Source organism: Chiloscyllium plagiosum, unplaced genomic scaffold (genome assembly GCF_037043375.1).
Source record: "Chiloscyllium plagiosum isolate Xiang-an unplaced genomic scaffold, Cpla_swu_hap1 HiC_scaffold_33, whole genome shotgun sequence".
Lineage (NCBI taxonomy): Eukaryota > Metazoa > Chordata > Chondrichthyes > Orectolobiformes > Hemiscylliidae > Chiloscyllium > Chiloscyllium plagiosum.
Window position 1 is genome coordinate 42,964,398 of NW_028270171.1, and position 72,089 is coordinate 43,036,486.

Genomic DNA, 72,089 nt, shown 5'->3' on the forward strand with positions numbered 1-72,089 from the left:
AGGAGAATCGATGTTTTGGGCATAAGCCCTTCATGCTGCCTGACCTGCTGCGCTTTTCTAGCAACACATTGTTAAGCTCTGATCTCCAGCATCTGCAGTTCTCATTTTCTCCTGATGCACAAGAACACCTAGATCTCACTTTACATCCCCTTTACCTAACTTGACTCCATTCAGATAGTAATCTGCCTTCCTGTTCTTGCCACCAAAGTGAATAACCACACATTTATCCACGTTAAACTGCATCTGCCAAGCATCCATCCACCTGTCCAAGTTACCCTGTATTCTCATAACATCTTCCTCACAACTCACCTTGCCACCCAGTTTTGTGTCATCAGCAAATTTGCGAATATTACATTTAATACCTTCATCTATATCATTAATATTTATTGTAAACGGCTGCGGTGCCAGCACTGAACCTTGTGGTACCCCACTGGTCACCTCACCGCCTGCCATTTGAAAAGGGACCCGTTTATCACTACTCTTTGCTTCCTGTCAGCCAGCCAATTTTCAGTGCAAATCAGTATTTTGCCCCCAATACCATGTAGCCTAATTTTGCTCACTAATCTCCTCTGTGGGACTTTATCAAAGGTTTCTGAAAGCCCAGGTACATGACATCCACTGGCTGTCCCTTGTCCATTTAAGAACAAAGAACATAGGAGAGTACAGCATAGAACAGGCCCTTTGGCCCACAATGTTGTGCTGACATTTAATCCTAATGTCAAATACACCTTAACCTACGCACCCCTCAACACACTGCTATCCATGTGCATGCCCAGCAGTCACTTAAATGTCCCCAATGACTCTGCTTCCACCACCACAGTGGTGGAACGCACTCCATGCATTCACAACTCTCTGTGTAAAGAACCTACCTCTGATGTCTCCTTTATACCTTCCTCCTAATATCTTCAAACTATGACTTATTGTACCAGTCAATCTTCATTGTTACATCCTCAAAATATTCCAGAAGATTAGTCAAGCATGATTTCCCCTTCGTAAATCAATGCTGACCCTGACCTCTCCTGTTACTGCTATCCAAATAAGTCATAATTTCATCTTTTATAAGTGATTTCCAGCATCTTTACCACACTTGATGTCAGGCTAGCTGGTCTATAATTCCCTGTTTTCTCTCTCCCTTCTTTCTTGAAAAGTGGGACAACATTAGCCACCCTCCAATTCGCAGGATCTGATCCTGAATCTATAGAACATTAGAAAATGGTTACCAATGCATCCATGATTTCTAGAGCCATCTGCTTAAGACCATCAGGTCCCAGGGACTGAACAGTCTTCAGACCTAACAGTCTATCCAACACCATTTCCTGTCGAATATAAATTCCCTTCAGTTCATCCATTACCCCAGGTCCTTCAGCCACTATTACATCTGGGAGATTGCTTGTGTCTTCCCAGTGAAGACAGATCTAAAGGACCTATTCAACTCTTCTGCTATTTCCTTGTTCCCCATAATAAATTCGCCTGTTTCTGTCTTCAAAGGCCCAATTTTAGTTTTAACCTTTTTTTTTTCTTTTCACATACCTAAAAAAGCTTTTACTATTCTCCTTTATATTTTTGGCCAGTTGCCTTTGTACCTCATTTTTTCTCTGCCTATTGCCTTTTTAGTTATCCTCTGTTGCTCTTTAAAGGCTTCCCGGTCCTCCGGCTTCCCAGTCATCTTTGCTATGTTACATTTCTTTTCTGTTATTTTTCTTTCCAGTCCTTAACTTCCCTCGTCAGCCACAGGCGCCCCTGCCTCCTGTCAGGGTCTTTTTTCCTCTTTGGAATGAACTGATCCTTCACCTCCTGCATTATATCCAGAAATACCTGCCATTATTGTTCCACTGCCATCCCTGTTAGGGTATTGAACCATTGAGCTCCTCCCTAAGAGCTCCATAGTTCCCTTTGTTCAACTGCAATACTGACACTTCTGATTCTCCCTTCTCCCTCTCAAATTGCAGATTAAAACTTATCATATTATGGTCACTACCTCCTAATGGCTCCTTTACTTTGAGGTCCCTGATCAAATCCAGTTTGTTGCACATCACCAGATCCAGAATTGCCTTCTCCCTGGTAGGCTCCAGTACAAGCTGTTTTAAGAATCTATCTTGAAGGCACTCCACAAGCTCCCTTTCTTGGTGTCCGGTACCATCCTGATTCTCCCAGACTACTTGCATGTCAAAATCCCCCACATAACTTTGCACAGGCCAATTTCAACTCCTTATTCAACTGACACCCTACGTCCAGACGACCGTTTGGGGGCCTACAGCTAACTCCCATTAGGGTCTTTCTACCCTGACAATTTATCAGCTCTATCCAGACTGACTCTACAACTCCTTATTCTATACCCCCCCTCACAAGGAGCTGAATATCATTCCTCACCAATGGGGCCATCCCACCCCCTCTGCCCATTAGTCTGACCTCTCGATAGCACATATAGCCTTGAATATTCATTTCCCAGGCCCTGGCCTCTTGAAGCCACATCTCAGCTATCCCCTCAACATGGTACCTGCCAATTTCCAACTGAGCCTCAAACTCTCCCACCTTATTTCTTATGCTTCGTGCATTCATATATAATAGTTTTAATTTGTTACTCCCCTCACCCTTACTATCAACCCCTCTTTCACTTGACAATACTGTATGATGGAAATGTGTTGCTGGAGAAGCGCAGCAGGTCAGGCAGCATCTAGGGAACAGGAGAATCGACGTTTCGGGCATTAGCCCTTCTTCAGGAATCCTGAAGAAGGGCTAATGCCCGAAACGTCGATTCTCCTGTTCCCTAGATGCTGCCTGACCTGCTGCGCTTCTCCAGCAACACATTTCCATCTCTGATCTCCAGCATCTGCAGACCTCATTTTCTCTTCAATACTGTATGATCCCTTCTTGAGTTTTCTGCTTCGTTGATTCTGTTGTCTTTCTTAACTTCTGTTATTCTCACTTTCCCAATAACTTTCTAATGGAATTTCCATTTTGTCCCCTACTCCACCCACCCCGACTACTTAGTTTAAACACATCTGGGTTGTAGTGGAAAACCTGCCTGCCAGAATGCTGGTCCCCCACCTGTTAAGGTGCAATCCGTCAATATTGAATCATTTATCCTTAGTGCAAAACATACCCCAGTGATCCACATATCCGATAATGCTGAGGTTTGAAGCAACACTGACATATCCGATAGTGCTGGCGTTTTAAGCAACACTTACATATCCGATAGCGTTGGAGCTTGAGGCAACACTTACATATCCGATAGTGCTGGGGCTTGTATCAGCACTTAAATGTCCGATAGTGCTGGGGGTTGAAGCAGCACTTACATATCCGATAGTGCTGGGTTTGAAGCAACACTTACATATCCGATAGTGCTGGGGTTTGAAGCAACACTTACATATCCGACAGTGCTGGGGCTTGAAGTAACACTTACATATCCGATAGTGTTGGGGCATGAAGCAACACTTACATATCCGATAGTGCTGGGGCTTGAAGCAGCACTTACATATCCGATAGTGTTGGGGCTTGAAGCAACACTTACCTATCCGATAGTGTTGGGGCATGAAGCAACCTTTACATATCCGATAGTGCTGGGGCTTGAAGCAGCACTTACATATCCGATAGTGTGCGGTTGAAGCAACAATTACATATCCGATAGTGTTGGGTCTTGAAGCAACACTTACATATCCGATAGTGCTGGGGCTTGAAGCAACACTTACATATCCGATAGTGCTGGGGTTTGAAGCAACACTTATATATCTGATAGTGCAAGGGCTTGAAGCAACACTTACATATCCGATAGTGTTGGGGCTTGAAGCAGCACTTACATATCCGATAGTGTTGGGTCTTGAAACAGCACTTACATAATCGATAGTGTTGGGGTTTGAAGCAGCACATACATATCCATTAGTGTTGGAGCTAGAAGGAGCACTTACATATCCCATAGTGCTGGAGCTTGAAGTAACACTTACATATCCGATAGTGCTGGGGATTGAAGAAACACTTACATATCCGATAGTGTTGGGGTTTGACGCAACACTTACATATCTGATAGTGCTGGGGCTTGAAGCAACACTGACATATCCGATAGCGTTGGGGCTTGAAGCAACACTTACATATCCGATAGTGTTGGGGCATGAATCAACACTTACATATCCGATAGTGCTGGGGCTTGAAGCAGCACTTACATATCCGATAGTGTGGGGCATGAAGCAACACTTACATATCCGATAGTGTTGATGCTTGACGCAACACTTTCATATCCGATAGTGTTGGGGTTTGACGCAACACTTACATATCTGATAGTGCTGGGGCTTGAAGCAACACTGACATATCCGATAGCGTTGGGGCTTGAAGCAACACTTACATATCCGATAGTGTTGGGGCATGAATCAACACTTACATATCCGATAGTGCTGGGGCTTGAAGCAGCACTTACATATCCGATAGTGTGGGGCATGAAGCAACACTTACATATCCGATAGTGTTGATGCTTGACGCAACACTTTCATATCTGATAGTGCTGGGGCTTGAAGCAACACTTACATATCCGATACAGTTGGGACTTGAAGCAATACTTACATATCCGATAGTGCTGGGGTATGTAGCAACACTTACATATCCGATAGTGTTCGGGCATGAATCAACACTTACATATCCGATAGTGTTGGGTCTTCAATCAACACTTACATATCCGATAGCGTTGGGACTTGAAGCAACACTTACATATCCGATAGTGCTGGGGCTTGAAGCACCACTTACATATCCGATAGTGTGGGGCTTGAAGCAACACTTACATATCCGATAGTGTTGGGTCTTGTAGCAACACTTACATATCCGATAGTGCAGGGGCTTGAAGCACCACTTACATATCCGATAGTGTGGGGCTTGAAGCAACACTTACATATCCGATAGTGTTGGGTCTTGTAGCAACACTTACATATCCGATAGTGTTGGGTCTTGTAGCAACACTTACATATCCGATAGTGCTGGGGCTTGAAGCAACACTTAGATATCCGATATTGCTGGGCTTCAAGCAGCACTTACATATCCGATAGTGCTGGCGTTTTAAGCAACACTTACGTATCCGATAGCGCTGGGGCTTGAAGCAACACTTACATATCCGATAGCGTTGGGGTTTGAAGCAACACTTACATATCCGATAGTGCTGGGGTTTGAAGCAACACTTACATATCCGATATTGCTGGGGCTTGAAGCAACACTTAGATATCTGATAGTGCTGGGCTTCAAGCAGCACATACATATCCGATAGTGCTGGCGTTTTAAGCAACACTTACGTATCCGATAGTGTTGGGTCTTGAAGCAACACTTACATATCCGATAGTGCTGGGCTTCAAGCAGCATTTACATATCCGATAGTGCTGGGGTTTGAAGCAACACGTACATATCCGATAGTGTGCGGCTTGAAGCAACACTTACATATCCGATAGTGCTGGGGTTTGAAGCAACACTTACATATCCGATAGTGCTGGGGTTTGAAGCAACACTTACATATCCGATAGTGCTGGGGCTTGAAGCAACATTTACATATCCGATAGCGTTGGGTCATGAAGCAACACTTACATATCCGATAGTGCTGGCAATTTAAGCGACACTTACATATCCGATAGTGCTGGGGCTTGAAGCAACACTTACATAACCGATAGTGCTGGGGTTTGAAGCAACACTTACATCTCCGAGAGTGCTGGGGTTTGAAGCAACACTTACATATCCGATAGTGATGGAGTTTGAAGCAACACGTACATATCGGATAGTGCTGGGGCTTGAAGCAGCACTTACATATCCGATAGTGTTGGGGCTTGAAGCAACACTTACATATCCGATAGTGTTGGGGCATGAGGCAACACTTACATTTCCGATAGTGTTGGGGCTTGAAGCAGCACTTACATATCCGATAGTGTTGGGGCTTGAAGCAACACTTACATATCGGATAGTGTTGGGGCATGAAGCAACACTTACATATCCGATAGTGCTGGGGCTTGAAGCAGCACTTACAAATCCGATAGTGTTGGGGCTTGAAGCAACGCTTCCATATCCGATAGTGTTTGGTCTTGAAGCAACACTTACATATCCGATAGTGCAACGGCTTGAAGCAACACTTACATATCCGATCGTGCTGGAGATTGAAGCAGCACTTACATATCCGATAGAGTTGGGGCTTGAAGCAACACTTACATATCCGATAGTGTTGGGGCTTGAATCAGCAGTTACATATCCGATAGTTTTGGGTCTTGAAACAGCACTTACATAATGGATAGTGTTGGGGTTTGAAGCAGCACTTACATATCCGATAGTGCTGGGGCTTCAAGCAACACTTACATATCCGATAGTGCTGGGGTTTGAAGCAACACTTACATATCCGATAGTGCTGGAGTATGAAGCAACACTTACATATCGGATAGTGCTGGTTTTGAAGCAACACGTACATTTACGATAGTGCTGGTTTTGAAGCAACACGTACATTTACGATAGTGTTGGTGCTTGACGCAACACTTACATATCTGATAGTGCTGGGGCTTGAAGCAACATTTACATATCCGATAGCGTTGGGGCTTGAAGCAACACTTACATATCCGATAGTGCTGGGGCTTGAAGCAACACTTACATATCCGATAGTGCTGGGGCTTGAAGCAACACTTACATATCCGATAGTGCAAGGGCTTCAAGCAGCATTTAAATATCCGATAGTGCTGGGGTTTGAAGCAACACGTACATATCCGATAGTGTGCGGCTTGAAGCAACACTTACATATCCGATAGTGCTGGGGTTTGAAGCAACACTTACATATCCGATAGTGCTGGGGTTTGAAGCAACACTTACATATCCGATAGTGCTGGGGCTTGAAGCAACATTTACATATCCGATAGCGTTGGGTCATGAAGCAACACTTACATATCCGATAGTGCTGGCAATTTAAGCGACACTTACATATCCGATAGTGCTGGGGCTTGAAGCAACACTTACATAACCGATAGTGCTGGGCTTCAAGCAGCACTTACATATCCGATAGTGCTGGCGTTTTAAGCAACACTTACGTATCCGATAGTGCTGGGGCTTGAAGCAACACTTACATATCTGATAGTGCTGGGGTTTGAAGCAACACTTACATCTCCGAGAGTGCTGGGGTTTGAAGCAACACTTACATATCCGATAGTGATGGAGTTTGAAGCAACACTTACATATCGGATAGTGCTGGGGCTTGAAGCAGCACTTACATATCCGATAGTGTTGGGGCTTGAAGCAACACTTACATATCCGATAGTGTTGGGGCATGAGGCAACACTTACATTTCCGATAGTGTTGGGGCTTGAAGCAGCACTTACATATCCGATAGTGTTGGGGCTTGAAGCAACACTTACATATCGGATAGTGTTGGGGCATGAAGCAACACTTACATATCCGATAGTGCTGGGGCTTGAAGCAGCACTTACAAATCCGATAGTGTTGGGGCTTGAAGCAACGCTTCCATATCCGATAGTGTTTGGTCTTGAAGCAACACTTACATATCCGATAGTGCAACGGCTTGAAGCAACACTTACATATCCGATCGTGCTGGAGATTGAAGCAGCACTTACATATCCGATAGAGTTGGGGCTTGAAGCAACACTTACATATCCGATAGTGTTGGGGCTTGAATCAGCAGTTACATATCCGATAGTTTTGGGTCTTGAAACAGCACTTACATAATGGATAGTGTTGGGGTTTGAAGCAGCACTTACATATCCGATAGTGCTGGGGCATCAAGCAACACTTACATATCCGATAGTGCTGGGGTTTGAAGCAACACTTACATATCCGATAGTGCTGGAGTTTGAAGCAACACTTACATATCGGATAGTGCTGGTTTTGAAGCAACACGTACATTTACGATAGTGTTGGTGCTTGACGCAACACTTACATATCTGATAGTGCTGGGGCTTGAAGCAACATTTACATATCCGATCGCGTTGGGGCTTGAAGCAACACTTACATATCCGATAGTGCTGGGGCTTGAAGCAACACTTACATATCCGATAGTGCTGGGGCTTGAAGCAACACTTACATATCCGATAGTGCAAGGGCTTGAAGCAACACTTACATATCCGATAGTGCTTGGGTTTGAAGCAACACTTACATATCCGATAGTGCAAGGGCTTGAAGCAACACTTACATATCCAATAGTGTTGGGGCTTGAAGCAACTCTTACATATCCGATAGTGTTGGGTCTTGAAACAGCACTTACATAATCGATAGTGTTGGGGTTTGAAGCAGCACTTACATATCCATTAGTGTTGGAGCTTGAAGGAGCACTTACATATCCGATAGTGTTGTGGTTTGAAGCAACACTTACATATCCGATAGTGTTAAGGCTTCAAGCAACACTTACATACCCGATAGTGCTGGGGCTTGAAGCAGCACTTACATATCTGATAGTGTTGGGGCTTGAAGCAACACTGACATATCCGATAGTGTTGGGGCTTGAAGCAACACTTACATAACCGATAGCCTTGTGGGTTGAAGCAACACTTACATATCCGATAGTGCTGGGGCTTGAAGCAACACTTACATATCCGATAGGCTTGTGGGTTGAAGCAACACTTACATATCCGATAGTGCTGGGATTTGAAGCAACACTTACACATCCGATAGTGCTGGGATTTGAAGCGACACTTACATATCCGATCGTGTTGGTGCTTGACGCAACACTTACATAACCGATAGCCTTGTGGGTTGAAGCAACATTTACATATCCGATAGGGCCGGGGCTTGAAGCAACACTTACATATCCGATATGTGTTGGGGCATGAAGCAACACTTACATATCCGAGAGTGCTGGGGCTTGAAGCAACACCTACATATCCGATAGTGCTGGGGCCTGAAGCAACACGTTCATATCCGATAGTGCTGGGGATTGAAGCAGCACTTACATATCCGATAGTGCTGGGGCTTGAAGCAGAACTTACATATCCGATAGTGGTGGGTCTTGAAGCAACACGAACATATCCAATAGTGTGGGGCTTGAAGCAACACTTACATGTCCGATAGTGCTGGGGTTTGAAGCAACACTTACATATCCGGTAGTGCTGGGGCTTGAAGCAACATTTACATATCCGATAGCGTTGGTGCATGAAGCAGCACTTACATATCCGATAGTGCTGGCAATTTAAGCAACACTTACATATCCGATCGTGCTGGGGCTTGAAGCATCACTTACATAACCGATAGTGCTGGGCTTCAAGCAGCACTTACATATCCGATAGTGTTGGGGTTTCAAGCGACACTTACGTATCCGATAGTGCTGGGGCTTGAAGCAACACTTACATATCCGATAGTGTTGGAGCTTGAAGGAGCACTTACATATCCGATAGTGCTGGGGTTTGAAGTAACACTTACATATCCGATAGTGTTAAAGCTTCAAGCAACACTTACATATCCGATCGTGCTGGGGCTTGAAGCAGCACTTACATATCCGATAGTGTCGGGCTTTAACTACATTTACATATCCGATAGTGTTGGGGCATGAAGCAACACTTACATATCCGATAGAGCTGGGTCTTCAAGCAGCACTTACATATCCGATAGTGTCGGGCTTTAACTACACTTACATATCCGATAGTGTTGGGGCATGAAGCAACACTTACATATCCGATAGTGCTGGGGCTTGAAGCAACACTTATATATCCGACAGTGCTGGGCCTTGAAGCAACACTTACATATCCGATAGTGTTGGGGCTTGAAGCAGCACTTACATATCCGATAGTGTTGGGTCTTGAAACAGCACTTACATAATCGATAGTTTTGGGGTTTGAAGTAGCACTTACATATCCGATAGCGTTGGGGCTTAAAGGAGCACTTACACATCCGATAGGGCTGGGGCTTGAAGCAACACTTACATATCCGATAATGTTGGGGTTTAAGCAACACTTACATATCCGATAGTGCTCGGGCTTGAAGCAGCACTTACATATCCGATAGTTTTGGGGCTTGAAGCCACACTTACATATCCGATAGTGCTGGGGCTTGAAGCAACACTTACGTATCCAATAGTGCGAGAGTTTGAAGCGACACTTACATGTCCGATATTGATTGGGTTTGAAGCAGCACTTACATATCCGATAGTGTGGGGCTTGAAGCAACACTTACATATCCGATGGTGTTGGGTCTTGAAAAAGCACTTCCATATCCGATAGCGGTGGGGCTTGAAGGAGCACTTACATATCCGATAGTGCTGGGGTTTGAAGCAACACTTACATATCCGATAGGGCTGGGGCTTGAAACAAGACTTACTTATCCGCGAGTGCTGGGGTTTAAGCAACACTCACATATCCGATAGTGTTGTGGCTTGAAGCAGCACTTACATATCCGATAGTGTTGGGGCTTGTAGCTACACTTACATATCCGATAGTGCAGGGGATTGAAGCAACACTTACATATCCGATAGTGTTGGGGTTTGAAGCAACACTTACCTATCCGATAGTTCTGGGGTTTGAAGCATCACTTTCATATCCGATAGTGCTGGGGCTTGAAGCAACATTTACATATCCGATAGCGTTGGTGCATGAAGCAACACTTACATATCCGATAGTGATGGTGTTGTAAGCAACACTTACATATCCGATAGTGTTGGGGCTTGAAGGTACACTTACATATCCGATAGTGCAGGGGCTTGAAGCAACACTTCCATATCCGATAGTGCCGTGTCTTCAAGCAGCACTTACATATCCGATAGTGTGGGGCTTGAAGCAACACTTACATATCCGATATTGTTGGGGCATGAAGTAACCCTTACATATCCGATAGTGCTGGGGTTTGAAGCAACACTTACATATCCGATAGTGCTGGAGCTTGAAGCAACACTTACATATCCGATAGTGCTGGGGCTTGAGGCAACACTGACATATCCGATAGTGTTGAGGTTTGAAGCAACACTTACATATCCGATAGTGTTGGGTCTTGAAGCAACAATTATATATCCGATTGTGCTGGGGTTTGAAGCAACACTTACATATCCGATAATGATGGTACTTGAAGCAGCACTTACATATCCAATAGTGCGGGGGCTTGAAGCAACACTTACATATCCGACAGTGCTGGGGCTTGAAGCAACACTTCAATCTCCGATAGTGTTGGGGTTTGAAGCAGCACTTACATATCCGATAGTGTTGGGTCTTGAAACAGCACTTACATAATCGATAGTTTTGGGGTTTGAAGTAGCACTTACATATCCGATAGCGTTGGGGCTTAAAGGAGCACTTACACATCCGATAGGGCTGGGGCTTGAAGCAACACTTACATATCCGATAATGTTGGGGTTTAAGCAACACTTACATATCCGATAGTGCTCGGGCTTGAAGCAGCACTTACATATCCGATAGTTTTGGGGCTTGAAGCCACACTTACATATCCGATAGTGCTGGGGCTTGAAGCAACACTTACGTATCCAATAGTGCGAGAGTTTGAAGCGACACTTACATGTCCGATATTGATTGGGTTTGAAGCAGCACTTACATATCCGATAGTGTGGGGCTTGAAGCAACACTTACATATCCGATGGTGTTGGGTCTTGAAAAAGCACTTCCATATCCGATAGCGGTGGGGCTTGAAGGAGCACTTACATATCCGATAGTGCTGGGGTTTGAAGCAACACTTACATATCCGATAGGGCTGGGGCTTGAAACAAGACTTACTTATCCGCGAGTGCTGGGGTTTAAGCAACACTCACATATCCGATAGTGTTGTGGCTTGAAGCAGCACTTACATATCCGATAGTGTTGGGGCTTGAAGCTACACTTACATATCCGATCGTGCAGGGGATTGAAGCAACACTTACATATCCGATAGTGTTGGGGTTTGAAGCAACACTTACCTATCCGATAGTTCTGGGGTTTGAAGCATCACTTTCATATCCGATAGTGCTGGGGCTTGAAGCAACATTTACATATCCGATAGCGTTGGTGCATGAAGCAACACTTACATATCCGATAGTGATGGTGTTGTAAGCAACACTTACATATCCGATAGTGTTGGGGCTTGAAGGTACACTTACATATCCGATAGTGCAGGGGCTTGAAGCAACACTTCCATATCCGATAGTGCTGTGTCTTCAAGCAGCACTTACATATCCGATAGTGTGGGGCTTGAAGCAACACTTACATATCCGATATTGTTGGGGCATGAAGTAACCCTTACATATCCGATAGTGCTGGGGTTTGAAGCAACACTTACATATCCGATAGTGCTGGAGCTTGAAGCAACACTTACATATCCGATAGTGCTGGGGCTTGAGGCAACACTGACATATCCGATAGTGTTGAGGTTTGAAGCAACACTTACATATCCGATAGTGTTGGGTCTTGAAGCAACAATTATATATCCGATTGTGCTGGGGTTTGAAGCAACACTTACATATCCGATAATGATGGTACTTGAAGCAGCACTTACATATCCAATAGTGCGGGGGCTTGAAGCAACACTTACATATCCGACAGTGCTGGGGCTTGAAGCAACACTTCAATCTCCGATAGTGTTGGGGTTTGAAGCAGCACTTACATATCCGATAGTGTTGGGGCTTGAAGCAACACTTACATATCCGAAAGTGCTGGGGTTTGAAGCAACACTTACATATCCGATAGTGTTGGGGCTGAAGCAGCACTTACATATCCGATAGTGTTGGGGCTTGAAACAGCACTGACATATCCGATAGTGTTGGGGTTTGAAGCAACACTTACATATCCGATAGTGCTGGGGCTTGAAGCAGCACTTACATATCCGATAGTGCTGGGTCTTGAAGCAACACTTACATATCCGATAATGCTGGGGCTTGAAGCATCACTTTCATATCCGATAGTGCTGGGGTTTTATGCAGCACTTACATATCCGATAGTGCTGGGGCTTGAAGCAGCACTTACATATCCGATAGTGCTGGGTCTTGAAGCAACACTTACATATCCGATAATGCTGGGGCTTGAAGCAACACTTACATATCCGATAGTGCTGGGGCTTGAAGCAGCACTTACATATCCGATAGTGCTGGGGCTTGAAGCAGCACTTACATATCCGATAATGCTGGGGCTTGAAGCAACACTTACATATCCGATAGTGCTGGGGCTTGAAGCAGCACTTACATATCCGATAGTGCTGGGGCTTGAAGCAGCACTAACATATCCGATAGTGCTGGGTCTTGAAGCAACACTGACATATCCGATAGTGCTGGGGCTTGAAGCAACACTTACATATCCGATAGTGATGGGGCTTGAAGCAGCACTTACATATCCGATAGTGCTGGGGCTTGAAGCAACACTTACATATCCGATAGTGCTGGGGCTTGAAGCAACATTTACATATCCGATAGCGTTGGGGCATGAGCAACACTGACATATCCGGTAGTGCAGGCGTTTTAGCCAGTACTTACATATCCAATAGTGTTGGGGCTTGATGCAACACTTACATATCCGATAGTGCTGGGGCTTCAAGCAGCACTTACATAATCGATAGTGCTGCGGTTTGAAGCAACACTTACATATCCGATAGTGCTTGGGTTTGAAGCAACACTTGCATATCCGATAGCGCTGGGTTTGAAGCAACTCTCACATATCCGATAGTGCTGGGGTTTGAAGCAACACTTACATATCCGATGGTGCTGGGGCTTGAAGCAACACTTACATATTCGATAGTGCTGGGGTTTGAAGCAACACTTACATATCCGATAGTGTTGGGGCTTGAAGCAACACTTACATATCCGATAGTGCTGGGGCTTGAAGCAACATTTACATATCCGATAGCGTTGGAGCATGAAGCAACACTGACATATCCGGTAGTGCAGGCGTTTTAAGCAACACTTACATATCCGATAGTGCTGGGGCTTCAAGCAGCACTTACATATCCGATAGTGCTGGTGTTTTAAGCAACACTGACGTCTCCGATCGTGCTGGGGCTTGAAGCAACACTTACATATCCGATAGTGCTGCGGTTTGAAGCGACACTTACATGTCCGATATTGATTGGGTTTGAAGCAGCACTTACATATCCGATAGTGTGGGGCTTGAAGCAACACTTACATATCCGATGGTGTTGGGTCTTGAAAAAGCACTTCCATATCCGATAGCGGTGGGGCTTGAAGGAGCACTTACATATCCGATAGTGCTGGGGTTTGAAGCAACACTTACATATCCGATAGGGCTGGGGCTTGAAACAAGACTTACTTATCCGCGAGTGCTGGGGTTTAAGCAACACTCACATATCCGATAGTGTTGTGGCTTGAAGTAGCACTTACATATCCGATAGTGTTGGGGCTTGAAGCTACACTTACATATCCGATAGTGCAGGGGATTGAAGCAACACTTACATATCCGATAGTGTTGGGGTTTGAAGCAACACTTACCTATCCGATAGTTCTGGGGTTTGAAGCAACACTTTCATATCCGATAGTGCTGGGGCTTGAAGCAACATTTACATATCCGATAGCGTTGGTGCATGAAGCAACACTTACATATCCGATAGTGATGGTGTTGTAAGCAACACTTACATATCCGATAGTGTTGGGGCTTGAAGGTACACTTACATATCCGATAGTGCAGGGGCTTGAAGCAACACTTCCGTATCCGATAGTGCTGTGTCTTCAAGCAGCACTTACATATCCGATAGTGTGGGGCTTGAAGCAACACTTACATATCCGATATTGTTGGGGCATGAAGTAACCCTTACATATCCGATAGTGCTGGGGTTTGAAGCAACACTTACATATCCGATAGTGCTGGAGCTTGAAGCAACACTTACATATCCGATAGTGCTGGGGCTTGAGGCAACACTGACATATCCGATAGTGTTGAGGCTTGAAGCAACACTTACATATCCGATAGTGTTGGGTCTTGAAGCAACAATTATATATCCGATTGTGCTGGGGTTTGAAGCAACACTTACATATCCGATAATGATGGTACTTGAAGCAGCACTTACATATCCAATAGTGCGGGGGCTTGAAGCAACACTTACATATCCGACAGTGCTGGGGCTTGAAGCAACACTTACATATCCGATAGTGCTGGGTCTTGAAGCAACACTTACATATCCGATAATGCTGGGGCTTGAAGCATCACTTTCATATCCGATAGTGCTGGGGTTTTATGCAGCACTTACATATCCGGTAGTGCTGGGGTTTGAAGCAACACTTACATATCCGATAGTGCTGGGGTTTGAAGCAACACTTACATATCCGATAGTGCTGGGGTTTGAAGCAACACTTACATATCCGATAGTGTTGGTGCTTGAAGCAACACTTACATATGCCATAGTGCTGGCGTATGAAGCAACTCTTACATATCCGATAGGGCTGGGGCTTGAAGCAACACTTACATATCCGATAGTGTTGGGGCATGAAGCAACACTTACATATCCGATAGTGCTGGGGCTTGAAGCAACACTTACATATCCGATAGTGCTGGGGCTTGAAGCAACACTTACATATCCGATAGTGCTGGGGCTTGAAGCAGAACTTACATATCCGATAGTGGTGGGTCTTGAAGCAACACGTACACATCCAATAGTGTGGGGCTTGAAGCAACACTTACATGTCCGATAGTGCTGGGGTTTGAAGCAACACTTACATATCTGATAGTGCTGGGGCTTGAAGCAACATTTACATATCCGATAGCGTTGGTGCATGAAGCAGCACTTACATATCCGATAGTGCTGGCAATTTAAGCAACACTTACATATCCGATCGTGCTGGGGCTTGAAGCATCACTTACATAACCGATAGTGCTGGGCTTCAAGCAGCACTTACATATCCGATAGTGCTGGCGTTTTAAGCGACACTTACGTATCCGATAGTGCTGGGGCTTGAAGCAACACTTACATATCTGGTAGTGCTGGGGTTTGAAGCAACACTTACATATCCGATAGTGCTGGGGTTTGAAGCAACACTTAAATATCCGATAGTGCTGGGGTTTGAAGCAACACTTACATATCGGATAGTGCTGGTTTTGAAGCAACACTTACATATCCGATAGTGCTGGGGCTTGAAGCAGCACTTACATATCCGATAATGTTGGGGCTTGAAGCAACACTTACATATCCGATAGTGTTGGGGCATGAATCAACAATTACATATCCGATAGTGCTGGGGCTTGAAGCAGCACTTACATATCGGATAGTGTGGGGCTTGAAGCAACACTTACATATCCGATAGTGTTGGGTCTTGAAGCAACACTTACATATCCGATAGTGCAAGGGCTTGAAGCAACACTTACATATCCGATAGTGCTGGGGTTTGAGGCAACACCTACATATCCGATAGTGCAAGGGCTTGAAGCAACACTTACATATCCGATAGTGTTGGGGCTTGAAGCAGCACTAACATATCCGATAGTGTTGGGTCTTGAAACAGCACTTACATAATAGATAGTGTTGGGGTTTGAAGCAGCACTTACATATCCATTAGTTTTGGAGCTTGAAGGAGCACTTACATAATAGATAGTGCTGTGGTTTGAAGCAACACTTACATATCCGATAGTGTTAAGGCTTCAAGCAACACTTACATATCCGATCGTGCTGGGGCTTGAACCAACACTTACATATCCAATAGTGTTGGGGCTTGGAGCAGCACTTACATATCCGATAGTGTTGGGTCTTGAAACTGCACTTACATAATCGATAGTGTTGGGGTTTGAAGCAGCACTTACATATCCGATAGGGCTGGGGCTTGAAGCAACACTTACATATCCGATAGTGTTGGTGTTTAAAGCAACACTTACATATCCGATAGTGCTGGGGCTTGAAACAACACTTACATATCCGATATTGCAAGGGCTTGTAGCAATAATTACATGCCTGATAGTGCTGGGGCTTGAAGTAACACTGAGATATCCGATAGTGGTGAGGCTTGTAGCAGCACTTACATATCCGATAATGATTGGGCTTGAAGCAACAATTTCATATCCGATAATGATGGGACTTGAAACAGCACTTACATAATCGATAGTGTTGGAATTTGAAGTAGCACTTACATATCCGATAGTGCAGGGGCTTGAAGCAGCACTTACATATCCGACAGTGTTGGGGCTTGAGGCAACACTTACATATTCGATAGTGTTGGGGCATGAATCAACACTTACATGTCCGATAGTGCTGGGGCTTGAAGCAGCACTTACATATCCGATAGTGCTGGGGCTTGAAGCAGCACTTACATATTCGATAGTGTGGGGCTTGAAGCAACACTTACATATCCGATAGTGTTGGGTCTTGAAGCAACACTTACATATCCGATAGTGCAAGGGCTTGAAGCAACACTTACATATCCGATAGTGTTGGGTCTTGAAGCAACAATTATATATCCGATTGTGCTGGGGTTTGAAGCAACACTTACATATCCGATAATGATGGTACTTGAAGCAGCACTTACATATCCAATAGTGCTGGGGCTTGAAGCAACACTTACATATCCGATAGTGCTGGGTCTTGAAGCAACACTTACATATCCGATAATGCTGGGGCTTGAAGCATCACTTTCATATCCGATAGTGCTGGGGTTTTATGCAGCACTTACATATCCGGTAGTGCTGGGGTTTGAAGCAACACTTACATATCCGATAGTGCTGGGGTTTGAAGCAACACTTACATATCCGATAGTGCTGGGGTTTGAAGCAACACTTACATATCCGATAGTGTTGGTGCTTGACGCAACACTTACATATCCGAGAGGCCTTGTGGGTTGAAGCAACATTTACATATCCGATAGTGCTGGGTCTTGAAGCAACACTTACATATGCCATAGTGCTGGCGTATGAAGCAACTCTTACATATCCGATAGGGCTGGGGCTTGAAGCAACACTTACATATCCGATAGTGTTGGGGCATGAAGCAACACTTACATATCCGATAGTGCTGGGGCTTGAAGCAACACTTACATATCCGATAGTGCTGGGGCTTGAAGCAACACTTACATATCCGATAGTGCTGGGGCTTGAAGCAGAACTTACATATCCGATAGTGGTGGGTCTTGAAGCAACATGTACATATCCAATAGTGTGGGGCTTGAAGCAACACTTACATGTCCGTTGTGCTGGGGTTTGAAGCAACACTGACATATCTGATAGTGCTGGGGCTTGAAGCAACATTTACATATCCGATAGCGTTGGTGCATGAAGCAGCACTTACATATCCGATAGTGCAGGCAATTTAAGCAACACTTACATATCCGATCGTGCTGGGGCTTGAAGCATCACTTACATAACCGATAGTGCTGGGCTTCAAGCAGCACTTACATATCCGATAGTGCTGGCGTTTTAAGCGACACTTACGTATCCGATAGTGCTGGGGCTTGAAGCAACACTTACATATCTGGTAGTGCTGGGGTTTGAAGCAACACTTACATATCCGATAGTGCTGGGGTTTGAAGCAACACTTACATATCCGATAGTGCTGGGGTTTGAAGCAACACTTACATATCGGATAGTGCTGGTTTTGAAGCAACACTTACATATCCGATAGTGCTGGGGCTTGAAGCAGCACTTACATATGCGATAATGTTGGGGCTTGAAGCAACACTTACATATCCGACAGTGTTGGGGCATGAATCAACAATTACATATCCGATAGTGCTGGGGCTTGAAGCAGCACTTACATATCGGATAGTGTGGGGCTTGAAGCAACACTTACATATCCGATAGTGTTGGGTCTTTAAGCAACACTTACATATCCGATAGTGCAAGGGCTTGAAGCAACACTTACATATCCGATAGTGCTGGGGTTTGAGGCAACACTTACATATCCGATAGTGCAAGGGCTTGAAGCAACACTTACATATCCGATAGTGTTGGGGCCTGAAGCAGCACTAACATATCCGATAGTGTTGGGTCTTGAAACAGCACTTACATAATAGATAGTGTTGGGGTTTGAAGCAGCACTTACATATCCATTAGTTTTGGAGCTTGAAGGAGCACTTACATAATAGATAGTGCTGTGGTTTGAAGCAACACTTACATATCCGATAGTGTTAAGGCTTCAAGCAACACTTACATATCCGATCGTGCTGGGGCTTGAAGCAGCAATTACATATCCGATAGCGTTGGGGCTTGAAGCAACACTTTCATATCCGATAGTGCTGGGGCTTGAAGTAACACTTACATATCCGATAGTGTTGGGCCAAAAGCAACACTTTCATATCTAATAGTGTTGGGGCTTGAAGCAACACTTACACATCCGATAGTGCTGGGGCTTGAAGCAGCACTTACATATCCGATAGGGCTAGGGCTTGAAGCAACACTTACATATCCGATAGTGTTGGTGTTTAAAGCAATACTTACATATCCGATAGTGCTGGGGCTTGAAACAACACTTACATATCCGATATTGCAAGGGCTTGTAGCAATAATTACATGCCTGATAGTGCTGGGGCTTGAAGTAACACTGAGATATCCGATAGTGCTGGGGCTTGTAGCAGCACTTACATATCCGATAATGATTGGGCTTGAAGCAACAATTTCATATCCGATAATGATGGGACTTGAAACAGCACTTACATAATCGATAGTGTTGGAATTTGAAGTAGCACTTACATATCCGATAGTGCTGGGGCTTGAAGCAGCACTTACATATCCGACAGTGTTGGGGCTTGAGGCAACACTTACATATCCGATAGTGTTGGGGCATGAATCAACACTTACATGTCCGATAGTGCTGGGGCTTGAAGCAGCACTTACATATCCGATAGTGCTGGGGCTTGAAGCAGCACTTACATATTCGATAGTGTGGGGCTTGAAGCAACACTTACATATCCGATAGTGTTGGGTCTTGAAGCAACACTTACATATCCGATAGTGCAAGGGCTTGAAGCAACACTTACATATCCGATAGTGCTCGGGTTTGAAGCAACACTTACATATCCGATAGTGCAAGGGCTTGAAGCAACACTTACATATCTGATAGTGTTGGGACTTGAAACAGCACTTACATGATCGATAGTGTTGGGGTTTGAAGCAACACTTACATATCCATTAGTGTTGGAGCTTGAAGGAGCACTTACATATTCGATAGTGCTGGGGCTTGAAGCAGCACTTACATATCCGATAGTGCAAGGGCTTGAAGCAACACTTAGATATCCGATAGTGCTGGGGTTTGAAGCAACACTTACATATCCGATAGTGTGAAGGCTTCAAGCAACACTTACATATCCGATAGTGCTGGGGCTTGAAGCAGCACTTACATATCCGATAGTGCAAGGGCTTGAAGCAACACTTACATATCCGATAGTGTTGGGACTTGAAGCAACACTTACATATCCGATAGTGCAAGGGCTTGAAGCAACACTTACATATCCGATAGTGCTGGGGTTTGAAGCAACAATTACATATCCGATAGTGTTGGGGCTTGAACCATACTTACATATCCGATAGTGTTGGGTCTTGAAACAGCACTTACATAATCGATAGTGTTGGGGTTTGAAGCAGCACTTACATATTCATTAGTGTTGGAGCTTGAAGGAGCACTTACATATCCGATAGTGCTGGGGTTTGAAGTAACACTTACATATCCGATAGTGTTAAGGCTTCAAGCAACACTTACATATCCGATCGTGCTGGGGCTTGAAGCAGCACTTACATATCCGATAGTGTCGGGCTTTAACTACACTTACATATCCGATAGTGTTGGGGCATGAAGCAACACTTACATATCCGATAGAGCTGGGTTTTCAAGCAGCACTTACATATCCGATAGTGTCGGGCTTTAACTACACTTACATATCCGATAGTGTTGGGGCATGAAGCAACACTTACATATCCGATAGTGCTGGGGCTTGAAGCAACACTTATATATCCGACAGTGCTGGGCCTTGAAGCAACACTTACATATCCGATAGTGTTGGGGCTTGAAGCAGCACTTACATATCCGATAGTGTTGGGTCTTGAAACAGCACTTACATAATCGATAGTTTTGGGGTTTGAAGTAGCACTTACATATCCGATAGCGTTGGGGCTTAAAGGAGCACTTACACATCCGATAGGGCTGGGGCTTGAAGCAACACTTACATATCCGATAATGTTGGGGTTTAAGCAACACTTACATATCCGATAGTGCTCGGGCTTGAAGCAGCACTTACATATCCGATAGTTTTGGGGCTTGAAGCCACACTTACATATCCGATAGTGCTGGGGCTTGAAGCAACACTTACGTATCCAATAGTGCGAGAGTTTGAAGCAACACTTACAGATCCGATAGTGCTGGGGCTTGAAGTAACACTTACAGATCCGATAGTGCTGGGGATGGAAGCAACACTTTCATATCCGATAGTGCTGGGGCTTGAAGCAACATTTACACATCCGATAGTGATGGGGCTTGAAGCAACACTAACATATCCGATAGTGCTAGGGCTTCAAGCAGCACTTACATAATCGATAGTGCTGCGGTTTGAAGCAACACTTACATATCCGATAGTGCTTGGGTTTGAAGCAACACTTGCATATCCGATAGCGCTGGGTTTGAAGCAACTCTTACATATCCGATAGTGTTGGGGCTTGAAGCAGCACTTACATATCCGAGAGTGTTAAGGCTTCAAGCAACACTTACTTATCCGATAGTGCTGGGGTTTGAAGCAACACTTACATATCCGATGGTGCTGGGGCTTGAAGCAACACTTACATATTCGATAGTGCTGGGGTTTGAAGCAACACTTACATATCCGATAGTGTTGGGGCTTGAAGCAACACTTACATATCCGATAGTGCTGGGGCTTGAAGCAACATTTACATATCCGACAGCGTTGGAGCATGAAGCAACACTGACATATCCGGTAGTGCAGGCGTTTTAAGCAACACTTACATATCCGATAGTGCTGGGGCTTCAAGCAGCACTTACATATCCGATAGTGCTGGTGTTTTAAGCAACACTGACGTCTCCGATAGTGCTGGGGCTTGAAGCAACACTTACATATCCGATAGTGCTGCGGTTTGAAGCGACACTTACATGTCCGATATTGATTGGGTTTGAAGCAGCACTTACATATCCGATAGTGTGGGGCTTGAAGCAACACTTACATATCCGATGGTGTTGGGTCTTGAAAAAGCACTTCCATATCCGATAGCGGTGGGGCTTGAAGGAGCACTTACATATCCGATAGTGCTGGGGTTTGAAGCAACACTTACATATCCGATAGGGCTGGGGCTTGAAACAAGACTTACTTATCCGCGAGTGCTGGGGTTTAAGCAACACTCACATATCCGATAGTGTTGTGGCTTGAAGCAGCACTTACATATCCGATAGTGTTGGGGCTTGAAGCTACACTTACATATCCGATAGTGCAGGGGATTGAAGCAACACTTACATATCCGATAGTGTTGGGGTTTGAAGCAACACTTACCTATCCGATAGTTCTGGGGTTTGAAGCAACACTTTCATATCCGATAGTGCTGGGGCTTGAAGCAACATTTACATATCCGATAGCGTTGGTGCATGAAGCAACACTTACATATCCGATAGTGATGGTGTTGTAAGCAACACTTACATATCCGATAGTGTTGGGGCTTGAAGGTACACTTACATATCCGATAGTGCAGGGGCTTGAAGCAACACTTCCATATCCGATAGTGCTGTGTCTTCAAGCAGCACTTACATATCCGATAGTGTGGGGCTTGAAGCAACACTTACATATCCGATATTGTTGGGGCATGAAGTAACCCTTACATATCCGATAGTGCTGGGGTTTGAAGCAACACTTACATATCCGATAGTGCTGGAGCTTGAAGCAACACATACATAACCGATAGTGCTGGGGCTTGAGGCAACACTGACATATCCGATAGTGTTGAGGTTTGAAGCAACACTTACATATCCGATAGTGCTGGGGCTTGAAGCAGCACTTACATATCCGATAGTGCTGGGTCTTGAAGCAACACTTACATATCCGATAATGCTGGGGCTTGAAGCATCACTTTCATATCCGATAGTGCTGGGGTTTTATGCAGCACTTACATATCCGATAGTGCTGGGGCTTGAAGCAGCACTTACATATCCGATAGTGCTGGGTCTTGAAGCAACACTTACATATCCGATAATGCTGGGGCTTGAAGCAACACTTACATATCCGATAGTGCTGGGGCTTGAAGCAGCACTTACATATCCCATAGTGCTGGGGCTTGAAGCAACACTTACATATCCGATAGTGCTGGGGCTTGAAGCAACACTTACATATCCGATAATGCTGGGGCTTGAAGCAACACTTACATATCCCATAGTGCTGGGGCTTGAAGCAACACTTACATGTCCGAAAGTGCTGGGGCTTGAAGCAACACTTACATATCCGATAATGCTGGGGCTTGAAGCAACACTTACATATCCGATAGTGATGGGGCTTGAAGCAACACTTACATATCCGATAGTGCTGGGGCTTGAGGCAACACTGACATATCCGATAGTGATGGGGCTTGAAGCAACACTTACATATCCGATAGTGCTGGGGCTTGAGGCAACACTGACATATCCGATAGTGTTGAGGTTTGAAGCAACACTTACATATCCGATAATGATGGTACTTGAAGCAGCACTTACATATCCAATAGTGCGGGGGCTTGAAGCAACACTTTCATATCCGACAGTGCTGGGGCTTGAAGCAACACTTCAATCTCCGAAAGTGTTGGGGTTTGAAGCAACACTTACATATCCGATAGTGCTGGGGCTTGAAGCAGCACTTACATATCCGACAGTGCTGCGTCTTGAAGCAACACTTACATATCCGATAATGCTGGGGCTTGAAGCATCACTTTCATATCCGATAGTGCTGGGGTTTTATGCAGCACTTACATATCCGATAGTGCTGGGGCTTGAAGCAGCACTTACATATCCGATAGTGCTGGGTCTTGAAGCAACACTTACATATCCGATAATGCTGGGGCTTGAAGCAACACTTACATATCCGATAGTGCTGGGGCTTGAAGCAACACTTACATGTCCGAAAGTGCTGGGACTTGAAGCAGCACTTAGATATCCGATAGTGCTGGGGCTTGAAGCAGCACTAACATATCCGATAGTGCTGGGTCTTGAAGCAACACTGACATATCCGATAGTGCTGGGGCTTGAAGCAACACTTACATATCCGATAGTGATGGGGCTTGAAGCAGCACTTACATATCCGATAGTGCTGGGGCTTGAAGCAACACTTACATATCCGATAGTGCTGGGGCTTGAAGCAACATTTACATATCCGATAGCGTTGGGGCATGAGCAACACTGACATATCCGGTAGTGCAGGCGTTTTAACCAGTACTTACATATCCAATAGTGTTGGGGCTTGATGCAACACTTACATATCCGATAGTGCTGGGGCTTCAAGCAGCACTTACATAATCGATAGTGCTGCGGTTTGAAGCAACACTTACATATCAGATAGTGATTGGGTTTGAAGCAACACTTGCATATCCGATAGCGCTGGGTTTGAAGCAACTCTTACATATCCGATAGTGTTGGGGCTTGAAGCAGCACTTACATATCCGATAGTGTGAAGGCTTCAAGCAACACTTACTTATCCGATAGTGCTGGGGTTTGAAGCAACACTTACATATCCGATAGTGCTGTGGTTTGAAGCGACACTTACATGTCCGATATTGATTGGGTTTGAAGCAGCACTTACATATCCGATAGTGTGGGGCTTGAAGCAACACTTACATATCCGATGGTGTTGGGTCTTGAAAAAGCACTTCCATATCCGATAGCGGTGGGGCTTGAAGGAGCACTTACATATCCGATAGTGCTGGGGTTTGAAGCAACACTTACATATCCGATAGGGCTGGGGCTTGAAACAAGACTTACTTATCCGCGAGTGCTGGGGTTTAAGCAACACTCACATATCCGATAGTGTTGTGGCTTGAAGCAGCACTTACATATCCGATAGTGTTGGGGCTTGAAGCTACACTTACATATCCGATAGTGCAGGGGATTGAAGCAACACTTACATATCCGATAGTGTTGGGGTTTGAAGCAACACTTACCTATCCGATAGTTCTGGGGTTTGAAGCAACACTTTCATATCCGATAGTGCTGGGGCTTGAAGCAACATTTACATATCCGATAGCGTTGGTGCATGAAGCAACACTTACATATCCGATAGTGATGGTGTTGTAAGCAACACTTAAATATCCGATAGTGTTGGGGCTTGAAGGTACACATACATATGCGATAGTGCAGGGGCTTGAAGCAACACTTCCATTTCCGATAGTGCTGTGTCTTCAAGCAGCACTTACATATCCGATAGTGTGGGGCTTGAAGCAACACTTACATATCCGATATTGTTGGGGCATGAAGTAACCCTTACATATCCGATAGTGCTGGGGTTTGAAGCAACACTTACATATCCGATAGTGCTGGAGCTTGAAGCAACACTTCCATATCCGATAGTGCTGTGTCTTCAAGCAGCACTTACATATCCGATAGTGTGGGGCTTGAAGCAACACTTACATATCCGATATTGTTGGGGCATGAAGTAACCCTTACATATCCGATAGTGCTGGGGTTTGAAGCAACACTTACATATCCGATAGTGCTGGAGCTTGAAGCAACACTTACATATCCGATAGTGCTGGGTCTTGAGGCAACACTGACATATCCGATAGTGTTGAGGTTTGAAGCAACACTTACATATCCGATAGTGTTGGGTCTTGAAGCAACAATTATATATCCGATTGTGCTGGGGTTTGAAGCAACACTTACATATCCGAAAGTGCTGGGGTTTGAAGCAACACTTACATATCCGATAGTGTTGGGGCTGAAGCAGCACTTACATATCCGATAGTGTTGGGGCTTGAAACAGCACTTACATATCCGATAGTGTTGGGGTTTGAAGCAACACTTACATATCCGATAGTGCTGGGGCTTGAAGCAGCACTTACATATCCGATAGTGCTGGGTCTTGAAGCAACACTTACATATCCGATAATGCTGGGGCTTGAAGCCTCACTTTCATATCCGATAGTGCTGGGGTTTTATGCAGCACTTACATATCCGATAGTGCTGGGGCTTGAAGCAGCACTTACATATCCGATAGTGCTGGGTCTTGAAGCAACACTTACATATCCGATAATGCTGGGGCTTGAAGCAACACTTACATATCCGATAGTGCTGGGGCTTGAAGCAGCACTTACATATCCGATAGTGCTGGGGCTTGAAGCAACACTTACATGTCCGAAAGTGCTGGGGCTTGAAGCAGCACTTAGATATCCGATAGTGCTGGGGCTTGAAGCAGCACTAACATATCCGATAGTGCTGGGTCTTGAAGCAACACTGACATATCCGATAGTGCTGGGGCTTGAAGCAACACTTACATATCCGATAGTGATGGGGCTTGAAGCAACACTTACATATCCGATAGTGATGGGGCTTGAGGCAACACTGACATATCCGATAGTGTTGAGGTTTGAAGCAACACTTACATATCCGATAGTGTTGGGTCTTGAAGCAACAATTATATATCCGATTGTGCTGGGGTTTGAAGCAACACTTACATATCCGATAATGATGGTACTTGAAGCAGCACTTACATATCCAATAGTGCGGGGGCTTGAAGCAACACTTACATCTCCGACAGTGCTGGGGCTTGAAGCAACACTTCAATCTCCGATAGTGTTGGGGTTTGAAGCAACACTTACATATCCGATAGTGCTGGGGCTTGAAGCAGCACTTACATATCCGATAGTGCTGGGTCTTGAAGCAACACTTACATATCCGATAATGCTGGGGCTTGAAGCATCACTTCCATGTCCGAAAGTGCTGGGGCTTGAAGCAGCACTTACATATCCGATAGTGCTGGGTCTTGAAGCAACACTGACATATCCGATAGTGCTGGGGCTTGAAGCAACACTTACATATCCGATAGTGATGGGGCTTGAAGCAGCACTTACATATCCGATAGTGCTGGGGCTTGAAGCAACACTTACATATCCGATAGTGCTGGGGCTTGAAGCAACATTTACATATCCGATAGCGTTGGGGCATGAGCAACACTGACATATCCGGTAGTGCAGGCGTTTTAACCAGTACTTACATATCCAATAGTGTTGGGGCTTGATGCAACACTTACATATCCGATAGTGTTAAGGCTTCAAGCAACACTTACTTATCCGATAGTGCTGGGGTTTGAAGCATCTCTTACATATCCGATAGTGTTGGGGCTTGAAGCAGCACTTACATATCCGATAGTGTTAAGGCTTCAAGCAACACTTACTTATCCGATAGTGCTGGGGTTTGAAACAACACTTACATATCCGATGGTGCTGGGGCTTGAAGCAACACTTACATATTCGATAGTGCTGGGGTTTGAAGCAACACTTACATATCCGATAGTGTTGGGGCTTGAAGCAACACTTACATATCCGATAGTGCTGGGGCTTGAAGCAACATTTACATATCCGATAGCGTTGGAGCATGAAGCAACACTGACATATCCGGTAGTGCAGGCGTTTTAAGCAACACTTACATATCCGATAGTGCTGGGGCTTCAAGCAGCACTTACATATCCGATAGTGCTGGTGTTTTAAGCAACCCTGACGTCTCCGATAGTGCTGGGGCTTGAAGCAACACTTACATATCCGATAGTGCTGCGGTTTGAAGCGACACTTACATGTCCGATATTGATTGGGTTTGAAGCAGCACTTACATATCCGATAGCGTGGGGCTTGAAGCAACACTTACATATCCGATAATGATGGTACTTGAAGCAGCACTTACATATCCAATAGTGCGGGGGCTTGAAGCAACACTTACATATCCGACGGTGCTGGGGCTTGAAGCAACACTTCAATCTCCGATAGTGTTGGGGTTTGAAGCAGCACTTACATATCCGATAGTGCTGGGGCTTGAAGCAGCACTTACATATCCGATAGTGCTGGGTCTTGAAGCAACACTTACATATCCGATAATGCTGGGGCTTGAAGCAACACTTACATATCCGATAGTGCTGGGGCTTGAAGCAGCACTTACATATCCGATAGTGCTGCGGCTGGAAGCAACACTTACATATCCGATAGTGCTGGGTCTTGAAGCAACACTGACATATCCGATAGTGCTGGGGCTTGAAGCAACACTTACATATCCGATAGTGATGGGGCTTGAAGCAACACTGACATATCCGATAGTGCTGGGGCTTGAAGCAACACTTACATATCCGATAGTGCTGGGTCTTGAAGCAACACTGACATATCCGATAGTGCTGGGGCTTGAAGCAACACTTACATATCCGATAGTGATGGGGCTTGAAGCAGCACTTACATATCCGATAGTGCTGGGTCTTGAAGCAACACTGACATATCCGATAGTGCTGGGGCTTGAAGCAACACTTACATATCCGATAGTGATGGGGCTTGAAGCAGCACTTACATATCCGATAGTGCTGGGGCTTGAAGCAACACTTACATAACCGATAGTGCTGGGGCTTGAAGTAACATTTACATATCCGATAGCGTTGGGGCATGAGCAACACTGACATATCCGGTAGTGCAGGCGTTTTAACCAGTACTTACATATCCAATAGTGTTGGGGCTTGATGCAACACTTACATATCCGATAGTGCTGGGGCTTCAAGCAGCACTTACATAATCGATAGTGCTGCGGTTTGAAGCAACACTTACATATCCGATAGTGCTTGGGTTTGAAGCAACACTTGCATATCCGATAGCGCTGGGTTTGAAGCAACTCTTACATATCCGATAGTGTTGGGGCTTGAAGCAGCACTTACATATCCGATAGTGTTAAGGCTTCAAGCAACACTTACTTATCCGATAGTGCTGTAGTTTGAAGCAACACTTACATATCCGATGGTGCTGGGGCTTGAAGCAACTCTTACATATTCGATAGTGCTGGGGTTTGAAGCAACACTTACATATCCGATAGTGTTGGGGCTTGAAGCAACACTTACATATCCGATAGTGCTGGGCTTGAAGCAACATTTACATATCCGATAGCGTTGGAGCATGAAGCAACACTGACATATCCGGTAGTGCTGGGGCTTGAAGCAGCACTTACATATCCGATAGTGCTGGTGTTTTAAGCAACACTGACGTCTCCGATAGTGCTGGGGCTTGACGCAACACTTACATATCCGATAGTGCTGCGGTTTGAAGCGACACTTACATGTCCGATATTGATTGGGTTTGAAGCAGCACTTACATATCCGATAGTGTGGGGCTTGAAGCAACATTTACATATCCGATGGTGTTGGGTCTTGAAAAAGCACTTCCATATCCGATAGCGGTGGGGCTTGAAGGAGCACTTACATATCCGATAGTGCTGGGGTTTGAAGCAACACTTACATATCCGATAGGGCTGGGGCTTGAAACAAGACTTACTTATCCGCGAGTGCTGGGGTTTAAGCAACACTCACATATCCGATAGTGTTGTGGCTTGAAGCAGCACTTACATATCCGATAGTGTTGGGGCTTGAAGCTACACTTACATATCCGATAGTGCAGGGGATTGAAGCAACACTTACATATCCGATAGTGTTGGGGTTTGAAGCAACACTTACCTATCCGATAGTTCTGGGGTTTGAAGCATCACTTTCATATCCGATAGTGCTGGGGCTTGAAGCAACATTTACATATCCGATAGCGTTGGTGCATGAAGCAACACTTACATATCCGATAGTGATGGTGTTGTAAGCAACACTTACATATCCGATAGTGTTGGGGCTTGAAGGTACACTTCCACATCCGATAGTGCAGGGGCTTGAAGCAACACTTCCATATCCGATAGTGCTGTGTCTTCAAGCAGCACTTACATATCCGATAGTGTGGAGGTTGAAGCAGCACTTACATATCCGATAGTGCTGGTGTTTTAAGCAACACTTACATGTCCGAAAGTGCTGGGGCTTGAAGCAACACTTACATGTCCGAAAGTGCTGGGGCTTGAAGCAGCACTAACATATCCGATAGTGCTGGTGCTTTAAGCAACACTGACGTCTCCGATAGTGCTGGGGCTTGACGCAACACTTACATATCCGATAGTGCTGCGGTTTGAAGCGACACTTACATGTCCGATATTGATTGGGTTTGAAGCAGCACTTACATATCCGATAGTGTGGGGCTTGAAGCAACACTTACATATCCGATGGTGTTGGGTCTTGAAAAAGCACTTCCATATCCGATAGCGGTGGGGCTTGAAGCAGCACTTACATATCCGATAGTGCTGGGGCTTGAAGCAACACTTACATGTCCGAAAGTGCTGGGGCTTGAAGCAGCACTTAGATATCCGATAGTGCTGGGTCTTGAAGCAACACTGACATATCCGATAGTGCTGGGGCTTGAAGCAACACTTACATATCCGATAGTGATGGGGCTTGAAGCAACACTTACATATCCGATAGTGCTGGGGCTTGAGGCAACACTGACATATCCGATAGTGTTGAGGTTTGAAGCAACACTTACATATCCGATAGTGTTGGGTCTTGAAGCAACAATTATATATCCGATTGTGCTGGGGTTTGAAGCAACACTTACATATCCGATAATGATGGTACTTGAAGCAGCACTTACATATCCAATAGTGCGGGGGCTTGAAGCAACACTTACATATCCGACAGTGCTGGGGCTTGAAGCAACACTTCAATCTCCGACAGTGTTGGGGTTTGAAGCAACACTTACATATCCGATAGTGCTGGGGCTTGAAGCAGCACTTACATATCCGATAGTTCTGGGTCTTGAAGCAACACTTACATATCCGATAATGCTGGAGCTTGAAGCAGCACTAACATATCCGATAGTGCTGGGTCTTGAAGCAACACTGACATATCCGATAGTGCTGGGGCTTGAAGCAACATTTACATATCCGATAGCGTTGGGGCATGAGCAACACTGACATATCCGGTAGTGCAGGCGTTTTAACCAGTACTTACATATCCAATAGTGTTGGGGCTTGATGCAACACTGACATATCCGATAGTGCTGGGGCTTCAAGCAGCACTTACATAATCGATAGTGCTGCGGTTTGAAGCAACACTTACATATCCGATAGTGCTTGGGTTTGAAGCAACACTTGCATATCCGATAGCGCTGGGTTTGAAGCAACTCTGACATATCCGATAGTGTTGGGGCTTGAAGCAGCACTTACATATCCGATAGTGTTAAGGCTTCAAGCAACACTTACTTATCCGATAATTCTGGGGTTTGAAGCAACACATACATATCCGATGGTGCTGGGGCTTGAAGCAACACTTACATATTCGATAGTGCTGGGGTTTGAAGCAACACTTACATATCCGATAGTGTTGGGGCTTGAAGCAACACTTACATATCCGACAGTGCTGGGGCTTGAAGCAACATTTACATATCCGATAGCGTTGGAGCATGAAGCAACACTGACATATCCGGTAGTGCAGGCGTTTTAAGCAACACTTACATATCCGATAGTGCTGGGGCTTCAAGCAGCACTTACATATCCGATAGAGCTGGTGTTTTAAGCAACACTGACGTCTCCGATAGTGCTGGGGCTTGACGCAACACTTACATATCCGATAGTGCAGGCGTTTTAAGCAGCACTTACATATCCGATAGTGTGGGGCTTGAAGCAACACTTACATATCCGATGGTGTTGGGTCTTGAAAAAGCACTTCCATATCCGATAGCGGTGGGGCTTGAAGGAGCACTTACATATCCGATAGTGCTGGGGTTTGAAGCAACACTTACATATCCGATAGGGCTGGGGCTTGAAACAAGACTTACTTATCCGCGAGTGCTGGGGTTTAAGCAACACTCACATATCCGATAGTGTTGTGGCTTGAAGCAGCACTTACATATCCGATAGTGTTGGGGCTTGACGCTACACTTACATATCCGATAGTGCAGGGGATTGAAGCAACACTTACATATCCGATAGTGTTGGGGTTTGAAGCAACACTTACATATCCGATTGTGCTGGGGCTTGAAGCAACACTTACATATCCGATAGTGTTGGTGCTTGAAGCAACACTTACATATCCGATAGTGCTGGGGCTTGAAGCAACACTTACATATCCAATAGTGCGAGAGTTTGAAGCAACACTTACAGATCCGACAGTGCTGGGGCTTGAAGTAACACTTACAGATCCGATAGTGCTGGGGATGGAAGCAACACTTTCATATCCGATAGTGCTGGGGCTTGAAGCAACACTTACACATCCGATAGTGCTGGGGCTTGAAGCAACACTTACATATTCGATAGTGCTGGGATTTGAAGCAACACTTACATATCCGATAGTGGTCGGGCTTGAAGCAACACTTACATATCCGATAGTGCTGGGCTTTGAAGCAACACTTACATATCCAATAGTGCTGGGGCTTGTAGCAGCACTTGCATATCCGATAGTGTTGGGGCTTGAAGCAACACTTACATATCCGATAGTGCTGGGGCTTGAAGCAACACTTACATATCCGATAGTACTGGGGATTGAAGCAACCCCTACATATCCGATAGTGTTGGGGTTTGAAGCAGCACTTACATATTCGATAGTACTGGGGCATGAAGCAACACTTACATATCCTATCGTGCTGGGGCTTGAAGCTACACTTACATATCCGATAGTGCTGGGGCTTGAAGCTACACTTACATATCCGATATTGCTGGGGCTTGAAGCAACACTTACATATCCGATAGTGCTGGGGCTTGACGCAACATTTACATATCCAATAGTGCTGGGGTTTGAAGCAACACTTACATATCCGATAGTGTTGGGCCTTGAAGCAACACTTACATATCCTATCGTGCTGGGGTTCAAGCAGCACTTACATATCCGATCGTGCTTCGGCTTGAAGCAGCACTTACATCTCCGATAGTGCTGGGGCTTGAAGCAACACTTACATATCCGATAGTGCTGGGGCTTGAAGCAACACTTACATATCCGATAGTGCTGGGGCTTGAAGCTACACTTACATATCCGATCGTGCTGGGGCTTGAAGCAGCACTTACGTATCCTATCGTGCTGGGGTTCAAGCAGCACTTACATATCCGATCGTGCTTCGGCTTGAAGCAGCACTTACATCTCCGATAGTGCTGGGGCTTGAAGCAACACTTACATATCCGATAGTGCTGGGGCTTGAAGCAACACTTACATATCCGATAGTGTTGGGGCTGAAGCAGCACTAACATATCCGGTAGTGCTGGGGCTTGAAGCAACACTATCATATCCGATAGTGCTGGGGCTTGAAGCAACACTTACATATCCGATAGTGCTGGGGATTGAAGCAGCACTTACATATCCGATCGTGCTGGGACATGAAGCAACACTTACATATCCGATAGTGCTGGGGCTTGACGCAACATTTACATATCCAATAGTGCTGGGGTTTGAAGCAACACTTACATATCCGATAGTGTTGGGCCTTGAAGCAACACTTACATATCCGATCGTGCTTCGGCTTGAAGCAGCACTTACATCTCCGATAGTGCTGGGGCTTGAAGCAACACTTACATATCCGATCGTGCTGGGGCTTGAAGCAACACTTACATATCCGATAGTGCTGGGGCTTGAAGCTACACTTACATATCCGATCGTGCTGCGGCTTGAAGCAGCACTTACGTATCCGGTAGTGCTGGGGCTTGAAGCAACACTTACATATCCGATAGTGCTGGGGCTGAAGCAGCACTAACATATCCGGTAGTGCTGGGGCTTGAAGCAACACTATCATATCCGATAGTGCTGGGGCTTGAAGCAACACTTACATATCCGATAGTGCTGGGGATTGAAGCAGCATTTACATATCCGATCGTGCTGGGGCTTGAAGCAACACTTACATATCCGATAGTGCTGGGGCTTGAAGCAACACTTACATGTCCGACAGTGCTGGGGATTGAAGCAACACTTACATATCCGATAGTGTTGAGGCTTCAAGCAACACTTACATATCCGATAGTGTTGAGGCTTAAAGCAACACTTACATATCCGATTGTGTTGGGACTTGAAGCAGCACTTATTTAGCTGATAGCGTTGGGGTTGAACGAGCACTTACATATCCGATAGTGCTGGGGTTTGAAGCAGCACTTACATATCCGATAGTGTTGGGGTTTAAGCAACACTTACATATCCGATAGTGCTGGGGCTTGAAGCAACACTTACATTTCCGATAGTGTTGGAACATGAAGCTACACTTACATATCCGATAGTGCTGGGCTTGAAGCAACAATTACATATCCGATAGTGTTCGGGCTTGAAGCAACACTGACATATCCGATAGCGTTGGAGCATGAAGCAACACGAACATGTCCGATAGTGCTGGCGTTTTTAGCAACACTTACATATCCGATAGTGCTGGGTCTTGAAGCAACACTTTCATATCCGATAGTGCTGGGTCTTCAAGCAGCACTTACATATCCGATAGTATGGGGCTTGAAGCAACACTTAGAGATCCGATAGTGTTGGGGCTTGAAGCAACACTTACACATCCTATAGTGTTGGGGCTTGAAGCAACACTTACATATCCGATAGTGCTGGGGCTTGAAGCAACACTTACATATCCGATAGTGCTGGGGATTGAAGCAGCACTTACATATCCGATCGTGCTGGGGCTTGAAGCAACACTTACATATCCGATAGTGCTGGGGCTTGAAGCAACACTTACATATCCGATAGTGCTGGGTCTTGAAGGAACATTTACATATCCGATAGTGCTGGAGTTTGAAGCAACACTTACCTATCCGATAGTGTTGGGGCATGAAGCAACACTTACATATCCGATAGTGCTGGGGCTTGAAGCAACACTTACATATCCGATAGTGCTGGGGTTTGAAGCAACATTTACCTATCCGATAATGCTGGGGCTTGAAGCCTCACTTACATATCCGATAGTGCTGGGGTTTGAAGCAAAACTTATATATCCGATAGCGTTGGGGCATGAAGCAACATTTACATATCCGGTAGTGCTGGCGTTTTAAGCAACCCTTACCTATCCGATAGTGCTGGGGCTTCAAGCAGCACTTACATATCCGATAGTGCTGGCGTTTAAAGCAACACTTACGTATCCGATTGTGCTGGGGCTTGAAGCAACACTTGCATATCCGATAGTGCTGGTGTTTGAAGCAACACTTACATATCCGATAGTTTGGGGCTTGATGCAACACTTACATATCCGAAAGTGCTGGGGTTTGAAGCAACACTTACATATCCAATAGTGCTGGGGCTTGAAGCAGCACTTACATATCCGATAGTGCTGGCGTTTTAAGCAACACTTACGTATCCAATAGTGCTGGGGCTTGAAGCAACACTTACATATCCGATAGTGCTGTGGTTTAAGCAACACTTACATATCCGATAGTGCTGGGGCTTGAAGCAGCACTTACATATCCGATAGTGTTGGGGCTTGAAGCAATACTAACACATCCGATAGTGCTGGGGGTGAAGCAACACTTACATATCCGATAGTGCTGGTGTTTGAAGCAACACTTACATATCCGATAGTGTTGTGGTTTAAGCAACACTTACATATCCGATAGTGCTGGGGCTTGAAGCAACACTTACATATCCGATAGTGCTGTGGTTTAAGCAACACTTACATATCCGATAGTGCTGGGGCTTGAAGCAGCACTTACATATCCGATAGTGTTGGGGCTTGAAGCAATACTAACACATCCGATAGTGCTGGGGGTGAAGCAACACTTACATATCCGATAGTGCTGGGGCTTGAAGCAACACTTTCATATCCGATAGTTTTGGGGCATGAAGGAGCCCTTACATATCCGATAGTGCTGGGGTTTGAAGCAACATTTACATATCCGATAGGGCTGGGGCTTGAATCAACACTTCCATATCCGATAGTGTTGGGGTTTAAGCAACACTTACATATCCGATAGTGTTGGGGTTTAAGCAACACTTACATATCCGATAATGTTGGGGCTTGAAGCAACACTTACATATCCGCTCGTGCTGGGGCTTGAAGCAACACTTACATGTCCGATAGTGTTGGGGTTTAAGCAACACTTACATATCCGATAGTGTTGGGGTTTAAGCAACACTTACGTATCCGATAGTGTTGGGGTTTAAGCAACACTTACATATCCGATAGTGCTGGGGCTTGAAGCAGCACTTACATATCCGATAGTGTTGGTGTTTAAGCAACACTTACATATCCGATAGTGTTGGGGTTTAAGCAACACTTACATATCCGATAGTGTTGGGGCTTGAAGCAACACGTACATATCCGATAGTGCTGGGGCTTGAAGCAACACTTACATATCCGATAGTGCTGGGGTTTGAAGCAACATTTACCTATCCGATAGTGCTGGGGCTTGAAGCAGCACTTACATATCCGATAGTGCTGGGGTTTGAAGCAAAACTTATATATCCGATAGCGTTGGGGCATGAAGCAACATTTACATATCCGATAGTGCTGGCGTTTTAAGCAACACTTACCTATCCGATAGTGCTGGGGCTTCAACCAGCACTTACATATCCGATAGTGCTGGCGTTTAAAGCAACACTTACGTATCCGATAGTGCTGGGGCTTGAAGCAACACTTGCATATCCGATAGTTTGGGGCTTGATGCAACACTTACATATCCGATAGTGCTGGGGTATGAAGCAACACTTACATATCCGATAGTGCTGGGGCTTGAAGCAGCACTTACATATCCGATAGTGCTGGCGTTTTAAGCAACACTTACGTATCCAATAGTGCTGGGGCTTGAAGCAACACTTACATATCCGATAGTGCTGGTGTTTGAAGCAACACTTACATATCCGATAGTGTTGTGGTTTAAGCAACACTTACATATCCGATAGTGCTGGGGCTTGAAGTAACACTTACATATCCGATAGTGCTGTGGTTTAAGCAACACTTACATATCCGATAGTGCTGGGGCTTGAAGCAGCACTTAGATATCCGATAGTGTTGGGGCTTGAAGCAATACTAACACATCCGATAGTGCTGGGGCTTGAAGCAACACTTACATATCCGATAGTGCTGGGGCTTGAAGCAACACTTTCATATCCGATAGTTTTGGGGCATGAAGGAGCCCTTACATATCCGATAGTGCTGGGGTTTGAAGCAACATTTACATATCCGATAGGGCTGGGGCTTGAAGCAACACTTCCATATCCGATAGTGTTGGGGTTTAAGCAACACTTACATATTCGATAGTGTTGGGGTTTAAGCAACACTTACATATCCGATAATGTTGGGGCTTGAAGCAACACTTACATATCCGCTCGTGCTGGGGCTTGAAGCAACACTTACATATCCGATAGTGCTGGGGTTTAAGCAACACTTACATATCCGATAGTGTTGGGGTTTAAGCAACACTTACGTATCCGATAGTGTTGGGGTTTAAGCAACACTTACATATCCGATAGTGCTGGGGCTTGAAGCAACACTTACATATCCCATAGTGCTGGGATTTGAAGCAACACTTACATATCCGATAGTCGTCGGGCTTGAAGCAACACTTACATATCCGATTGTGTTGGGACTTGAAGCAGCACTTATTTATCTGATAGCGTTGGGGCTTGAACGAGCACTTACATATCCGATAGTGCTGGGGTTTGAAGCAGCACTTACATATCCGATTGGGCTGGGGCTTGAAGCAACACTTACATATCCGATAGTGTTGGTGTTTAAGCAACACTTACATATCCGATAGTGCTGGGGCTTGGAGCAGCACTTACATATCCGATAGTGTTGGGGCTTGAAGCAACACTTACAGATCCGATAGTGCTGGGGCTTGAAGCAACACTTACATATCCAATAGTGCGAGAGTTTGAAGCAACACTTCGAGATCCGATAGTGCTGGGGCTTGAAGTAACACTTACAGATCCGATAGTGCTGGGGATGGAAGCAACACTTTCATATCCGATAGTGGTGGGGCTTGAAGCAACACTTACACATCCGATAGTGCTGGGGCTTGAAGCAACACTTACATATCCGATAGTGCTGGGATTTGAAGTAACACTTACATATCCGATAGTGCTGGGGCTTGAAACAGCACTTACATATCCGATAGTGCTGGTGTTTGAAGCAACACTTACATATCCGATAGTGCTGGGGCTTGAAGAAACAATTACATATCCGATAGTGCTGGCGTTTTAGGCAACACTTACATATCCGATAGTGCTGGTGTTTGAAGGAACACTTACATATCCGATAGTGTTGGGATTTGAAGCAGCACTTATTTATCCGATAGCGTTGGGGCTTGAAGCAACACTGACATATTCGATAGTGCTGGGGTTTGAAGCAACACTTACATATCCGATTGGGCTGGGGCTTGAAGCAACACTTACATATCCAATAGTGTTGGGGTTTAAGCAACACTTACATATCCGATAGTGCTGGGTCTTGAAACAGCACTTACATATCCGATAGCGTTGGGGCTTGATGAAGCACTTACATATCCGAGAGGGCTGGGGCTTGAAGCAACACTTACATAACCCATAATGTTGGCGTTTAAGCAACACTTACATATCCGATAGTGCTGGGGCTTGAAGCAACACTTACATATCCAATAGTGCGAGAGTTTGAAGCAACACTTAGAGATCCGATAGTGCTGGGGCTTGAAGTAACACTTACAGATCCGATAGTGCTGGGGATGGAAGCAACACTTTCATATCCGATCGTGGTGGGGCTTGAAGCAACACTTACACATCCGATAGTGCTGGGGCTTGAAGCAACACTTACATATCCGATAGTGCTGGGATTTGAAGCAACACTTACATATCCGATAGTGGTCGGGCTTGAAGCAACACTTACATATCCGATTGTGTTGGGACTTGAAGCAGCACTTATTTATCTGATAGCGTTGGGGCTTGAAGGAGCACTTACATATCCGATAGTGCTGGGGTTTGAAGCAGCACTTACATATCCGATTGGGCTGGGGCTTGAAGCAACACTTACATATCCGATAGTGTTGGGGTTTAAGCAACACTTACATATCCGATAGTGCTGGGGCTTGAAGCAACCCTTACATATCCGATAGTGTTGGGACATGAAGCTACACTTACATATCCGATAGTGTTGGGGCTTGAAGCAACACTTACATATCCGATAGTGCTGGGGCTTGAAGAAACAATTACATATCCGATAGTGCTGGCGTTTTAGGCAACACTTACATATCCGATAGTGCTGGTGTTTGAAGGAACACTTACATATCCGATAGTGTTGGGATTTGAAGCAGCACTTATTTATCCGATAGCGTTGGGGCTTGAAGCAACACTGACATATTCGATAGTGCTGGGGTTTGAAGCAACACTTACATATCCGATTGGGCTGGGGCTTGAAGCAACACTTACATATCCAATAGTGTTGGGGTTTAAGCAACACTTACATATCCGATAGTGCTGGGTCTTGAAACAGCACTTACATATCCGATAGCGTTGGGGCTTGATGAAGCACTTACATATCCGAGAGGGCTGGGGCTTGAAGCAACACTTACATAACCCATAATGTTGGCGTTTAAGCAACACTTACATATCCGATAGTGCTGGGGCTTGAAGCAACACTTACATATCCAATAGTGCGAGAGTTTGAAGCAACACTTAGAGATCCGATAGTGCTGGGGCTTGAAGTAACACTTACAGATCCGATAGTGCTGGGGATGGAAGCAACACTTTCATATCCGATCGTGGTGGGGCTTGAAGCAACACTTACACATCCGATAGTGCTGGGGCTTGAAGCAACACTTACATATCCGATAGTGCTGGGATTTGAAGCAACACTTACATATCCGATAGTGGTCGGGCTTGAAGCAACACTTACATATCCGATTGTGTTGGGACTTGAAGCAGCACTTATTTATCTGATAGCGTTGGTGCTTGAAGGAGCACTTACATATCCGATAGTGCTGGGGTTTGAAGCAGCACTTACATATCCGATTGGGCTGGGGCTTGAAGCAACACTTACATATCCGATAGTGTTGGGGTTTAAGCAACACTTACATATCCGATAGTGCTGGGGCTTGAAGCAACCCTTACATATCCGATAGTGTTGGGACATGAAGCTACACTTACATATCCGATAGTGTTGGGGCTTGAAGCAACACTTACATATCCGATAGCGTTGGCGCATGAAGCAACACGAACATGTCCGATAGTGCTGGCGTTTTTAGCAACACTTACATATCCGATAGTGCTGGGGCTTGTAGCAGCACTTCCATATCCGATAGTGTTGGGGCTTGAAGCAACACTTACATATCCGATAGTGCTGGGGCTTGAAGCAACGCTTACATATCCAATAGTGCGAGAGTTTGAAGCAACACTTAGAGATCCGATAGTGCTGGGGCTTGAAGTAACACTTACAGATCCGATAGTGCTGGGGATGGAAGCAACACTTTCATATCCGATCGTGGTGGGGCTTGAAGCAACACTTACACATCCGATAGTGCTGGGGCTTGAAGCAACACTTACATATCCGATAGTGCTGGGATTTGAAGTAACACTTACATATCCGATAGTGCTGGGGCTTGAAGCAACACTTACATATCCCATAATGTTGGCGTTTAAACAACACTTACATATCCGATAGTACTGGGGCTTATAGCAGCACTTACATATCCGATAGTGCTGGGGCTTGAAGCAACACTTACATATCCAATAGTGCGAGAGTTTGAAGCAACACTTCGAGATCCGATAGTGCTGGGGCTTGAAGTAACACTTACAGATCCGATAGTGCTGGGGATGGAAGCAACACTTTCATATCCGATAGTGGTGGGGCTTGAAGCAACACTTACACATCCGATAGTGCTGGGGCTTGAAGCAACACTTACATATCCGATAGTGCTGGGATTTGAAGCAACACTTACATATCCGATAGTGGTCGGGCTTGAAGCAACACTTACATATCCGATTGTGTTGGGACTTGAAGCAGCACTTATTTATCTGATAGCGTTGGGGCTTGAACGAGCACTTACATATCCGATAGTGCTGGGGTTTGAAGCAGCACTTACATATCCGATTGGGCTGGGGCTTGAAGCAACACTTACATATCCGATAGTGTTGGGGTTTAAGCAACACTTACATATCCGATAGTGCTGGGGCTTGAAGCAACCCTTACATATCCGATAGTGTTGGGACATGAAGCTACACTTACATATCCGATAGTGCTGGGCTTGAAGCAACACTTACATATCCGATAGTGTTGGGGCTTGAAGCAACACTTACATATCCGATAGCGTTGGCGCATGAAGCAACACGAACATGTCCGATAGTGCTGGCGTTTTTAGCAACACTTACATATCCGATAGTGCTGGGGCTTGTAGCAGCACTTCCATATCCGATAGTGTTGGGGCTTGAAGCAACACTTACATATCCGATAGTGCTGGGGCTTGAAGCAACACTTACATATCCAATAGTGCGAGAGTTTGAAGCAACACTTAGAGATCCGATAGTGCTGGGGCTTGAAGTAACACTTACAGATCCGATAGTGCTGGGGATGGAAGCAACACTTTCATATCCGATCGTGGTGGGGCTTGAAGCAACACTTACACATCCGATAGTGCTGGGGCTTGAAGCAACACTTACATATCCGATAGTGCTGGGATTTGAAGTAACACTTACATATCCGATAGTGCTGGGGCTTGAAACAGCACTTACATATCCGATAGTGCTGGTGTTTGAAGCAACACTTACATATCCGATAGTGCTGGGGCTTGAAGAACCACTTACATATCCGATAGTGCTGGCGTTTTAGGCAACACTTACATATCCGATAGTGCTGGTGTTTGAAGCAACACTTACATATCCGATAGTGTTGGGACTTGAAGCAGCACTTATTTATCCGATAGCGTTGGGGCTTGAAGGAGCACTTACATATCCGATAGTGCTGGTGTTTGAAGCAACATTTACATATCCGATAGTGTTGGGACTTGAAGCAGCACTTATTTATCCGATAGCGTTGGGGCTTGAACGAGCACTTACAGATCCGATAGTGCTGGGGATGGAAGCAACACTTTCATATCCGATAGTGCTGGGGCTTGAAGCAGCACTTACACATCCGATAGTGCTGGGGCTTGAAGCAACACGTACATATTCGATTGTGCTGGGATTTGAAGCAACACTTACATATCCGATAGTGGTCGGGCTTGAAGCAACACTTACATATCCGATACTGCTGGGGCTTGTAGCAGCACTTGCATATCCGATAGTGTTGGGGCTTGAAGCAACACTTACACATCCGATAGTGCTGTGGTTTAAGCAACACTTACATATCCGATAGTGCTGGGGCTTGAAGCAACACTTACATATCCGATAGTGCTGTGGTTTAAGCAACACTTACATATCCGATAGTGCTGGGGCTTGAAGCAGCACTTACATATCCGATAGTGTTGGGGCTTGAAGCAATACTAACACATCCGATAGTGCTGGGGGTGAAGCAATACTTACATATCCGATAGTGCTGGGGCTTGAAGCAACACTTTCATATCCGATAGTTTTGGGGCATGAAGGAGCCCTTACATATCCGATAGTGTTGGGGGTTGAAGCAACATTTACATATCCGATAGGGCTGGGGCTTGAAGCAACACTTCCATATCCGATAGTGTTGGGGTTTAAGCAACACTTACATATCCGATAGTGTTGGGGTTTAAGCAACACTTACATATCCGATAATGTTGGGGCTTGAAGCAACACTTACATATCCGCTCGTGCTGGGGCTTGAAGCAACACTTACATGTCCGATAGTGTTGGGGTTTAAGCAACACTTACATATCCGATAGTGTTGGGGTTTAAGCAACACTTACGTATCCGATAGTGTTGGGGTTTAAGCAACACTTACATATCCGATAGTGCTGGGGCTTGAAGCAGCACTTACATATCCGATAGTGTTGGTGTTTAAGCAACACTTACATATCCGATAGTGTTGGGGTTTAAGCAACACTTACATATCCGATAGTGTTGGGGCTTGAAGCAACACTTACATATCCGATAGTGCTGGGGCTTGAAGCAACACTTACATATCCGATAGTGCTGGGGTTTGAAGCAACATTTACCTATCCGATAGTGCTGGGGCTTGAAGCAGCACTTACATATCCGATAGTGCTGGAGTTTGAAGCAAAACTTATATATCCGATAGCGTTGGGGCATGAAGCAACATTTACATATCCGATAGTGCTGGCGTTTTAAGCAACACTTACCTATCCGATAGTGCTGGGGCTTCAACCAGCACTTACATATCCGATAGTGCTGGCGTTTAAAGCAACACTTACGTATCCGATAGTGCTGGGGCTTGAAGCAACACTTGCATATCCGATAGTTTGGGGCTTGATGCAACACTTACATATCCGATAGTGCTGGGGTATGAAGTAACACTTACATATCCGATAGTGCTGGGGCTTGAAGCAGCACTTACATATCCGATAGTGCTGGCGTTTTAAGCAACACTTACGTATCCAATAGTGCTGGGGCTTGAAGCAACACTTACATATCCGATAGTGCTGGTGTTTGAAGCAACACTTACATATCCGATAGTGTTGTGGTTTAAGCAACACTTACATATCCGATAGTGCTGGGGCTTGAAGTAACACTTACATATCCGATAGTGCTGTGGTTTAAGCAACACTTACATATCCGATAGTGCTGGGGCTTGAAGCAGCACTTAGATATCCGATAGTGTTGGGGCTTGAAGCAATACTAACACATCCGATAGTGCTGGGGCTTGAAGCAACACTTACATATCCGATAGTGCTGGGGCTTGAAGAACACTTTCATATCCGATAGTTTTGGGGCATGAAGGAGCCCTTACATATCCGATAGTGCTGGGGTTTGAAGCAACATTTACATATCCGAGAGGGCTGGGGCTTGAAGCAACACTTCCATATCCGATGGTGTTGGGGTTTAAGCAACACTTACATATTCGATAGTGTTGGGGTTTAAGCAACACTTACATATCCAATAATGTTGGGGCTTGAAGCAACACTTACATATCCGCTCGTGCTGGGGCTTGAAGCAACACTTACATATCCGATAGTGCTGGGGTTTAAGCAACACTTACATATCCGATAGTGTTGGGGTTTAAGCAACACTTACATATCCGATAGTGCTGGGGCTTGAAGCAACACTTACATATCCCATAGTGCTGGGATTTGAAGCAACACTTACATATCCGATAGTGGTCGGGCTTGAAGCAACACTTACATATCCGATTGTGTTGGGACTTGAAGCAGCACTTATTTATCTGATAGCGTTGGGGCTTGAACGAGCACTTACATATCCGATAGTGCTGGGGTTTGAAGCAGCACTTACATATCCGATTGGGCTGGGGCTTGAAGCAACACTTACATATCCGATAGTGTTGGGGTTTAAGCAACACTTACATATCCGATAGTGCTGGGGCTTGAAGCAACACTTACATATCCGATAGTGTTGGGACATGACGCTACACTTACATATCCGATAGTGCTGGGCTTGAAGCAACACTTACATATCCGATAGTGTTGGGGCTTGAAGCAACACTTACATATCCGATAGCGTTGGCGCATGAAGCAACACGAACATGTCCGATAGTGCTGGCGTTTTTAGCAACACTTACATATCCGATAGTGCTGGGGCTTGTAGCAGCACTTACATATCCGATAGTGTTGGGGCTTGAAGCAACACTTAGAGATCCGATAGTGCTGAGGCTTGAAGTAACACTTACAGATCCGATAGTGCTGGGGATGGAAGCAACACTTTCATATCCGATAGTGGTGGGGCTTGAAGCAACACTTACACATCCGATAGTGCTGGGGCTTGAAGCAACACTTACATATCCGATAGTGCTGGGATTTGAAGTAACACTTACATATCCGATAGTGCTGGGGCTTGAAACAGCACTTACATATCCGATAGTGCTGGTGTTTGAAGCAACACTTACATATCCGATAGTGCTGGGGCTTGAAGAAACACTTACATATCCGATAGTGCTGGCGTTTTAGGCAACACTTACATATCCAATAGTGCTGGTGTTTGAAGGAACACTTACATATCCGATAGTGTTGGGATTTGAAGCAGCACTTATTTATCCGATAGCGTTGGGGCTTGAAGCAACACTGACATATTCGATAGTGCTGGGGTTTGAAGCATCACTTACATATCCGATTGGGCTGGGGCTTGAAGCAACACTTACATATCCAATAGTGTTGGGGTTTAAGCAACACTTACATATCCGATAGTGCTGGGTCTTGAAACAGCACTTACATATCCGATAGCGTTGGGGCTTGATGAAGCACTTACATATCCGAGAGGGCTGGGGCTTGAAGCAACACTTACATAACCCATAATGTTGGCGTTTAAGCAACACTTACATATCCGATAGTGCTGGGGCTTATAGCAGCACTTACATATCCGATAGTGCTGGGGCTTGAAGCAACACTTACATATCCAATAGTGCGAGAGTTTAAATCAACACTTAGAGATCCGATAGTGCTGGGGCTTGAAGTAACACTTACAGATCCGATAGTGCTGGGGATGGAAGCAACACTTTCATATCCGATCGTGGTGGGGCTTGAAGCAACACTTACACATCCGATAGTGCTGGGGCTTGAAGCAACACTTACATATCCGATAGTGCTGGGATTTGAAGCAACACTTACATATCCGATAGTGGTCGGGCTTGAAGCAACACTTACATATCCGATTGTGTTGGGACTTGAAGCAGCACTTATTTATCTGATAGCGTTGGGGCTTGAAGGAGCACTTACATATCCGATAGTGCTGGGGTTTGAAGCAGCACTTACATATCCGATTGGGCTGGGGCTTGAAGCAACACTTACATATCCGATAGTGTTGGGGTTTAAGCAACACTTACATATCCGATAGTGCTGGGGCTTGAAGCAACCCTTATATATCCGATAGTGTTGGGACATGAAGCTACACTTACATATCCGATAGTGCTGGGCTTGAAGCAACACTTACATATCCGATAGTGTTGGGGCTTGAAGCAACACTTACATATCCGATAGCGTTGGCGCATGAAGCAACACGAACATGTCCGATAGTGCTGGCGTTTTTAGCAACACTTACATATCCGATAGTGCTGGGGCTTGTAGCAGCACTTCCATATCCGATAGTGTTGGGGCTTGAAGCAACACTTACATATCCGATAGTGCTGGGGCTTGAAGCAACACTTACATATCCAATAGTGCGAGAGTTTGAAGCAACACTTAGAGATCCGATAGTGCTGGGGCTTGAAGTAACACTTACAGATCCGATAGTGCTGGGGATGGAAGCAACACTTTCATATCCGATCGTGGTGGGGCTTGAAGCAACACTTACACATCCGATAGTGCTGGGGCTTGAAGCAACACTTACATATCCGATAGTGCTGGGATTTGAAGTAACACTTACATATCCAATAGTGCGAGAGTTTGAAGCAACACTTCGAGATCCGATAGTGCTGGGGCTTGAAGTAACACTTACAGATCCGATAGTGCTGGGGATGGAAGCAACACTTTCATATCCGATAGTGGTGGGGCTTGAAGCAACACTTACACATCCGATAGTGCTGGGGCTTGAAGCAACATTAACATATCCGATAGTGCTGGGATTTGAAGCAACACTTACATATCCGATAGTGGTCGGGCTTGAAGCAACACTTACATATCCGATTGTGTTGTGACTTGAAGCAGCACTTATTTATCTGATAGCGTTGGGGCTTGAAGGAGCACTTACATATCCGATAGTGCTGGGGTTTGAAGCAGCACTTACATATCCGATTGGGCTGGGGCTTGAAGCAACACTTACATATCCGATAGTGTTGGGGTTTAAGCAACACTTACATATCCGATCGTGCTGGGGCTTGAAGCAACCCTTACATATCCGATAGTGTTGGGACATGAAGCAACACGAACATGTCCGATAGTGCTGGCGTTTTTAGCAACACTTACATATCCGATAGTGCTGGGGCTTGTAGCAGCACTTACATATCCGATAGTGTTGGGGCTTGAAGCAACACTTACATATCCGATAGTGCTGGGGCTTGAAGCAACACTTACATATCCAATAGTGCGAGAGTTTGAAGCAACACTTAGAGATCCGATAGTGCTGGGGCTTGAAGTAACACTTACAGATCCAATAGTGCTGGGGATGGAAGCAACACTTTCATATCCGATCGTGGTGGGGCTTGAAGCAACACTTTCACATCCGATAGTGCTGGGGCTTGAAGCAACACTTACATATCCGATAGTGCTGGGATTTGAAGTAACACTTACATATCCGATAGTGCTGGGGCTTGAAACAGCACTTACATATCCGATAGTGCTGGTGTTTGAAGCAACACTTACATATCCGATAGTGCTGGGGCTTGAAGAACCACTTACATATCCGATAGTGCTGGCGTTTTAGGCAACACTTACATATCCGATAGTGCTGGTGTTTGAAGCAACACTTACATATCCGATAGTGTTGGGACTTGAAGCAGCACTTATTTATCCGATAGTGTTGGGGCTTGAACGAGCACTTACATATCCGATAGTGCTGGTGTTTGAAGCAACATTTACATATCCGATAGTGTTGGGACTTGAAGCAGCACTTATTTATCCGATAGCGTTGGGGCTTGAACGAGCACTTACAGATCCGATAGTGCTGGGGATGGAAGCAACACTTTCATATCCGATAGTGCTGGGGCTTGAAGCAGCACTTACACATCCGATAGTGCTGGGGCTTGAAGCAACACTTACATATTCGATTGTGCTGGGATTTGAAGCAACACTTACATATCCGATAGTGGTCGGGCTTGAAGCAACACTTACATATCCGATTCTGCTGGGGCTTGTAGCAGCACTTGCATATCCGATAGTGTTGGGGCTTGAAGCAACACTTACACATCCGATAGTGCTGGGCCTTGAAGCAACACTTACACATCCGATAGTGCTGGGGCTTGAAGCAACACTTACATATCCGGTAGTGCTGGGCTTTGAAGCAACACTTACATCTCCGATAGTGCTGGGGCTTGTAGCAGCACTTGCATATCCGATAGTGTTGGGTCTTGAAGCAACACTTACATATCCGATAGTGCTGGGGCTTGAAGCAACACTTACATATCCGATAGTACTGGGGATTGAAGCAACCCTTACATATCCGATAGTGTTGGGGTTTGAAGCAGCACTTACATATTCGATAGTGCTGGGAATTGAAGCAACCCTTACATATCCGATAGTGTTGGGGTTTGAAGCAGCACTTACATATTCGATAGTGCTGGGAATTGAAGCAACCCTTACATATCCGATAGTGCTGGGGCTTGAAGCTACACTTACATATCCGATAGTGCTGGGGTTGAAGCAGCACTTAAATATCCGATCGTGCTTCGGCTTGAAGCAACACTTACATATCCGATAGTGCTGGGAATTGAAGCAACCCTTACATATCCGATAGTGTTGGGGGTTGAAGCAGCACATACATATCCGATAGTGCTGGGGCTTCAAGCAACACTTCCATCTCCAATAGTGCTGGGGCTTGAAGCTACACTTACATATCCGATAGTGCTGGGGCTTGAAGCAGCACTTACGTATCCGATCGTGCTGGGGCTGAAGCAGCACTAACATATCCGGTAGTGCTGGGGCTTGAAGCAACACTTACATATCCGATAGTGCTGGGGCTTGAAGCAACACTTACATATCCGATGGTGCTGGGGATTGAAGCATCACTAACATATCCGATAGTGCTGGGGCTTGAAGCAAAACTTACATATCCGATGGTGCTGGGGATTGAAGCAGCACTTACATATCCGATCGTGCTGGGGCTTGAAGCAACACTTACATATCCGATAGTGCTGGGGCTTGAAGCAACATTTACATATCCGATAGTGCTGGAGTTTGATGCAACACTTACCTATCCGATAGTGTTGGGGCATGAAGCAGCACTTACATATCCGATAGTGCTGGGGCTTGAAGCAACACTTACATATCCGATAGTGCTGGGGCTTGAAGCAACCTTTACATATCCGATAGTGCTGGAGTTTGAAGCAACACTTACCTATCCGATAGTGTTGGGGCATGAAGCAACACTTACATATCAGATATTGCTGGGGCTTGAAGCAACACTTACATATCCGATAGTGCTGGGGTTTGAAGCAACACTTACCTATCCGATAGTGCTGGTGTTTGAAGCAGCACTTACATATCCGATAGTGTTGGGTTTTGAAGCAAAACGTATATACCGATAGCGTTGTGGCATGAAGCAACATTTACATATCCGATAGTGCTGGCGTTTTAAGCAAAACTTACCTATCCGATAGTGCTGGGGCTTCAAGCAGCACTTACATATCCGATAGTGCTGGCGTTTAAAGCAACACTTACGTATCCGATAGTGCTGGGGCTTGAAGCAACACTTACATATCCGATAGTGCTTGTGTTTGAAGCAACACTTACATATCCGATAGTTTGGGGCTTGATGCAACACTTACATATCCGATAGTGCTGGGGTTTGAAGCAACACTTACATATCCGATAGTGCTGGCGTTTTAAGCAACACTTACGTATCCAATAGTGCTGGGGCTTGAAGCAACACTTACATATCCGATAGTGCTGGTGTTTGAAGCAACACTTACATATCCGATAGTGTTGTGGTTTAAGCAACACTTACATATCCGATAGTGCTGGGGCTTGAAGCAGCACTTACATATCCGATAGTGTTGGGGCTTGAAGCAATACGAACACATCCGATAGTGCTGGGGCTGGAAGCAAGACTTACATATCCGATAGTGCTGGGGCTGGAAGCAAGACTTACATATCCGATAGTGCTGGGGCTTGAAGCAACACTTCCATATCCGATAGCGTTGGGGCTTGAAGCAACACTTTCATATCCGATAGTTTTGGGGCATGAAGGAGCCCTTACATATCCGATAGTGCTGGGGTTTGAAGCAACATTTACATATCCGATAGGGCTGGGGCTTGAAGCAACACTTCCATATCCGATAGTGTTGGGGTTGAAGCAACACTTACATATCCGATAGTGTTGGGGTTTAAGCAACACTTACATATCCGATAATGTTGGGGCTTGAAGCAACACTTACATATCCGCTCGTGCTGGGGCTTGAAGCAACACTTACATATCCGATAGTGTTGGGGTTTAAGCAACACTTACATATCCGATAGTGTTGGGGTTGAGGCAACACTGACATATCCGATAGTGTTGGGGTTTAAGCAACACTTACATATCCGATAGTGTTGGGTCTTGAAGCAGCACTTACATATCCGATAGTGTTGGGGTTTAAGCAACACTTACATATCCGATAGTGTTGGGGTTTAAGCAACACTTACATATCCGATAGTGTTGGGGCTTGAAGCAACACTTACATATCCGATAGTGCTGGGGCTTGAAGTAACACTTACATATCCGATAGTGCTGGGATTTGAAGTAACACTTACAGATCCGATAGAGCTGGGGCTTGTAGAAACATTTTCATATCCGATAGTACTGGGGCTTGAAGCAACACTTACACATCCGATAGTGCTGGGGCTTGAAGCAACACTTACATAATCCGATAGTGCTGGGATTTGAGGCAACTCTAACATATCCGATAGTGCTGGGGGCTTGAAGTAACACTTACATATCCGATAGTGCTGGGGCTTGAAGCAACACTTACATATCCGATAGTGTTAAGGTTTCAAGCAACACTTACATATCCGATAGTGTTGGGGCTTGAAGCAGCACTTTCATATCCGATACTGTTGGGGCATGAAACAACACTTACATATCGGATAGTGCTGGGGCTTTAAGCAACACTTACATATCCGATACTGTTCGGGCATGAAATTACACTTACATATCCAATAGTGCTAGAGGTCGAAGCAACACTTACAGATCCGATAGTGCTGGGGCTTGAAGTAACACTTACAGATCCGAGAGTGCTTGGGATGGAAGCAACACTTTCATATCCGATAGTGCGGTGGCTTGAAGCAACACTTACACATCCGGCAGTGCTGGGGCTTGAAGCAACACTTACATATCCGATAGTGCTGGGGCTTGAAGCAACACTTACATATCCGATAGTGCTGGGGCTTGAAGCAGCACTTACATATCCGATAGTGCTGGGGCTTGAAGCAGCACTTACATATCCGATAGTGCTGGAGTTTCAAGCAACACTTACATATCTGATAGTGCTGGGGTTTTAAGCAACACTTACATATCCGATAGTGTTGGGGCTTGAAGCAGCACTTCCATATCCGATAGTGCAGGGGCTTGAAGCAACACTTACATATCCGATAGTGCTGGGGTTTGAAGCAACACTTACATTTCCGATAGTGTTGGGGCTTGAAGCAACACTTACACATCCGATAGTGCTGGGGCTTGAAGCAACATTTACATCTCAGATAGCGTTGGGGCATGAAGCAACACTTACATATCCGATAGTGCTGGGGTTTAAGCAACACTTACGTATCCGATAGTGCTCGTGCTTGAAGCAACACTTACATATCCGATAGTGTTGGGGCTTGAAGCAACACTTACATATCCGATAGTGCTGGGGCTTGAAGCAGCACTTACATATCCGATAGTGTTGGGGCTTGAAGCAATACGAACACATCCGATAGTGCTGGGGCTGGAAGCAAGACTTACATATCCGATAGTGCTGGGGCTGGAAGCAAGACTTACATATCCGATAGTGCTGGGGCTTGAAGCAACACTTCCATATCCGATAGCGTTGGGGCTTGAAGCAACACTTTCATATCCGATAGTTTTGGGGCATGAAGGAGCCCTTACATATCCGATAGTGCTGGGGTTTGAAGCAACATTTACATATCCGATAGGGCTGGGGCTTGAAGCAACACTTCCATATCCGATAGTGTTGGGGTTGAAGCAACACTTACATATCCGATAGTGTTGGGGTTTAAGCAACACTTACATATCCGATAATGTTGGGGCTTGAAGCAACACTTACATATCCGCTCGTGCTGGGGCTTGAAGCAACACTTACATATCCGATAGTGTTGGGGTTTAAGCAACACTTACATATCCGATAGTGTTGGGGTTGAGGCAACACTGACATATCCGATAGTGTTGGGGTTTAAGCAACACTTACATATCCGATAGTGCTGGGTCTTGAAGCAGCACTTACATATCCGATAGTGTTGGGGTTTAAGCAACACTTACATATCCGATAGTGTTGGGGTTTAAGCAACACTTACATATCCGATAGTGTTGGGGCTTGAAGCAACACTTACATATCCGATAGTGCTGGGGCTTGAAGTAACACTTACATATCCGATAGTGCTGGGATTTGAAGTAACACTTACAGATCCGATAGAGCTGGGGCTTGAAGAAACATTTTCATATCCGATAGTACTGGGGCTTGAAGCAACACTTACACATCCGATAGTGCTGGGGCTTGAAGCAACACTTACATAATCCGATAGTGCTGGGATTTGAGGCAACTCTAACATATCCGATAGTGCTGGGGGCTTGAAGTAACACTTACATATCCGATAGTGCTGGGGCTTGAAGCAACACTTACATATCCGATAGTGTTAAGGTTTCAAGCAACACTTACATATCCGATAGTGTTGGGGCTTGAAGCAGCACTTTCATATCCGATACTGTTGGGGCATGAAACAACACTTACATATCGGATAGTGCTGGGGCTTTAAGCAACACTTACATATCCGATACTGTTCGGGCATGAAATTACACTTACATATCCAATAGTGCTAGAGGTCGAAGCAACACTTACAGATCCGATAGTGCTGGGGCTTGAAGTAACACTTACAGATCCGAGAGTGCTTGGGATGGAAGCAACACTTTCATATCCGATAGTGCGGTGGCTTGAAGCAACACTTACACATCCGGCAGTGCTGGGGCTTGAAGCAACACTTACATATCCGATAGTGCTGGGGCTTGAAGCAACACTTACATATCCGATAGTGCTGGGGCTTGAAGCAGCACTTACATATCCGATAGTGTTGGGGCTTGAAGCAGCACTCACATATCCGATAGTGCTGGAGTTTCAAGCAACATTTACATATCTGATAGTGCTGGGGTTTTAAGCAACACTTACATATCCGATAGTGTTGGGGCTTGAAGCAGCACTTCCATATCCGATAGTGCAGGGGCTTGAAGCAACACTTACATATCCGATAGTGCTGGGGTTTGAAGCAACACTTACATTTCCGATAGTGTTGGGGCTTGAAGCAACACTTACACATCCGATAGTGCTGGGGCTTGAAGCAACATTTACATCTCAGATAGCGTTGGGGCATGAAGCAACACTTACATATCCGATAGTGCTGGGGTTTAAGCAACACTTACGTATCCGATAGTGCTCGTGCTTGAAGCAACACTTACATATCCGATAGTGTTGGGGCTTGAAGCAACACTTACATATCCGATAGTGCTGCGGCTTCAAGCAACATTTACATATTCGATGGCGTTGTGGCATGAAGCAACACTTACATCTCCGATAGTTCTGGCGTTTTAAGCAACACTTACATATCCGATAGAGCTGGGGCTTGAAGCAACACTTACATATCCGATAGTGCTGGGGCTTGAAGCAATACTTACATATCCGATAGTGCTGGCGTTTTAAGCAACACTTACGTATCCGATAGTGCTGGGCTTTGAAGCAACACTTACATATCCGAAAATGCCGGGTTTTGAAGCAACACTTACATATCCGATAGTGTGGGGTTTGAAGCAACACTTACATATCCGATAGTGCTGGGTCTTGAAGCACCAGTTACATATCCGATAGTGCTGGGATTTTAAGCAACACTAACATATCCGATAGTGCTGGGGCTTGAAGTAACATTTACATATCCGATAGTGCTGGGGCTTGAAGCAACACTTGCATATCCGATAGTGTTAAGGCTTCAAGCAACACTTACATATCCGATAGTGCTGGGGCTAGAAGCAGCACTTACATATCCGATAGTGTTGGGGCTTGAAGCAACACTTACATATCCGATAGTGCTGGGGCTTGAAGCAACACTTACATATCCGATAGTGCTGGAGCTTGAAGCAACACTTACATATCCGATAGTGTTGGGGCTTGAAGCAACACTTTCATATCCAATAGTGCTGGAATTTGAAGCAACACTTACATATCCGATAGTGCTGGGGCTTGAAGCAACAGTTACATATCCGATAGTGTTGGGGCTTGAAGCAGCACTTACATATCCGACAGTGTTAGGGTTGGAAGAATCACTTACATATCCAATAGTGCTGGGGTTTGAAGCAACACTTACATATCCGATATTGCCGGGCTTGAAGCAACACTTACATATCCGATAGTGCTGGGGCTTGAAGCAACACTTACATATCCGATAGTGTTGGGGCTTGAAGCAACACTTACATATCCGATAGTGTTGGGGTTTAAAGGAACACTTACATATCCGATAGTGCTGGGGCTTGAAGCAGCATTTAAATATCCGATAGTGTTGGGGGTTGAAGCAACACTTACATATCCGTTAGTGCTGGGGCTTGAAGTAACGACTACATATCCGATAGTGTTGAGGCTTCAAGCAACACTTACATATCCGATTGTGCTGGGGCTTGAAGCAACACTTACATATCAGATAGTGTTGGGGCTTGAAGCAACACTTACATATCCGATAGTGTTGGGGTTTAAAGGAACACTTACATATCCGATAGTGCTGGGGCTTGAAGCAGCATTTACATATCCGATAGTGTTGGGGGTTGAAGCAACACTTACATTTCCGATAGTGCTGGGGCTTGAAGTAACACTTACATATCCGATAGTGTTGGGCCAAAAGCAACACTTTCATATCGAATAGTGTTGGGGCTTGAAGCAACACACATCCGATAGTGCTGGGGCTTGAAGCAACACTTACATATCCGATAGTGCTGGTGTTTGAAGCAACACTTACATATCCGATAGTTCTGGGGCTTGAAGTAACGACTACATATCCGATAGTGTTGAGGCTTCAAGCAACACTTACATATCCGATAGTGTTGAGGCTTGAAGCAACACTTACATATCCGATTGTGTTGGGACTTGAAGCAGCACTTATTTATCTGATAGCGTTGGGGCTTGAACGAGCACTTACATATCCGATAGTGCTGGGGTTTGAAGCAGCACTTACATATCCGATTGGGCTGGGGCTTGAAGCAACACTTACATATCCGATAGTGTTGGGGTTTAAGCAACACTTACATATCCGATAGTGCTGGGGCTTGAAGCAACACTTACATTTCCGATAGTGTTGGGACATGAAGCAACACTTACACATCCGATAGTGCTGGGCTTGAAGCAACACTTACATATCCGATAGTGTTCGGGCTTGAAGCAACACTTACATATCCGATAGCGTTGGCGCATGAAGCAACACGAACATGTCCGATAGTGCTGGCGTTTTTAGCAACACTTACATATCCGATAGTGCTGGGTCTTGAAGCAACACTTTCATATCCGATAGTGCTGGGTCTTCAAGCAGCACTTACATATCCGATAGTATGGGGCTTGAAGCAACACTTACATATCCGTTAGTGTTGGGGCTTGAAGCAACACTTACACATCCGATCGTGTTGGGGCTTGAAGCAACACTTACATATCCGATAGTGCTGGGGCTTGAAGCAACACTTACATATCCGATAGTGCTGGGGATTGAAGCAGCACTTACATATCCGATCGTGCTGGGGCTTGAAGCAACACTTACATATCCGATAGTGCTGGGGCTTGAAGCAACACTTACATATCCGATAGTGCTGGGCCTTGAAGCAACATTTACATATCCGATAGTGCTGGAGTTTGAAGCAACACTTACCTATCCGATAGTGTTGGGGCATGAAGCAACACTTACATATCCGATAGTGCTGGGGCTTGAAGCAACACTTACATATCCGATAGTGCTGGGGTTTGAAGCAACATTTACCTATCCGATTGTGCTGGGGCTTGAAGCAGCACTTACATATCCGATAGTGCTGGGGTTTGAAGCAAAACTTATATATCCGATAGCGTTGGGGCATGAAGCAACATTTACATATCCGATAGTGCTGGCGTTTTAAGCAACACTTACCTATCCGATAGTGCTGGGGATTCAAGCAGCACTTACATATCCGATAGTGCTGGCGTTTAAAGCAACACTTACCTATCCGATAGTGCTGGGGCTTGAAGCAACACTTGCATATCCGATAGTGTTGGTGTTTGAAGCAACACTTACATATCCGATAGTTTGGGGCTTGATGCAACACTTACATATCCGATAGTGCTGGGGTTTGAAGCAACACTTACATATCCGATAGTGCTGGGGCTTGAAGCAGCACTTACATATCCGATAGTGCTGGCGTTTTAAGCAACACTTACGTATCCAATCGTACTGGGGCTTGAAGCAACACTTACGTATCCGATAGTGCTGGTGTTTGAAGCAACACTCACATATCCGATAGTGTTGTGGTTTAAGCAACACTTACATATCCGATAGTGCTGGGGCTTGAAGCAACACTTACATATCCGATAGTGCTGTGGTTTAAGCAACACTTACATATCCGATAGTGCTGGGGCTTGAAGCAGCACTTACATATCCGATAGTGTTGGGGCTTGAAGCAATACTAACACATCCGATAGTGCTGGGGCTTGAAGCAACACTTACATATCCGATAGTGCTGGGGCTTGAAGCAACACTTTCATATCCGATAGTTTTGGAGCATGAAGGAGCCCTTACATATCCGATAGTGCTGGGGTTTGAAGCAACATTTACATATCCGATAGGGCTGGGGCTTGAAGCAACACTTCCATATCCGATAGTGTTGGGGTTTAAGCAACACTTACATATCCGATAGTGTTGGGGTTTAAGCAACACTTACATATCCGATAGTGCTGGGGCTTGAAGCAGAACTTACATATCCGATAGTGTTGGGGTTTAAGCAACACTTACATATCCGATAGTGTTGGGGTTTAAGCAACACTTACATATCCGATAGTGTTGGGGCTTGAAGCAACACTTACATATCCGATAGTGCTGGGGCTTGAAGCAACACTTACATATCCGATAGTGCTGGGGTTTGAAGCAACATTTACCTATCCGATAGTGCTGGGGCTTGAAGCAGCACTTACATATCCGATAGTGCTGGGGTTTGAAGCAAAACTTATATATCCGATAGCGTTGGGGCATGAAGCAACATTTACATATCCGATAGTGCTGGCGTTTTAAGCAACACTTACCTATCCGATAGTGCTGGGGCTTCAAGCAGCACTTACATATCCGATAGTGCTGGCGTTTAAAGCAACACTTACGTATCCGATAGTGCTGGGGCTTGAATCAACACTTGCATATCCGATAGTGCTAGTGTTTGAAGCAACACTTACATATCCGATAGTGCTGGGGCTTGAAGCAGCACTTACATATCCGATAGTGCTGGCGTTTTAAGCAACACTTACGTATCCAATAGTGCTGGGGCTTGAAGCAACACTTACATATCCGATAGTGCTGGTGTTTGAAGCAACACTTACATATCCGATAGTGTTGTGGTTTAAGCAACACTTACATATCCGATAGTGCTGGGGCTTGAAGCAACACTTACATATCCGATAGTGCTGTGGTTTAAGCAACACTTACATATCCGATAGTGCTGGGGCTGGAAGCAGCACTTACATATCCGATAGTGTTGAGGCTTGAAGCAACACTTACACACCCAATAGAGTTGGGGCTTGAAGCAACACTTCCATATCCGAGTGCGCTGGGGCTTGAAGCAACACTTACATATCCGATAGTGTTGGGGCTTGAAGCAACACTTACATATCTGATAGTGCTGGGGCTTGAAGTAACACTTACAGATCCGATAGTGCTGGGGATGGAAGCAACACTTTCATATCCGATAGTGGTGGGGCTTGAAGCAACACTTACACATCCGATAGTGCTGGGATTTGAAGCAACACTTACATATCCGATAGTGCTCGGGCTTGAAGCAACACTTACATATCCGATAGTGTTGGGACTTGAAGCAGCACTTATTTATCCGATAGCGTTGGGGCTTGAACGAGCACTTACATATCCGATAGTGCTGGGGTTTGAAGCAACACTTACATATCCGATTGGGCTGGGGCTTGAAGCAACACTTACATATCCAATAGTGTTGGGGTTTAAGCAACACTTACATATCCGATAGTGCTGGGTCTTGAAACAGCACTGACATATCCGATAGCGTTCGGGCTTGAGGAAGCACTTACATATCCGATAGGGCTGGGGCTTGAAGCAACACTTACATATCCAATAGTGCTAGAGTTTGAAGCAACACTTACAGATCCGATAGTGCTGGGGCTTGAAGTTACACTTACAGATCCGATAGTGCTGGGGATGGAAGCAACACTTTCATATCCGATAGTGCTGTGGCTTGAAGCAACAATTACACATCCGGTAGTGCTGGGGCATGAAACAACACTTACATATCGGATAGTGCTGGGGCTTGAAGCAACACTGACATATCGAATTGTGCTAGAGTTTGAAGCAACACTTACATATCCGATAGTGCTGGGGCTTGAAGCAACACTTACACATCCGATAGTGCTGGGGCTTGAAGCAACACCTACATATCCGATAGTGCTGGTGTTTGAAGCAACACTTACATATCCGATAGTGCTGGGGCTTGAAGTAACGACTACATATCCGATAGTGTTGAGGCTTCAAGCAACACTTACATATCCGATAGTGCTGGGTCTGGAAGCAGCACTTACATATCCGATAGTGTTGAGGCTTGAAGCAACACTTACACATCCAATAGAGTTGGGGCTTGAAGCAACACTTCCATATCCGAGTGTGCTGGGGCTTGAAGTAACGACTACATATCCGATAGTGTTGAGGCTTGAAGCAACACTTACACATCCGATATAGTTGGGGCTTGAAGCAACACTTACACATCCGAGTGTGCTGGGGCTTGAAGCAACACTTACCTATCCGATAGTGCTGGGGCTTGAAGTAACGACTACATATCCGATAGTGTTGAGGCTTCAAGCAACACTTACATATCCGATAGTGCTGGGGCTGGAAGCAGCACTTACATATCCGATAGTGTTGAGGCTTGAAGCAACACTTACACACCCAATAGAGTTGGGGCTTGAAGCAACACTTCCATATCCGAGTGCGCTGGGGCTTGAAGCAACACTTACATATCCGATAGTGTTGGGGCTTGAAGCAACACTTACATATCTGATAGTGCTGGGGCTTGAAGTAACACTTACAGATCCGATAGTGCTGGGGATGGAAGCAACACTTTCATATCCGATAGTGGTGGGGCTTGAAGCAACACTTACACATCCGATAGTGCTGGGGCTTGAAGCAACACTTACATATCCGATAGTGCTGGGATTTGAAGCAACACTTACATATCCGATAGTGCTCGGGCTTGAAGCAACACTTACATATCCGATAGTGTTGGGACTTGAAGCAGCACTTATTTATCCGATAGCGTTGGGGCTTGAACGAGCACTTACATATCCGATAGTGCTGGGGTTTGAAGCAACACTTACATATCCGATTGGGCTGGGGCTTGAAGCAACACTTACATATCCAATAGTGTTGGGGTTTAAGCAACACTTACATATCCGATAGTGCTGGGTCTTGAAACAGCACTGACATATCCGATAGCGTTCGGGCTTGAGGAAGCACTTACATATCCGATAGGGCTGGGGCTTGAAGCAACACTTACATATCCAATAGTGCTAGAGTTTGAAGCAACACTTACAGATCCGATCGTGCTGGGGCTTGAAGTTACACTTACAGATCCGATAGTGCTGGGGATGGAAGCAACACTTTCATATCCGATAGTGCTGTGGCTTGAAGCAACACTTACACATCCGGTAGTGCTGGGGCATGAAACAACACTTACATATCGGATAGTGCTGGGGCTTGAAGCAACACTGACATATCGAATTGTGCTAGAGTTTGAAGCAACACTTACAGATCCGATAGTGCTGGGGCTTGAAGTAACACTTACAGATCCGATAGTGCTGGGGATGAAAGCAACACTTTCATATCCGATAGTGCTGTGGCTTGAAGCAATACTTACACATCCGGTAGTGCTGGGGCTTGAAGCAACACTTACATATTCGATAGTGCTGGGGCTTGAAGCAGCACTTACATATCCGTTATTGTTGTGGCTTGAAGCAACACTTACATATCCGATAGTGCTGGGGCTTGAAGCAACACTTTCATATCCAATAGTGCTAGAGTTTGAAGCAACACTTACAGATCCGATAGTGCTGGGGCTTGAAGTTACACTTACAGATCCGATAGTGCTGGGGATGGAAGCAACACTTTCATATCCGATAGTGCTGGGGCTTGAAGCAACACTTACATATCCGATAGTGCTGGGGATTGACGCAACATTTACATATCCAATAGTGCTGGGGCTTGAAGCAACACTGACATATCGAATTGTGCTAGAGTTTGAAGCAACACTTACAGATCCGATAGTGCTGGGGCTTGAAGTAACACTTACAGATCCGATAGTGCTGGGGATGAAAGCAACACTTTCATATCCGATAGTGCTGTGGCTTGAAGCAATACTTACACATCCGGTAGTGCTGGGGCTTGAAGCAACACTTACATATCCGATAGTGCTGGGGCTTGAAGCAACACTTACATATCCGATAGTGCTGGGGCTTGAAGCAGCACTTACATATCCGATAGTGTTGGGGCTTGAAGAAGCACTCACATATCCGATAGTGTTGGGGCTTGAAGCAACATTTCCATATCCAATAGTGCTTGAGTTTGAAGCAACACTTACATATCCGATAGTGCTGGGGCTTGAAGTAACACTTACATATCCGATAGTGTTGGGCCAAAAGCAACACTTTCATATCTAATAGTGTTGGGGTTTGAAGCAACACTTACACATCCGATAGTGTTGGGGCTTGAAGCAACACTTACATATCCGATAGTGTTGGTATTTGAAGCAGCACTTACATATCCGATAGTGCTGGGGCTTGAAGTAACGCCTACATATCCGATAGTGCTGGGGCTTGAAGCAGCACTTACATATCCGATATTGTTGTGGCTTGAAGCAACACTTACATATCCGATAGTGCTGGGTCTTGAAGCAACACTTACATATCCGAAAGCGCTTAGGCTTGAAGCAACACTTACATATCCGATAGTGCTGGGGCTTGAAGCAACACTTACATATCCGATAGTGCTGGGTCTTGACGCAACATTTACATATCCAATAGTGCTGGGGTTTGAAGCAACACATACATATCCGATAGTGTTGGGGTTTGAAGCAACACTTACATATCCGATAGTGCCGGGGTTTGAAGCAACACTTACATATCCGATAGTGCTGGGGTTTTAAGCAACACTTACATATCCGATAGTGTTGGGGCTTGAAGCAGCACTTCCATATCCGATAGTGCTGGGGCTTGAAGCAACACTTACATATCATATAGTGCTGGGGTTTGAAGCAACACTTACATATCCGATAGTGTTGGGGGTTGAAGCAATACTTACACATCCGATAGTGCTGGGGCTTGAAGCAACATTTACATATCAGATAGCGTTGGGGCATGAAGCAACACTTACATATCCGATAGTGCTGGGGTTTAAGCAACACTTACGTATCCGATAGTGCTCCTGCTTGAAGCAACACTTACATATCCGATAGTGCTGCGGCTTCAAGCAACATTTACATATTCGATAGCGTTGGGGCATGAAGCAACACTTACATATCCGATAGTGCTGGCGTTTTAAGCAACACTTACATATCCGATAGTGCTGGGGCTTGAAGCAACACTTACATATCCGATAGTGCTGGGGCTTGAAGCAACACTTACATGTCCGATAGTGCTGGCGTTTTAAGCAACACTTACATCTCCGATAGTGCTGGGCTTTGAAGCAACACTTACATCTCCGAAAATGCCGGGTTTTGAATCAACACTTACATATGCGATAGTGCTGGGGTTTGAAGCAACACTTACATATCCGATAGTGCTGGGGCTTGAAGCAGCACTTACATATCCGATAGTGTGGGGCTTGAAGCAACACTTACATATCCGATAGTGCTGGGGCTTGAAGCAGCACTTACAGATCCGATAGTGTTGGGGCTTGAAGCAGCACTTACATATCCGATAGTGTTGGGTCTTGAAACAGCACTTACATATCCGACAGCGTTGGGGCTTGAAGGAGTACTTACATATTCGATAGTGCTGGGGTTTGAAGCAACACTTACATATCCGATAGTGCTGGGGCTTGAAGCAGCACTTACATATCCGATAGTGTTGGGGCTTGAAGCAGCACTCACATATCCGATAGTGCTGGGGCTTGAAGCAACATTTCCATATCCAATAGTGCTTGAGTTTGAAGCAACACTTACATGTCCGATAGTGCTGGGGCTTGAAGTAACACTTACATATCCGATAGTGTTGGGCCAAAAGCAACACTTTCATATCTAATAGTGTTGGGGTTTGAAGCAACACTTACACATCCGATAGTGTTGGGGCTTGAAGCAACACTTACATATCCGATAGTGCTGGTATTTGAAGCAGCACTTACATATCCGATAGTGCTGGGGCTTGAAGTAACGCCTACATATCCGATAGTGCTGGGGCTTGAAGCAGCACTTACATATCCGATATTGTTGTGGCTCGAAGCAACACTTACATATCCGATAGTGCTGGGTCTTGAAGCAACACTTACATATCCGATAGCGCATAGGCTTGAAGCAACACTTACATATCCGATAGTGCTGTGGCTTGAAGCAACACTTACATATCCGATAGTGCTGTGTCTTGACGCAACATTTACATATCCAATAGTGCTGGGGTTTGAAGCAACACATACATATCCGATAGTGTTGGGGCTTGAAGCAACACTTACATATCCGATAGTGCCGGGGTTTGAAGCAACACTTACATATCCGATAGTGCTGGGGTTTTAAGCAACACTTACATATCCGACAGTGTTGGGGCTTGAAGCAGCACTTCCATATCCGATAGTGCTGGGTCTTGAAGCAACACTTACATATCCGATAGTGCTGGGGTTTGAAGCAACACTTACATATCCGATAGTGTTGGGGCTTGAAGCAACACTTACACATCCGATAGTGCTGGGGCTTGAAGCAACATTTACATATCAGATAGCGTTGGGGCATGAAGCAACACTTACATGTCCGATAGTGTTGGGGTTTAAGCAACACTTACGTTTCCGATAGTGCTCGTGCGTGAAGCAACACTTACATATCCGATAGTGTTGGGGCTTGAAACAACACTTACATATCCGATAGTGCTGCGGCTTCAAGCAACATTTACATATTCGATAGCGTTGGGGCATGAAGCAACACTTACATATCCGGGAGTGCTGGGGCTTGAAGTAACACTTACATATCCGATAGTGTTGGGCCAAATGCAACACTTTCATATCTAATAGTGTTGGGGCTTGAAGCAACACTTACACATCCGATAGTGCTGGGGTTTGAAGCAACACTTACATATCCGATAGTGCTGGTATTTGAAGCAACATTTACATATCCGATAGTGTTGAGGCTTCAAGCAACACTTAGATATCCGATAGTGCAGGGGCTTGAAGCAATACTTACATATCCGATAGTGCTGGGGCTTGAAGCAGCACTTACATATCCGATAATGTTGGGGCTTGAAGCAACACTTACATATCCGATAGTGCTGGGGCTTGAAGCTGTACTTACATATCCGATAGTGCTGGGGCTTGAAGCAGCACTAACATATCCGATAGTGCTGGTGCTTGAAGCAACACTTACATATCCGATAGTGCTGGGGCTTGACGCAACATTTACATATCCAATAGTGCTGGGGTTTGAAGCAACACTTACATATCCGAAAGTGTTGGGCCTTGAAGCAACACTTACATATCCGATAGTGCCGGGGTTTGAAGCAACACTTACCTACCCGATAGTGCTGGGGATTAAGCAACACTTACATATCCGATAGTGCTGGGGCTTGAAGTAGCACTTACATATCCGATAGTGCTGGGGCTTGACGCAACATTTACATATCCAATAGTGCTGGGGTTTGAAGCAACACTTACATATCCGATAGTGTTGGGCCTTGAAGCAACACTTACATATCTGATAGTGCCGGGGTTTGAAGCAACACTTACCTATCCGATAGTGCTGGGGATTAAGCAACACTTACATATCCGATAGTGCTGGGGCTTGAAGCAATACTTACATATCCGATAGTGATGGGGCTTCAAGCAGCACTTACATATCCGATAGTGCTGGCGTTTTAAGCAACACTTACGTATCCGATAGTGCTCGTGCTTGAAGCAACACTTACATATCCGATAGTGCTGGTATTTGAAGCAACACTTACATATCCGATAGTGTTGAGGCTTCAAGCAACACTTAGATATCCGATAGTGCAGGGGCTTGAAGCAATACTTACATATCCGATAGTGCTGGGGCTTGAAGCAACACTTACATACCCGATAGTGCTGGGGCTTGAAGCAGCAGTTACATATCCGATAGTGTTGAGGCTTCAAGCAACACTTAGATATCCGAAAGTGCTGGGGCTTGAAGCTACACTTACATATCCTATAGTGCTTGGGCTTGAAGCAGCACTTCCATATCCGATAGTGCTGGGATTTGAAGCAACACTTACATATCCGATAGTGCTGGGGCTTGAAGCTACACTTACATATCCGATAGTGCTTGGGCTTGAAGCAGCACGAACATATCCGATAGTGCTGGGGCTTGAAGCAACACTTTCATATCCGATAGTGCTGGGGCTTGACGCAACATTTACATATCCAATAGTGCTGGGGTTTGAAGCAACACTTACATATCCGATAGTGTTGGGCCTTGAAGCAACACTTACATATCCGATAGTGCCGGGGTTTGAAGCAACACTTACCTATCCGATAGTGCTGGGGTTTTAAGCAACACTAACATATCCGATAGTGCTGGGGCTTGAAGCAACACTTAGGTATCCGATAGTGTTGGGGCTTGAAGCAACACTTACATATCCGATAGTGCTGCGGCTTGAAGCAACATTTACATATTCGATAGAGTTGAGGCATGAAGCAGCACTTCCATATCCGATAGTGCTGGGATTTGAAGCAACACTGACATATCCGATAGTGCTGGGGCTTGAAGCAACACTTACATATCCGAGAGTGCTGGGGCTTGAAGCAGCACTTACATATCAGATGGTGCTGGGGCTTGAAGTAACACTTACATATCCGATAGTACTGGGGCTTGAGGCAGCACTTACATATCCGATAGTGCTGGGTCTTGAAACAGCACTTACGTAATCTATCGTGTTGGGGTTTGAAGCAGCACTTACATATCCGACAGTGTTAGGGGTTGAAGCAGCACTTACATATCCGATAGTGTTGTGGCTTGAAGCAACACTTACATATCCGATAGTGTTGGGGCATGAAGCAACACTTACATATCCGATAGTGCTGGGTCTTGAAGCAACACTTACATATCAGATAGTGTTGGGGCTTGAAGCAACACTTACATATCCGATCGTGGTGGGGTTTAAAGGAACACTTACATATCCGATAGTGCTGGCGCTTGAAGCAGCACTTACATATCCGATAGTGTTGGGGCTTGAAGCAACACTTACATATAGGATAGTGCTGGGGCTTGTAGCAGCACTTAAATATCCGATAGTGTTGGGGCTTGAAGCAGCACTCACATATCCGATCGTGCTGGGGCTTGAAGCAACACTTCCATATCCAATAGTGCTGGGGCTTGAAACCACACTTACATATCCGGTAGTGCTGGGGCTTGAAGGAACACTTACATATCCGAGAGTGTTGGACCAAAAGTAAAACTTTCATATCTAATAGTGTTGGGGCTTGAAGCAACACTTACACATCCGATAGTGCTGGGGCTTGAAGCAACACTTACATATCCGATAGTGCTGGTATTTGAAGCAACACTTACATATCCGATAGTGCTGGGGCTTGAAGCAGCACTTACATATCCGATAATGTTGGGGCTTGAAGCAACACTTACACATCCGATAGTGCTGGGGCTTGAAGCAACACTTACATATCCGATAGTGCTGGGTCTTGACGCAACATTTACATATCCAAGAGTGCTGGGGTTTGAAGCAACACTTACATATCCGATAGTGTTGGGCCTTGAAGCAACACTTACATATCCGATAGTGCCGGGGTTTGAAGCAACACTTACCTATCCGATAGTGCTGGGGTTTTGAGCAACACTTACATATCCGATAGTGCTGGGGCTTGAAGCAGCACTTACATATCCGATAGTGCTGGGGCTTGAAGCAACACTTAGGTATCCGATAGTGCTGGGGTTTGAAGCAACACTTACATATCCGATAGTGTTGGGGCTTGAAGCAACACTTACATATCCGATAGTGCTGCGGCTTGAAGCAACATTTACATATTCGATAGAGTTGGGGCATGAAGCAGCACTTCCATATCCGATAGTGCTGGGATTTGAAGCAACACTTACATATCCGATAGTGCTGGGGCTTGAAGCAACACTTACATATCCGAGAGTGCTGGGGCTTGAAGTAGCACTTACATATCAGATAGTGCTGGGGCTTGAAGTAACACTTACATATCCGATAGTATTGGGGCTTGAGGCAGCACTTACATATCCGATAGTGCTGGGTCTTGAAACAGCACTTACGTAATCTATCGTGTTGGGGTTTGAAGCAGCACTTACATATCCGACAGTGTTAGGGTTTCAAGCAGCACTTACATGTCCGATAGTGCTGGGGCTTGAAGCAGCACTTATATATCCGATAGTGATGTGGCTTGAAGCAACACTTACATATCCGATAGTGTTGGGGCATGAAGCAACACTTACATATCCGATAGTGCTGGGGCTTGAAGCAACACTTACATATCAGATAGTGTTGGGGCTTGAAGCAACACTTACATATAGGATAGTGCTGGGGCTTGTAGCAGCACTCACATATCCGATAGTGCTGGGCCTTGAAGCAACACTTACATATCCGATAGTGCCGGGGTTTGAAGCAACACTTACCTATCCGATAGTGCTGGGGTTTTTAGCAACACTTACATATCCGATAGTGCTGGGGCTTGAAGCAGCACGTACATATCCGATAGTGCTGGGGCTTGAAGCAACACTTAGATATCCGACAGTGCTGGGGTTTGAAGCAACACTTACATATCCGATAGTGTTGGGGCTTGAAGCAACACTTACATATCCGATCGTGCTGGGGCTTGAAGCAACATTTACATATCCGATAGCGTTGGGGCATGAAGCAACACTTTCATATCCGATAGTGCTGGCGTTTTAAGCAACACTTACCTATCCGATAGTGCTGAGGCTTGAAGCAACACTTACATATCCGATAGTGATGGGGCTTCAAGCAGCACTAACATATCCGATAGTGCTGGCGTTTTAAGCAACACTTACGTATCCGATAGTGCTTGTGCTTGAAGCAACACTTACATATCCGATAGTGCTGGGGCTTGAAGCAACACTTACATATCCGATAGTGTTGGGGCATGAAGCAACACTCACATATCCGATAGTGCTGGGGCTTGAAGCAACACTTACATATCAGATAGTGTTGGGGATTGAAGCAACACTTACATATCCGATAGTGGTGGGGTTTAAAGGAACACTTACATATCCGATAGTGCTGGCGCTTGAAGCAGCACTTACATATCCGATAGTGTTGGGGCTTGAAGCAACACTTACATATAGGATAGTGCTGGGGCTTGTAGCAGCACTTACATATCCGATAGTGTTGGGGCTTGAAGCAGCACTCACATATCCGATAGTGCTGGGGCTTGAAGCAACACTTCCATACCCAATAGTGCTGGGGCTTGAAACCACACTTACATATCCGGTAGTGCTGGGGCTTGAAGGAACACTTACATATCCGATAGTGTTGGACCAAAAGCAAAACTTACACATCCGATAGTGCTGGGGCTTGAAGCAACACTTACATATCCGATAGTGCTGGTACTTGAAGCAACACTGACATATCCGAGAGTGCTGGGGCTTGAAGCAGCACTTACATATCAGATAGTGCTGTGGCTTGAAGTAACACTTACATATCCGATAGTATTGGGGCTTGAGGCAGCACTTACATATCCGATAGTGCTGGGTCTTGAAACAGCAATTACGTAATCTATCGTGTTGGGGTTTGAAGCAGCACTTACATATCCGACAGTGTTAGGGTTTGAAGCAGCACTTACATATCCGATAGTGCTGGGGCTTGAAGCAGCACTTATATATCCGATAGTGTTGTGGCTTGAAGCAACACTTACATATCCGATAGTGTTGGGGCATGAAGCAACACTCACATATCCGATAGTGCTGGGGCTTGAAGCAACACTTACATATCAGATAGTGTTGGGGATTGAAGCAACACTTACATATCCGATAGTGGTGGGGTTTAAAGGAACACTTACATATCCGATAGTGCTGGCGCTTGAAGCAGCACTTACATATCCGATAGTGTTGGGGCTTGAAGCAACACTTACATATAGGATAGTGCTGGGGCTTGTAGCAGCACTTACATATCCGATAGTGTTGGGGCTTGAAGCAGCACTCACATATCCGATAGTGCTGGGGCTTGAAGCAACACTTCCATACCCAATAGTGCTGGGGCTTGAAACCACACTTACATATCCGGTAGTGCTGGGGCTTGAAGGAACACTTACATATCCGATAGTGTTGGACCAAAAGCAAAACTTACACATCCGATAGTGCTGGGGCTTGAAGCAACACTTACGTATCCGATAGTGCTGGTATTTGAAGCAACACTTACATATCCGATAGTGCTGGGGCTTGAAGCAGCACTTACATATCCGATAATGTTGGGGCTTGAAGCAACACTTACATATCCGATAGTGCTGGGGCTTGAAGCTACACTTACATATCCGATAGTGCTTGGGCTTGAAGCAGCACGAACATATCCGATAGTGCTGGGGCTTGAAGCAACACTTACATATCCGATAGTGCTGGGGATTGACGCAACATTTACATATCCAATAGTGCTGGGGTTTGAAGCAACACTTACATATCCGATAGTGTTGGGCCTTGAAGCAACACTTACATATCCGATAGTGCCGGGGTTTGAAGCAACACTTACCTATCCGATAGTGCTGGGGTTTTAAGCAACACTAACATATCCGATAGTGCTGCGGCTTGAAGCAACATTTACATATTCGATAGAGTTGGGGCATGAAGCAGCACTTCCATATCCGATAGTGCTGGGATTTGAAGCAACACTTACATATCCGATAGTGCTGGGGCTTGAAGCAACACTTACATATCCGAGAGTGCTGGGGCTTGAAGCAGCACTTACATATCAGATAGTGCTGGGGCTTGAAGTAACACTTACATATCCGATAGTATTGGGGCTTGAGGCAGCACTTACATATCCGATAGTGCTGGGTCTTGAAACAGCACTTACGTAATCTATCGTGTTGGGGTTTGAAGCAGCACTTACATATCCGACAGTGTTAGGGTTTGAAGCAGCACTTACATATCCGATAGTGCTGGGGCTTGAAGCAGCACTTATATATCCGATAGTGTTGTGGCTTGAAGCAACACTTACATATCCGATAGTGTTGGGGCATGAAGCAACACTCACATATCCGATAGTGCTGGGGCTTGAAGCAACACTTACATATCAGATAGTGTTGGGGATTGAAGCAACACTTACATATCCGATAGTGGTGGGGTTTAAAGGAACACTTACATATCCGATAGTGCTGGCGCTTGAAGCAGCACTTACATATCCGATAGTGTTGGGGCTTGAAGCAACACTTACATATAGGATAGTGCTGGGGCTTGTAGCAGCACTTACATATCCGATAGTGTTGGGGCTTGAAGCAGCACTCACATATCCGATAGTGCTGAGGCTTGAAGCAACACTTCCATACCCAATAGTGCTGGGGCTTGAAACCACACTTACATATCCGGTAGTGCTGGGGCTTGAAGGAACACTTACATATCCGATAGTGTTGGACCAAAAGCAAAACTTACACATCCGATAGTGCTGGGGCTTGAAGCAACACTTACATATCCGATAGTGCTGGTATTTGAAGCAACACTTACATATCCGATAGTGCTGGGGCTTGAAGCAGCACTTACATATCCGATAATGTTGGGGCTTGAAGCAACACTTACATATCCGATAGTGCTGGGGCTTGAAGCTACACTTACATATCCGATAGTGCTTGGGCTTGAAGCAGCACGAACATATCCGATAGTGCTGGGGCTTGAAGCAACACTTACATATCCGATAGTGCTGGGGATTGACGCAACATTTACATATCCAATAGTGCTGGGGTTTGAAGCAACACTTACATATCCGATAGTGTTGGGCCTTGAAGCAACACTTACATATCCGATAGTGCCGGGGTTTGAAGCAACACTTACCTATCCGATAGTGCTGGGGTTTTAAGCAACACTAACATATCCGATAGTGCTGCGGCTTGAAGCAACATTTACATATTCGATAGAGTTGGGGCATGAAGCAGCACTTCCATATCCGATAGTGCTGGGATTTGAAGCAACACTTACATATCCGATAGTGCTGGGGATTGAAGCAACACTTACATATCCGAGAGTGCTGGGGCTTGAAGCAGCACTTACATATCAGATAGTGCTGGGGCTTGAAGTAACACTTACATATCCGATAGTATTGGGGCTTGAGGCAGCACTTACATATCCGATAGTGCTGGGTCTTGAAAAAGCACTTACGTAATCTATCGTGTTGGGGTTTGAAACAGCACTTACATATCCGACAGTGTTAGGGTTTGAAGCAGCACTTACATATTCGATAGTGCTGGGGCTTGAAGCAGCACTTATATATCCGATAGTGTTGTGGCTTGAAGCAACACTTACATATCCGATAGTGTTGGGGCATGAAGCAACACTTACATATCCGATAGTGCTGGGTCTTGAAGCAACACTTACATATCAGATAGTGTTGGGGCTTGAAGCAACACTTACATATCCGATCGTGGTGGGGTTTAAAGGAACACTTACATATCCGATAGTGCTGGCGCTTGAAGCAGCACTTAAATATCCGATAGTGTTGGGGCTTGAAGCAGCACTCACATATCCGATAGTGCTGGGGCTTGAAGCAACACTTCCATATCCAATAGTGCTGGGGCTTGAAACCACACTTACATATCCGGTAGTGCTGGGGTTTGAAGGAACACTTACATATCCGATAGTGTTGGACCAAAAGTAAAACTTTCATATCTAATAGTGTTGGGGCTTGAAGCAACACTTACACATCAGATAGTGCTGGGGCTTGAAGCAACACTTACATATCCGATAGTGCTGGTATTTGAAGCAACACTTACATATCCGATAGTGCTGGGGCTTGAAGCAGCACTTACATATCCGATAATGTTGGGGCTTGAGCAACACTTACACATCCGATAGTGCTGGGGCTTGAAGCAACACTTACATATCCGATAGTGTTGGGCCTTGAAGCAACACTTACATATCCGATAGTGCCGGGGTTTGAAGCAACACTTACCTATCCGATAGTGCTGGGGTTTTAAGCAACACTTACATATCCGATAGTGCTTGGGCTTGAAGCAGCACTTACATATCCGATAATGCTTGGGCTTGAAGCAGCACTTACATATCCGATAGTGCTGGGGCTTGAAGCTACACTTACATATCCGATAGTGCTTGGGCTTGAAGCAGCACGAACATATCCAATAGTGCTGGGGCTTGAAGCAACACTTACATATCCGATAGTGCTGGGGCTTGACGCAACATTTACATATCCAATAGTGCTGGGGTTTGAAGCAACACTTACATATCCGATAGTTTTGGGCCTTGAAGCAACACTTACATATCCGATAGTGCTGGGATTTGAAGCAACGCTTACATATCCGATAGTGCTGGGGCTTGAAGCAACACTCACATATCCGAGAGTGCTGGGGTTTGAAGCAACACTTACATATCCGATAGTGTTTTGGCTTGAAGCAACACTTACATATCCGATCGTGCTGTGGCTTGAAGCAACATTTACATATCCGATAGCGTTGGGGCATGAAGCAACACTTACATATCCGATAGTGCTGGGGCTTGACGCAACATTTACATATCCAATAGTGCTGGAGTTTGAAGCAACACTTACATATCCGATAATGCTTGGGCTTGAAGCAGCACTTACATATCCGATAGTGCCGGGGTTTGAAGCAACACTTACCTATCCGATAGTGCTGGGGATTAAGCAACACTTACATATCCGATAGTGCTGGGGCTTGAAGCAGCACTTACATATCCGATAGTGCTTGGACTTGAAGCAGCACTTACATATCCGATAGTGCTGGGGCTTGAAGCAGCACTTACATATCCGAGA